The following is a 72,089-nucleotide window of genomic DNA, read 5'->3' on the forward strand; positions in this document are numbered from 1 at the left end:
TAAGGACTCCACTGGATTCTGCCAGGCCTTATCTCTATAATGTAAGCTAGAAATCACCCCACCCCCAACCAGGAAGCCTGTACAACCCTACAGATGCAAAAAGAAAATTTTTTTCTGGTAGAGGTACAACTTATTCAATTCCACTCCAACCACCTTGGAAGAAGCCAATTTTATATCTATTAACAAATTCATTTCAGCATTTGTGCCTATGTAGGTGCCGGTTCTATGGATTCGCTTTTGAATCACTTTTTAATAACTTATTGTGTCCCTTGTTAACTAATAGATCAAACCAAATAATTGGCATTAGTTCATTTTATATTTGAATAGTAGTAATTTTTACTTATTTAAAAATTATCTTTTAAAAAAGTATAGGTGCAATATTCCATTGAGTGGAATTTTCTTAACTGTGGCTCTATTGATGAATATTTGGGTATTTTTTATTTTTGCTATTACAAATTCATCACATTTATTTTTCATGCACATGGATTATTTATTCTTCTACTTTAAAACGTTTGTTTAGGAAAAAGTCCCAAATACGTGTAAATAAGTCAAAAGAGATAATCCTTTTTAAAGATCATTATATACATTGCTTAACTGGGACTTTAGTTCTGAGTAACTCAACTTACTAGTATGGCTGACCATTTCTAATATAGGTTATTAGTTGTAGTAATTTTTACTGTAAAGATATTGTATTTTTCAGCATTAAATAGCTCTGTTATGGAGTTTCTCAGTTAAAACTTGAAGATGCATAATGGGATTTTGATTCCATTTTTTTGTTAATAATAGCAGATAATAACCAGAAACTTAATGAAGTCTGAGTTTGCTAGTTTAATATGTTTAAAGTCGGAGCTTCTGTAGGCTTTCCTGGAACTAATTTATAGGCTCCTGCTGTAGGCACCTTCTTTACGGTCTCATTCAAGATGATGTAAAGTCACAAAGGGCATGTATGGCATAACGACTTATTTCTGAGGTTAAAATAAATAGTTAAGTAATGCCAAGTGAGTTCCTGTGCATATATGTTTGAATGTGTGTGCATTTTTCATTTAGTAAGTTTCTTTAAATAAGAAATAATTCTTTACCTTTTATGTCTAATAGTAAGTCAGAGAAGTTACATGAGAAAAAAAAATGATCTTCAGTGTCAGTCAATTGCCTTCCATTTCACATCATCACCTACTGATTTGGAATAATATAATTCAGAAGCTAATTATCCCTCACAATATTTTAAACGTACCTTTATTGATATTTCTACCAATGTGTATAGATCTAGTTGAAACTTGATTATTGTAGTATTGTTATTTTTAATTAGGTTGAAATCCAAATCAAATTAAGTATAACTGACAATCCAGTGCTCTTAAAATAAACTTTGAAAACTGGGACTTGAACTTTATCAAAATTTATAAATGGAAAGCATGACATTGTATTGTACTCTAAAGTTCTAAAATAGAATTACTTATAAACTTATGAAGGGACAGTTATATTACATGACCATTTATTTATTATGTTTACATACTTTTATTAAAACAATTTATTGAGTATCTGTTGTGTAACAGGCTAAATATTGGTAGTGGAAATAAAAATATAAGTACTATGTTACTTTTGCCTTAAAGACATTTTAGAAATGCTGGTAAAATAGTTCCACAGAATCAGAAAATGGGGAGGACCAACTCTCTGGAGGCATGAGAGAGAGATTCATAATTAAGCACATGTTTTAGTTGGTCTTGAAAAATGGGTAGATAAACATTTCTGAAGTAAGGGAAAGAATGCCGGGCAGAAGAAAAATGCAGAAGTGGAGAAATTTACCCTGTGGTTACAGAAGAAGACACAGTCTACATAAATTTTGTGAAGAAACAAATATAATCTGATAGATTTGATGGAAGAGAACTAGGTTTGCATCAAATAATGCAAGATTAGTGTGGCTATTATGGTATTTTGACCTTTTCTCACTGGGGAATTTTAGGGTCTTGATGGAAGTGACTTAACCTGCAAAACTGATAGCAGAGGAGAAACTGAAGCAAGTAAATCAATTAGGAGACTCTTACAATAATCTTAATAAAATTGCAGTAGTTAGAATTAAGATGACTGGATGGATCAAAGAACTTTCATAAATAGAATTTTAGAATGAAACGGGGAGAAGAATTTTCCAGAAGTTCGGTAATTAATATCAGGTCCTGATTTTCATATCATTTTATCAAGCACAACTTCATAAAAATATCAATTCCAACTATAATTATTGTTATTAATATTATTTGATATTGTGATAGGCATGACTCTTATTTCAAGAATTATTTCAATCTTTCAATTCTGAAGTTTCAAAATACTTTAATAGCTAATATTAGACACTTCAGTAGACTCTCTCAAAGTCCAGTGTAGCATCTAGTTGGAGAGTTTAGAATATTATAAACTACATTTCCCAGATTCCCTTGAAATGAATAATCTGAATATTCCTCTAATGGAAGAACTCTTTTGAGATTTAGAAGAAATGAGAAGAAGGTAATCTTCCTGTTTTCTAGCTATTACCACTGGTTACAAGGGTTATGATAATGTGTTCTAGTATTTCTAGGTGGCCAGGGATGGTGGTAACATTATTCCTACATCAGAATAGATCCAGTGGTTGCCCCAGACTTATAAGCTTCCCTAAATTTCAAGATCAGTTTATTATGGGACTCATATGAAAAGCACAGAATATAAATTGGTTCTATAATTATTCCACTGATTTTATTTAAAATATCTAGAATGGGTCTATTGTTTTCACTGAACTGTGATCAACTATTAGGTTTGTATTACAGAAGATAAAAAAAGTTTCAACTCAACATTCTTGAAAAATTACAATATATACACCCCCAAAAAACTAGTCCTAAATGGAAATTTTTAAAATTTTAATTGAGATACAATTAATATACCATCAAGTTCACCATGTTAACATGTACAATGCAAATTTTGTTTTATTTTGTTTTTTCAGTATACTTACAAAGTTGTGCAACCATCACCACTATTAAATTCCAGAATATTTTTCATCACTCTAAAAAGAAACCTTGTATCCATTAACAGTCACTTCCTATTTCCCCATTTCTTCATTCCTTGCTAACTACTAATATACTTTCTGTCTCCATTAATTTACCTATTTTGGAGATGTCATCAATTGGAATCATTCAATAAATTACGTGACTTCTTTTACTTAGCATAATGTTTTCAAAGTTCAATCATGTTTAGCATGTATCAGTATTTTACTCCTTTTTTATTTCTGACTAATATTCCATTATATGCATATATCATATTGTATTTATTCATTCAGCAGATGATGAACATTTGTGTTATTTCCACTTTTTGACTATTATGAATAATGCTGTAATGAACATATTTTTGTGGAGACATATCTTTTCAATTCTTTTGGGTATATACCTAGGATTGGAATTGCTGGGTCATAGAGTGACTCTATGTATAACTTTTGAAGAACTGCCATACTGTATTCCACAGCACCTGTGCCATTTTGTAATACATTCCCACTGGCAATGCTTGAGGTTTCCAAGTTCTCCACATCCTTATCAACACTTGTTATTATCCACTTATTTTTGGAAACTTTGTAGTAGACATAAACTTTACTTCTGACAGCAGGAGACTTGTGATAGATGGATGTGTATGTGATAAAAATGAAGGTTGATGAATGAAATAAAAAAAAATTTAAAAGTCAAAGATTTAAAACACTAGAAATTGTGGGTTCCTAGTAATAATTAATTAGGTAATTAACATTATATTTGCCTGTCAGTTTGGTGAGCGTATTTTTCGAGAACCAGAGATAATTAGAAAAGAAATCAGAATTTCTTTTTTTTTTTTTTGGCTGCATCGGGTCTTAGTTGTGGCATGCAGGATCTTCGTTTTGGCACATGGGCTTCTCTCTAGTTGTGGCATGTGAGTTTTCCCTCTCTAGTTGTGGCGTGCGGGCTCCAGAGTGCATGGCCTCTGTAGTTTGTGGCAGGTGAGCTCTCTAGTTGAGGTGTGCAGGCTCCATAGCTGTGGCACGCGGGCTTAGTTGCCCGATGGCATGTGGGATCTTAGTTCCCTGACCAGGGGTCAAACCCGTGGTCTGTGCATTGGAAGGCAGATTCTTTACCACTGGACCACCAGGGAAGTCCCAGAAATCAGAATTTGTATCAATGAGTAGAAATTATAAAATCTAAACACTATCCAAAAATTTAGGATATATTTTTATGAAATTTGAAGGATTTCTGTCAGAAACAACCATACACATAGGAGTACTGAAGATCAATTGTACATCTTCTGTGATATCGCCTTTTTCTGTATGTATTAAATATCTCCTTATTGTAGAAATGTCAATGTATCCTGTTTTCAAAATTTTAAAAATTCCTAATAATAGTGCAACCTAGACATTTTAATTATATTATTTAATGTTTTTAAGAACATGGGCATTGTAGATTAAATCCTGGTTCTGGCCCTTAAAAGCGCTGATTTTGAATATCAATTTATTTTTATTTAATATCCAATTTGTAAATAAGGGATATATTTTATACACAAAGAATTATTTGAGAAAAAGAAGAAATATTGGATATTAAATGGGCTTTGGAACAATAGCCAGCAAACATCAGGTTCAAAGTAGATCACAGCTATTCTTACTGATTACCCATTTATCTAGAAGGGTTTTTTTTTTTTTTCTCTTAAACTTATTTCATAATGCATCATATATTTATTATTATAGCAAAAAATGGCTCTTTAGTTATCTTTTCATCATAGGTATCATCCCAGACAATTAAAAACTTCATTTAAACATGATTTGATTGTCTGGCTAACAGTCTCTATTTCAAAAATAATGTACTTAAATATACAAATGACCACATATTTTCAATTTACAGCTATTAAAATTATTACATAATAAATATTCTGAATTATTTTTCTTCATATTTTTGAGTATTTTCTAAAAGAAGTGTTCATTAAAAGTCTATTTGTCTTGAAGTATATGGATACATTTAGTGTTCTTCATTTACATAACCAAATTTAAACATACACTTCTGAAACAATCTTTTTATAATGAATTAATAGACTTTATATTTACAACAGTTTTAAATTCACAGAAAAATTGAGCAGATAATACAGAGACTGTCTCTCCCTCATACACATTTCCCCTACTAATATCATCTTGCACTGATATAGTGTATTTGATACAATTAATAAACCATTATTGTTATATCATTATTAAAGTTCATTTTATTACTGATTTGTATAATTAGAATTTCTGAAAATAAATTAAATCTACAGATATAGCTTTGCTCATACACCTACCTATGCAAGGATGTACTTCAGCCTCACTCTGCCATGGAACAATGACACCATTCTTAAGGTATTTATATGAATAAATCAGCAGGTAACTCTCTTTTCATACATTTTAGTGCAATTATTCAATCAATTACTGAATATAATTTATTTATGCCATTGTATTAAGGGTATTAAATTAGCTAAGACAAAATATAATCAGTGGCCATTAATTAAAGTATAAATGCAAACTGTAACATTTGTAATAATGGTAATAAAAAATAACAATAGTGCTAATAATAATTACACCTAACTTTTTTGAGAAGTTACTTGTTACCAGATATATACTTTATATGCATTTCTTCATTTGAGTCTCTTAACATCATAAAGATTTAGCTTTTGGAATCTCTATTTTATACATAAAGAAAGTGACACAGAGATTAAATAACCTGAGCAACATACAGCAAGTACACTACAGAAGTGGGATTTGAAACAAAACTATCTGATTCTAAAAACAATTATGCTATAGCCACAAATTTATGCTTACTTTTCCCCTTGTGCCAACCCCCCAAACTTCCTAAATTACTCTTCTGCAAACAAGAAGAAAGTGAACTAAAAGTTTATTTATTTATTTTTAATTAATTTGTTTTATTTTTGGCTGTGTTTATTTTTATAACTTGTGAAAGTATTATAATATCGTAATACTGAACAGTAAAGATTTTAAATGAGCAAAATGAATGTAGAATGTGATCCAATAGGTACTAAATATTGCCTACTTTCTATATAATGGATCTTAAAAGAGAAAAGTGGTTCAAGCAGGTTATCCTTGATCCTAACTTTGAATTTATCTTTTCCTTTTTTAAATACACTTAAAATTCTTTATAAAATATTTCAGTGTATGTGCACCTGTGCTGGAAGTGACCACATCTTCCACAACTGAAAAAAACATTTATATATACAGGTCATTTATTTCATTTGCCCAGACATAACTGCCTGTATTGTTTCTCTGTAAACAACTGGAAATAATTCATCAATCTCAGAAAAAGTGGCTAATTTTTACTAATTAGTGATGGGTTTCTGCAACATGATAAATTGTCTTTCTACCATGTGTCTATAAGTAATATAAAACATCCTTTAATAACACACAGAGCAAAATAATCATCACAAACATTTTTGGTAGGTTTGCAAGCTAGAGCCTGAGAGTATTGAAAAATATTTGGGAAAATATTTTTTTCAGTAACAAAATTAAATTAAGTTTGTAAAAGAGTTTCAAATCCTCAGCTATCAAATAATAAGTACATAATTAATTCCTGTGGTTGATGAAATAAGAAATAGCTGCATAAGCATATAATATGAGTGTGATTGTCAAAGGAAACATCTCAGGGATATAAACGTTGTTGACTCCTCAGTGAGCTACAGGGAGATATATGAAACATATAGTAGGAGGCAACTGGGTTTATTAAAAGCATCTCAGGTCTACTTGGTTTTGTATTTATCTTTTTAAAATGTAGTCCTTGATAAATCGTTAAATATACTTAACAAATACATTTTAAAAGATAAATTAAATAATATGTAGATTATACCCATCTATGTCTTAAAGGCTCTGAGAGATAACAGTAGCTATGATTTATTAAGAAAGTATTTCAGTGATTATGCCAAGGACTTTGGTTATTACTTAAGGGTGGATATAAGACCTCACTCTTCAGAAAAGGAACCAGGGGAAATAAAATATAAGACTTAACAACATTGTTATCGCCTGCATAAGCAATGGAGAGCTACTGAAGGATTCATAGCAGAGTTCATGTCTGAGAGAAGTCTTGAAGGATAAGAATTTCAAGAGCTGGACTAGGTATGGGAAGAACATTTTGTGGAAGGGAAAAAAGAAAGCATTGTGTCATATATGTAGGAACATAAACATATTTGAATATTATTGAAGAAATGGTTAGAAAGAAACATAAGTCAACTAATAAGTTATTTTGAAAATATGAGAGGGTGGTATTATTTGGGGAAAACAAACAAACAAAATTATAATCATTCATTCACTCACTGAAAAAATAGGTATTTCAATAAGTGCCAGTCATTGCAGTTATCAAATAAATTACAGTTTATTCGGGAATATAGATTAATAAACAGACCATTAAATTGTACTCTAGTAAATTCTACATTAAGGGTAAGTTTTTTGAAGGACATAGGAACACATAGGATAGTCACCATTCTAAGGCATTTAGAAGTTATAAAGGAAGTTATGCTTAAGCTCATTAAAATAGCTGGGAAACATTCAAAATAGCAGAAACAGCATGTGCAAAGTATAGAAACTAACAGTGATCATGCTACATGCAAATCTTTCTATATGCCAGAAAACTGAGAATAAAGAATGTAGAGAACTTTTTCGAAAAGAAAATTAAATGCATGGGCTTTGGTATTTGATAGATCATGGTCCAAATCCTAAGACTTAATTGTTAAGCCTCAGTCAAGTTAATTAACTTAAGTTTTTTCCTCTGTAAAATGGAGATAATAATAGTTGCTTTCTCCTGGGGCACTGCAGGAATTAAAGGGAATTATATAATTCATGCTCAGCTTCTTGCTTAGAGTAAGTACTAGATGAATAAAAGTGGTGGTGGTTGTTTTTATGAGCTATCTACGCATGGGGGCCTTATCTATTGGTCACGGCCTCCTTAGTTCTTAGAATAGTACCTGACACATAGTAAGTTATTAATTAGTGTTTCTGAATAAATGAATGTTCTTACTCAAATTATTATCACAGAATCCAAGGAAAGAAACTTCTGATACAGAGGGTGGCTAAGACTTTTAAATGCATCCATGTAAGAACAATCCTGAAATATTATTTTCTTGGATTAAGAAACAAGTTACTGGTGGTGTCTATAGAAAATCATCAATTGAGCAATAGGTGAGTAGGAATGAATGAGAAATGAAGCACTATATATACCCAGTATAGAAATACATTTCAAGCTATTTGACCATAAAAAAAGGATGACAGAAATAGGACTGTAACTGAAGGAAGAGATGTAGAATTTTGTTATTACTGTTTTTCTTTTCCCAAGTTTTAAACAGAGATATCATAGATGAATGAAGTAAGTGATGAGGTAAAAGCAAGAGAGGATATAGATGGAGAATGAGATGATAACTCAAGAAGCATCACATCCACTATACCATAAGGAAGAAAAAAACCAGTGGTGTAGATACAAGTATATTTGTAGATTTAGAGGTGGGTAGGAAACAGTTGCCTCAGCATGCCTGGGTTGCTCAAACTTTGAACATTTAAAAGCTGGACTATCCTTTGATCAGCTATTATGAGATAATCTCTGAGCCCTTGAATTATTCTACTTGATGAGAATGTTTCTATAAGCTTGAGGGCTTGAGACAAGCTGTACCTATTTAACCAAATAAATTTATTCTGTTAATGTAATTTATGATAAAAGGGTTATTTTTGCTGGAGTTGTGGATGTCAGCAGAGAGGGGATATGACTGGAATCTGAGTGGCTGAGATGGGCCCCAAGCACCAGCATCAAAGCATGAATCATAGTTTTCATCTTGTATTGACCAATCTGTTATTCTCTGCTCTAAGGTTGCAGACTAAGGATGTAATCCATATCTTCCCTTAGAGGTAGCTGTATGCCATATGCCTCAAAGAGACTAGATATATAAACACTGCTAGCTTGGCAAAGTCCCATACTCATCACTCAAAAACCATTCCTAATCACACACATAATTGAAGCTTATTCAGTGAAGTAATTGCTTTACAAGCAAAACAATACTTTACTACAATGGTTTCATAGAGAGGAAATATATAATGATAGCATGAGTTCCTATATTCTTAATAAGGAGTCAGCAAACATTTATTTCCAGTAAAGAGTCACATAATAAAATAAATATTTTAGGCTGAGTCAAAAGGAAACCGTTGTAACTGATCAACTCTATTATTCTAGACTGAAAGCTGCCAAAGACAATGCATAAACAAGTAAATATGAATGTGTTTCAATAAAAATATATTTACATAAACAAGCAGAGAGAGGGATATGACTCTCGGGCTGGATATGGTCCAGGTACCTTGGTTTGCTGGCCCAGGTACTAGATACTACATGTGCATAATCTTACTTAATTTTCATACCTATAGGAAGTAGATATTTTTATTCCTCATTTAAAATAAGTAAACTGAGGAATAGATTGATTGAGCAAAATGTTATTCAGGTAATAAAAAGTAGATCTAGAATTTGTAACCATATTTCCTTGACTTGCTAACCATTATATTTATTAGTCTCTTCATCAAGTGGTTATATTAGTCAAGATTAATATCAGCTCTGAATGACCAAAATCACAAAATAACAGCTTTAAAAAATTACATATAAAGTCAGAAATTTGCCCCAGGACTGAAGTGAGAGATAACAATGACAAGAATGCCAAGTTTCTTTCATCTTGTCACTCTTGTGATTCTCATCAAGAACCTTTCAACTTGTGATTCAGGATTCCTACTCAAGCCCCAGCTATCATAGCCATACTATAATCAGAAGGTAAGAGAAAGGGAAAAAGAAGAGAGGAGGACAATGCTATTTGCATTAATGAAACTTCCCCCATGCTATATACAATATTCCCATTTTTCTATGACCACAATCAAGAAACCTGGGAAATAAAGTCTTTATTCCAGACAACTACATGCTCAGGTAAAAGACATACATTTTGTAACTATAGAAGAAGGGCAGAATTGAAATGGGGGAAACTGGCAGACGAGGAAGGTGTTGTATGTGGGTTTTACATAGGCTCTGCCATCTAGTTTATACCACAGTCTAATGAAAAACACTCATAGGTACGTTAAATAATTTTCCTAAACCTGCATAGTTAGTAAATGGCAGGTCCTGGAAATAAATCAAGCTAAGTATGATCTCCATTCCATATAATTTTCACTAGAGGAGTGATTTTTAAATATTTAAGAGTTTTCAAGATGACATAAGGATCTGACAAAAGCTATACTCCATAGAAAAACATTTGTACTAGTAAGACTTCTTTTAAAACTTCTGAGGGCACTGTCTGTGAAACCAAAAACAGAACATTACAGCAGTGATTCTTACAATGGTGTGAAAAAGATGGTAACTTGTTTCCCAGAGCTTAATCAGAATTTGTGTTGAGACAGTGGAGATGGATGTATCCATGTTTATCTATTCCTAGGCTGCTGGTCCTAGGAATAGAAGATGCAAGAGCCTATTAAAGAACTCTGTGTCAAGAAACCTGAACTATGCCTTGCTCCTCAAATTCTCTCAAATGCAAATGATTTAAGAACATGACATCAGATTTTAATGCACCTTTTTTTCTTTGATGCTTTCATGCAATTTTAAAAATTGATCCCAATATACAGTTTTAGGGGTGTGTGTGTGTGTGTGTCTGTATCTGTGTGTATGGAAAGTGAAAGGACACCTAGCTCCTAACCTTCAAACATTTCTGAGAAATATAAACATTCTAATTATTATCCTTTTTTTTTAAGATTAGGAAATTGAAGAAGGTGTAGGTGGAAGGAAATAGCTTTTCTCAGATCTCAGAAGCAAATGAACCAATACTAAATCTTCAATCTCAGTCAATGGTTTGCTTTTACATTAAAAGCAGGTCAAATCCTAAATTGTTGCACTTTCCCTAAGTAATAAATTACTTATATGCATTCAAGAAAGCATGTGAGTAGTTAACATTAGTCTGTCTTGGAAAAAAACTACATATGCAAATAAGATATTTACAAGGGAACTTTGACTGTAAACACTGTGATTATCTTGGTAACATTCTATTATATCCATTTTAAAACTGGGTCATAATTTTTCACTGAGGCATGAAAGCATTACTTCTTTTTCCTTCCTTTAGGATACAGATAGTTCAGTCATCATATTTTGGCATTGCACTTACCCAGAGAAAATTATGGGGAATTAAATGTAAAAGCTTTCCCGACCACCAACACCCCACCCCACACACACACACCAATCCCCTGGAGTTCTTCCTTTTCAGAGAAAATCATATGGAATTAAATAGTGTTGGGGTTGGAAGGAGCATTGAAGGTTACCTACTTAAACCACCTTTCTGAAGCATGAATTGAATACTTGATTATAAGGAATGACAGTTGTAACAAATATAATTTTAAGGAAAAATAGTTAAGGTTCTAGAATAGTTTCTGTATATAACAATGAAAGCAGAGGACTTTTCATAAAAACTTTTAATCCGTTAAGGCCAGGACAGTACCACAGCCTTCCTCTCCCATTCAAAACTACAGAGATTCTGGTACACAGATAAGGATGATAATGAAAAGAAAAAGCCAAAATCCTTGGGAGGCAGCTGCCACCCAAGTAAGAGGGAATGATTTGAAAATCTCAAAGAGAATACATAGGTTACATAGCTTGCCCCATTGGTGACTTCTATATATTGTTTATTTATTTATTTTTAGAATGGTGGTGGTGGTAGTAGGGGATAAAGTACAAGGGAAGGAAAATCAGGACATTGACAAAATAAAGACCAGAAAGGTAGATCGGGCCTTTTGTGCTGATAAATCATATGAGGCAAGTTTTCTCTTACTTGTAGGGAATTAAATCTTATAATTGATCAATAAGTATAGTCTCACATCTATGTCCTAAAGATATTTAAATGAGAAAAAAGTACATTTAGAGGGTGTTGAAAATATATTTATTAAAAGCAGCGGGAGTGCAAGTTTTTTTTTTTTGCTTTTTTGTTGTTGTTTTAGCTGCATCTGGTATTAGTTGCGGCACGCAGGATCTTCGTTGAGGCATGCGGGATCTTTTTCATTGCAGTGCGTGGGCTCTTCGTTGTGGTGCACGGGCATGCAGGCTTCTCTCTAGTTGTGTCATTCGGGCTTTCTCTCTCTAGTTGTGGCATTCGGGCTTTCTCTCTCTAGTTGTGGCATTCGGGCTTTCTCTCTCTAGTTGTGGGGTGGGGGCTCCAGGGCGTGTGGGCGCTGTAGTTGTGGTGCGCAGGCTCCAGAGCGCGAGGGCTCTGTAGTTTGTGGCACGCGGGCTCTCTCGTTGAGGCGTGTGAGCTCAGTAGCTGTGGTGTGCGGGCTTAGTTGCCCCACTGCATGTGGGATCTTAGTTCCCTGACCAAGGATCAAACCCACATCCCCTGCATTGGAAGGCAGATTCTCTACCCCTGGACCACCGGGGAAGTCCCCGGGAGTGCAGATTTATTATTGCTCTCTTATACCTGCCTTCTGCATAGAGTATAGCTGCACAATTTGAACAGAGTAAATATCACATTCGCCTGGAAAAATCTTCTGACAATACTTGTAGTTCCTAAGATAGAATTCATACATTTTTTCACTCTTATGTTACACCATTCAAATGTATGTTCTCTATGTTTCTGTATGGTAGTTATTTGTATGTAAGCTTGGCTCCTTCAGTGGATCAGTAGGTGATGGGACCTCATTTTGTTTAATGAGGCACCACCCTCACAGGTATCAAGAACATAGCACAGTGCAAAGAATGGCATCAGCACTAAAAACCTTCTGAAGAAACACTTGAAATTTGATTATAAGATGCTTTGATAGATAAGGGAAGAGTGATAGAACATGGAAATTAGCAAAGATTTTATTGTACTAATTTTCTGGTACCAAACTTTTACCTGAACCATCTTTTCCATTAAATGTTCCATCTTAATGTGTCAAGGAATTCCAAAGTTTTAGATATAAGTTTGTTAGATTCCAGTGTATTTATTATCTATTTTATATCAGTTCCAAACTTACCTGAACAATACAGTCAATTAGCTAAGCTTCAAACATACAAAAAAGTGTTAGGGAATTATATTCTTATATCTTTTCTTCTCTCCAATTATCTCCCAAACTTTGACTCATGCAGGTGTCTACAACCTGAGCCTGTACCCATTCTCAGTTAATCCTGTCTGGAATTTGTATTGGATTCTTCCTTGTACTTGGGCAAATTTTTTAACTTCTTTTAATATCAGTTACCTCTTCTATATAATAAGGTTGCTGTAAGGATTAAATTGTATCATCCATGTAAATACTTAGCCAAGTGCCTGGAACATTAAAAAAAAAAAAACCCTCAATGAAGTTTAACCTATTATTATTCTTACTGTCAGTATTGATACAGCTGTTGCTGCTACTGTTACTACTACTTCTATTACTAATTTCTAAACCAGAAAACAGGTACAATTTTAGTCTCCTGGTTTGGGTATGCAGTGCTGCAATATTTATTTTCACTCATTTATTCTCTTAATCTTCCTCCTTGCACCTCTTTTCTCTTTTCTCCAGGTTGAACCACCAAGATCTATGAAATGAACCTTGGCTTCAGGAGACCTCAGAGCAGGATTACCTTTTCATGGGGTCTTTTATGGCCCTGAGTTCATGTAGTCAAGCCAGGCTGTCTAACTGGTTATGCTAGGTGAAAGCCAGCAGTAAACAAAGCAGCCTAGAGAGTATAAATTTTAGAACTGTTTAAAGCTACAATTCACATTATTGTTGTGTAAACAAATTACTTGGGAGAATTGCAGAGAGGGCAGGTGCCTGTATCTAAGTCAGTGATTCTGAAGCAGCATGATTTTGCTACCCAGGGAACATCTGACAATATTTTGAGGCTTTTGGTTGTCAAAAGATAGAAGGGAGGTATGACTGTCACCTAGTGAGTAGAAGCCAGAGATGATGCTAAACATACTACATTCACAAAACAGCCCTGCACCAAAAAGAAATATATGACACAAAATGTCAACAGTGACAATGTTGAGAAACAGATCTAAGCTGAGGCATATCAAAAGAAAGCATTATACAGGGAAGCTAGAGTTGAGAACAGCTTCGGGTGGAAAGCAACAGTTTCAGCAAAAATTTCTGGGAAAAATATACATTTTCAAAAGCTATAAAACTGTTGAATCAGTAGAGTGGCTACCAGATACTGCTGCACTAGAACGAAATAAACAGAAAACTACAATAAAATTATATCTGTGACATAATGAAAGGGTAGATTTAGCAAAAAGGCACAGGGAAAAGAGGAGAGAATTAGAGGGTGGAGGGAAAGGTGGTGGTGGAAGAAAATTATTGGCAAGATGGTGGAGGAAAAGATTCACCTTCTTATTTGTCTCATCTCTAACTTTCAAGAACGCTTTGTGTTTGTTTCAAAGCCCTGGGATAAGGGACCAGAACTCTGGGCTGGAATGTGCTTTCTCAATGCCTAGTTGCTTGAGGCAGCATTTCACTTCAGATAATGGAAAACCATCTCTTTAATCTGAGGAGCAATAGTGCCCATATCTGAGCTCAAGCTCAACTACATGGAGCCTTGGTTCTTTGTACTTCCTTTTATGTACAGTGGGTCTCCTTCTTTTTATCCACTACCAACAGAAGAATCAAATTTTAGTGATATTTATGACATATCTGTTCAGTAATGAGGACCCCTTAGGACCTTTTCCACTTCCCACTCTTCTAAAATCCATTTTGTTGGCCAGGACAACTCATATTCCATTGGATGAAATCCAATCATATAGTCCCTCTTAAATGTAAGAAAGGAAGATAAACGATAAACCTAGACTAGCTATAATCCCACAAGGAATATGAACAATGATTGGTGATCGTCTAGTAAACTAATTGGTAACATATTCACTGAGAACTGAATCTATCATGGGGTATGTGTGTGTGTGTGTGGGGGGGGGGTGCCCATCAAAAGTATAATCTCCCACTTAACAGTTTCTGCCCAAATATCAAAGAATTTGGTTTTAGTATTAAATCTTAATTATCTTTTTTTCCTCTTGTATATGTGAGTTCAATTTTACTTTTATTGACTTGTTGGAAGGAAAGAAACCACCATTACAAAATCAGAGATCTTTTTGCTCTTAACCACAGTGAAAAAAATGCTTCAAAAAAAAAAAAGAACCACACACACACACACAAAAATACTGCTTGGTCTTAGCAAAAAAGATTGCCAGACCCCAGTCAGCATGCCAAGAAGGCCCCTCTGAGAAGTTCCTCTTTTGCTGCTGCACAGACATAATGGGTCTGGGATCCCAGCTTCAAGTGCAGCCAAGAAAGGGAAGATGATATATGGCTATATTGATCATCACACAAACATTTTTAGTGTATTAATTTGCACAAAACTCTCTTACAGTTTCTAATCTCTGCGAATGTCAAGGTGATTTCAATATCACTAATTCAAGAGATAAACTCTAAACTAAAGATTAGTATGTACAGAACCAAAAGCAAAAGCAAATATTCCCACTATTACCTCCAGTTGTTTGATATGATTAATGCTCTATTCAAATAGCTATATAATATGTAAAACAAGTTTGAGAAGCACATGATAATTCTAATAATTCATAAATTAGAGAGTAAGCTTTAAAATATTTTCCTTATTCATGAAGTTATTGCTCCAAAAGGCTTACTTTGATGTTCATCCTAAATGTTCACTGGCACTTTGAACATTCAGACATTCTTGGGAATTTTAGCAGCAGTTTTGAAATAAAATTCATGACTTTATTCATGCATGCAAAATTCCCCATACTGTGTATGAGGAGAAACGTTCTAAGAAAAAATACCAACATCTGAAGATCCTATGAATTAAATGGAAGAACAATCCTAGTGCTAATTATCAGTCTTAAGGAAACACAGCCAATTTTTTTAGAATATAAAATGTCAACTGTAAGTTATGTTGAAGAGCATGAATCATATAGAGTTGGGCCTTGCTTTAAATCAAAACTTTGGCTCATATATATTTGTTCATTTATTCAACAAATATGCCCCACCTTCAAGCACTGTGCTACAAAACTACAGGCAGACTGTTTAACTTCTCTAAGCCTTTGTTTCATTACTTTAAAAAAAAATGGTTAATATTATCTATAACCAGGGTGACTGTAAAACCTACATTAATATTCAGTGTAAAAGGGCAAACAAAATGAATATAAGATTCCTATTTTGCTTTGAATGTGTGATCAAATTTCCAAATCTTAGATTAAGAAACAGCACATACGTCTTTAAAATGAGCTGATCGTGACAGTGAAGAATTTAAAATAGTTTCACATTAGTAGATTTCTTCTGTAAACTGAAGAGCAGTATAACTCTAACAGAATGAATATCATCATTTTGGTGTAAGAAAGTGGTTAAATCAATCTCAGTCTCGCCACGCTGGTTGCAGAAGTGCCTCATATTTATGCTTCTTCTTAGTTTTAGTTTATTTTTTAAAGCTCTGTAATATTTACCCTCATAAACCAGCTAGTTTTCCAAACGAATGACAACATACGAGATGCTTCTTTTGTGGAGCAACTTAGAGTCAGCCACAGGCTGGGTCAGAACAGCTCCACTCCAACAGTTGAGTAGAGACATCAGTCTAATCTCCCAATCCCTACACTGTAAATTCCTACTAAGGAATATAGTGACATTTCTTTTTTCTTTCTTTCGTTATTTTTTTACTTTTTCTTTTAACCAGTGGAAATTACTTTAGGAAGAACATAAACCCTTTGAGAAAAGGAAAAATTGTTTGCTTATATCTTTTCCTCCTAGGAAGTTTCCTGACCGCCAAATAAATTTGACTATATGCTGCCTAAAGGTGATCTCTGTATACTACCGGACCATCTTTATGAGGATATAAAGACCCTGTGTATACTTATTCAAGGAGGGAAAATACCTGTCTCCCCTATATTATATAACTGAGAAGGGCCACTTAATTCTTCCTGGAACAAAGATGATTTCTTGAATTTTTCTAAATTGAATATACAGAATTTAGAGACAACAAAGGGGAGAAAATCCCAAATCACCTATGGTTAGACCACTAATAACAAATGTTTCAGTGCTATCATATGTGCTTCACATCACACACACACCACCACCACCACCACCAACATGACAGATACGATGAAAGCCTCTTGTGTTCTATTTTACCTTCCTATTACTGTCCCTTCTCCAAAGTATTTTTTTCCTGTCTATATTTTCATAATTTTTCTATTAAATATATAGTCATGAAAAATATATCATTTTGAATGATAATGTATCATTTTCCAACATGCTTCAGTCACTTGATATTACGTAATTCATTTTAACTTTATGCAATGTTCCATTTGCAAAAATTCTATAATGTCTTTATTCAATTCACTATCCATGATGTATAGGTTATTTCCATTACTCTTGATATTTAGTTCTGCAATGGATCCTGGTGCATATGCATAAGACTTTCTCTATGGTATCCAACTAAAAGTGGATTTATTGGGTTATTAATAATTTATACTCTCAGCTTCACAAAATATTGTTAATTGCTCTTCAGCTGGTTTTTCCAATTTAGGCACTCATGGGAATTGCTTCTTTCCTCAGTTGGTATTGCCAAACTTACTAATTTTTGCCCTCTGATAGATTTGAAATAGATTATTGTGTTTTTAATTTTCCTTGTATTTATTTCATGCAAAGTTGAGTATTTTTTAAAAATCCGTGTTGACTCTTCTGATTTCCTCTTATTCAGCTGGCAATTCTTAGACTTTTTCTATTAGCTTATTTTTATCATGTAGTTTTGTAAAAAATTCTGAATATACATCCATTTCATACATATATATGTGGATATATATATATATCCACATATATATATCATGTCCTACTCTATGACTTGTCCTTTAGCCTTGTTGTATTGTATCTTTCACCCCAAAAATTGCTTTTGATATAGCAAAATATATCGATATTTTATTTTGTGAACCATGCTTTTTATAAAATGCCTTTAAAAAGTTTTTCTACTTTAAGGCATTTACATCATTCTCTTATATTTTTATAATAGTTATTTTTCACAATTAGATCTTTAATCATCTGGAAAATCAGAGTAAGTTTCAATGTCCATCTGGTTAAATAAGCAGCTGGAAGTTTTTCTCACTATGAAAAAAAAATTCTGCATTGTACGAGGTGCCTGAATAAAGAATATACTGGACCACCTTGTTTCTGGGTTAGTCATAAGTACACTGAGTTCTACCTTAAGAATGCACAATACGGGCATCAACATGCTACCTCTTTATGCATGTAACTCAACTATTTCCTTTCCACTTGTTGAGTCAAATTACATTTATTTATGGAGTTCAAGTACAAAAAAGAGGGAATATGTTATTTTACTTGCTGAAATTATGGCCAGTGCTTTGAGACACATATTTAGGATACAACTGAGAACTGAAACAGACTGTAGGTACTTCATCCATCTCTGAGTCATATCTGTCATATGCTTATTGAATAAAATGTCTATTACTATGATATTAAAGGGTAGAACAGATTTTAGGGGACACGTACATGGATCTTGGCACCAGTAGAAGTCAGTGCTTATTAAATGAGTGATTATCATGTAAGGTAAAGGATAGTTCACTCAACTAAACATATGTCATGATTTATTATATGATTTTCTCAGGTAAAATGCTTTACTCATCTTCTGAAGAAATCAGTGTATGGAAGGGGACATTGACATTGGACCATGTCAGCTGAGTAGACCAAGGGTGATTGAGCTATAGGATGATCAATGACCTAAGATGTGTTCTGGAATAAAAGGCAATACCCAGCTAATACTTACTAGCTGAGACAATGAAATATGTTCTCCAGGATTTGACCTGGGAGTTGAGATACGACTTGCTTGTTGGCAGCATGCCACAAAGTGTAGCTGAATCATGTCAGTGGCAGAACACAAGAATGAAGGTTTTCAAACTGCTGAGCTGAAGTCCCCAGAGCTACTTTTGACTTCAGAACCAGCAATACTAAGAGCATCGAATAAAATAATAGAACACTACCGCATTACACCAAATAAATAAATAAATAACATTGGCGATACAAAGCATATATAATGAACTTTCATATATCATTATAGCTTGTTTCTATAAACCATCCATGGTAGGCTGAATGTAAGTCAGAGTTATCAGAGATGAACAAAATACATACTAAGGCAGGCTTTCTGAATTATGTAGATTGTTCTTTTAAAAGGTAGTACAAGATTTATTCTTATCAAAAGGGCTAAAGGAAACTTGGCTTTCTGACTTATGAAAGATCTTAGAAACAACCAGGAACTCTGGGATAGAAACAACTGTTTCCCCAAGATACCAATGATATGATTTTTATCATAGCATAAGGTGACCTAGAAACTTTTCTAGATTACTAGGACCAGGCATATTTCATTGTCAGAAAGTTCTTCCTTATTTTAACCTGAAACCTGTCTGCCTGTTACCATTTCTCCATCCTTTCCTCTTAGGAAGTTTCTGGACTTCTAATTAAGTTTTACCACATGCACCCTAAGACCAGCTCTATATATTCCTGGGGCATTTTTATGGGGTATTTATTTCTGCCTCTTTTGCTCATAGAAGCAAGGCCAAATAAAATGATGCTATGCTTTAAGGAAAAAAGTGTATCTACTCATCACAACTAAGGTCAATGATGAAGAGAGCAGAATTGTTCCCAATGCTATGCTTTAAGGAAAAAAGTGTATCTACTAGTCACAACTAAGGTCAATGATGAAGAGAGCAGAATTGTTCCCAAAACAATTTTGTTTCCCCAGAGTTCACTGAAATTGTCTATTTTAATTTACACAGAAAGAAATATAAAAACCTGATAAAGCTGTCCACATCAGTAGATGATAGAAATCTCTCCCCTTTGTTATTCTTACAGAAGTATGAACAAAATAATTACTCTTAGTAATTATTGCAGTAAATACAAGGCTCAAAGTGTCAAGCAGGACTTCACTAAATTCTAGTGAATTTGTTAAAAAATGCAGATGGGGGGAGATTTGGAAGAATGATATACACCTAAATATTTGCTTAGAAGGAATTTATTTCTTATGAAATCAAAGATTTCCAATTTCTAATGTGATCTCAAAGAAAAAGTGATAGCCCATTGGTTATTCCCATATTTTCATCCTTAAATCCTTTCTTCTTCTACTTATGCCTTGGGTTAACCATCCTCTTCAAGAAGTCAAATCCTGTGGATGAGGATATCAACCCTCCACTTAGCTGCCATGTCTCTACTGATAAAAGCTAAACAAGTAACAGTGAATTGAACTCAGAAGTATACATCAAGCCACTGTTAACATCTTTCATTACTGGAGAGAGTACTGTGAAGTAACAAATTACCCCCTCTGCTCAGTCATCCTTCTCATCTTTCATTCAATCACACAGTTCTGGTACTCAGTTACAATAGATCTAATAAAAAGAAAATTTTATTTTCACTCAATAATTCCTTTTGCTTTTCTAAGGTATTACATCTCTCTGTGCAAATTTCATTCCCTATCATTTCTCTCTGATTGCTTCCTGGAATAGCAAAGCAGATTCCTTTATAATTATAGACTGTTATCATTATTAAAAAGCACACTACTTTTTCAATATAAATTATAGGTATGCCCATTGTATAAGTGGATTTCAAAATATAGTATTTACTCATACTGAATTGGATTGGTCACTGAATCTATGATTTCTTAATCTTTGTATTATAATGAAGTAGACAAGGGGCCCATGGAAGTTATAAAATTTCTAATTTGCTTTGCTCTTTAGAGAGGAAAATTTTAAAAAGAAAAAGTGATTTTGTTCTGCCTGACAACAAGATTTATTGTCTATGTTTATACTTTTCAGTATGTAATGGTGATAAAAACTGAAGACAGAATGTGATGTCATTTTGGCAGAAGAGTATAATAAATGAGGTAATCACTCAATTAAATAAAGATATCATATAAGGTTGGAAGCCTTTTCCGATTTTCCAGTTATATATGCATAGGTCCCATAACACATAGTATATTCTTACATGCATACAAACATACATGTATGTATAATATATATCCACATATATAATAAATCCATACATTATATATTTAAAACCATATTTTAAACACTAAAGGCAACAATTATAATTTAGATTATTTTGAATCCACCCATACCCAACAGAGGAATAAAATTTGCTAATTGCAGATAAGAAATCTGAGTTTCTGATAGGTAAAATATTTTGTACAAAGAACCCAGGAGGTAGGACTAAAGCTAGACTTTGAAATCAGATTATTTCGCCTCTAGAGCTAGAGAAGTTTCTATCATTCAATTATTTTTATTAAATGTTTGTTGAATTTCATAGTGTGAATGGCAAGTTCTGGCACTCATGAAACTTAAAAGTAGTACTTTTCGTGATGATGATACAGTGTTAAAGAATATTGAAACCAGTCATAGTAAAGTTTTATACATCCAGTCAAATAAATCAAGATATTCACCTTGGCTGAGAATAAAATATTGAATTGGTGAGAATTAATTCATATACCTATTATGGAAGACACACTCTAGGGTGGTCCCCATGATTCACACACCCTAGAATCCATGACTTTGTGCAATCTCCTCTCCTTGAGTTTAGGTAGGACATGTAACTAGTTATCCAAAATGGAGATTGTCCCTGGTGGACCTGACCTAATCAGAGAAGCCCTTTAAAACAGGGTATAGGGATCAGAGATTCAATTAAGCAGAGATACACTCTCTATCTTTGCTGCTGGCTTAGAATAAACAAGCTGCAAAGAAATGGATTCTTCCTGTACTCTTAGGATTCTTGGAAGTAGATTTTTCCCTGGGCAAGCTCCCAGATGAATATGCAGCCTGGTCGATGTCTTGGTTTCAGCCTTGTGATACTCTTAGCAGAAAACCCACAGAAGTCTGCACCCAGACTTCTAACCTACAGAATATGTGAGATAATAAATAGGTGTAATTTCAAGCTCTGAAATTTGTAGTTATTGTTACATAGCCATAGATAACTAATGTACCTATGTAAATAAATAATAATGAATGAAAGGCAGGGTTGAGAAAGAAAAGGAGAATTTTTATAATTTTCAAGATTTATAATTATAAAAGTTTTATGCATTTGAGATATATAAATGAATGTGCTAAGTTAAAAAACAAAAGCTTGGCTTCATGAAGTTGTTGGTGAACCCCCAAATCCTCTATTAATTTAAAAGTCTGATGGAGAAAGAAAGGAAAGAGGAAAGTCTAATTTATAACTTTCAGATCACATAATAGAGGAAGAAAGTGAGACATCTGCATTCCTCCTGAACTTTAGTGGAGTAAAAACACCATTTGTTATATTTATGAATTCTATGGGTCTGCCGTTTAAACTGGGTACAGCGGAGATGGCTTGACTCTGCTTCAGAATGTCTGGGGACTCAGACAAAAGACTCAAAAGTCTCAAAAGGTAGGAGCTGTAATAACATGAAGACTCATTCCCTTACTTGATGGAAAGATGATGTTGGACATCAGATGAGCGGCCTCAGTTCTTTTACACATGGGTTTTTCCAGGTTGTCTCTCCACATAGCCTACTATGGGCTTCTTCGGGATCTGATGGCTGGGTTCCAAGTGTGAATATCAAGAGAGTATGAGTGTGAGAGCATGAGGGAGAACAGAATCATGCCAGGGAGAAGCTGCATGCTATGTTCTTTTTAAAACGTAGCCTTGTAAGTCACATAACATAACTTTCACCATGCTCCATTGTTTGGAACAGTCACAAGCCTACCCAGTTCATGGGGAAGGAAAATAGACTCAATCCACCGGTGGGGGCCTGCAATGTTCTTAAAAACCAAGTGGGACCATACATATTTCTTTAGACTTTTTGGAAAATACAATCTCCCACTTGTGTATTTTCTGTTCTCTGTAAATCTATATTTTGATCTAGGATTTATCTGACAGGGACTAAGAAACTATAGTCACTTATATATTATGTAATTCATTAAAATGCTAATTTTAACTACTGCAGAGCAGTTATTTTAAATTTAAAAAAGAATCTGCAAAAATATGTGTCCTTTAAACCAAAGTACCTTCAAATCCTTATGAATTACAGGGACTCCTTCTCTGTTGTTTCCTTTATAAATTTGTTATGCTTCCTGTAATTTCTGCTCCTAAACTACATTCATCTTTACCTCTCAAGACTGTGGTGTATCTGACTTTAAAAACTGTTTCCTAAAGGATAATTTGCATGTTCATAACATGAAATCTAGTCAAAGACCTATATTTTTTAAGGAGAATGTTCTCCATAATTTTATGGGAATTACCCTTTCAAGATTGGCCTTACCCAATCTGCTTACATTTGCAAAGGCATCTAAGCAATATTCTATGAACATAACACACATTTGGCTGTCTCCTTATCTTTCTTTGTTCTAATCTCCCTTTATGAAACACCTTTCACTCTATCTTTGTTATTGAGAATACTAGCCACCATATTTTGGTTCCTACATTATTTAGCCTTTCCCACATGGTATTCATTTCTCCATCACACAGAGATGAATTCTTAGTTGTATCTCCACTGCTTATTATAATATAATATAATACACTATAACATAACAATTAAAATCCTAGACAGTCAAGTGCTTAATTCTCTGGCTACCAGGTCACATATGCTTACTCTGCCTAAGGCTCTGGGATTTGCTTCTACAGCAGATTTACCTAGCTTTTACAATTAATTTTTCTCAGTCAGATTTGGTGGGATTTGACATAACTCTGTTGGTTATTTTCCATTTCAAGTACCCATGTGCACATGCATGCACATACACACATACACACACCCACACACACACACACGCACCCCATCAGAAGTACTCATAATGGAGAGGTCTTTTGCTCAGTTAATCAATAGCAGTAAATATTGTTTAATTGAGGCCTGCGAAATACAAGCAGAATTTGTGTAGTCACTGAATTTCAGTGCCTTAACATCCACATGTGTACAGGCACACAAAATCATTTCTTGATAACAAAAACTGACTTGGAAAATAACCAAGTTTTGGACTACCCACATTCACGCATTAATTCAGGGATCTAAGTTGATAGACTCTGCCATTTTCAATGCATGGATTTTAAGATCAGCCTGGGAGTTCACACTGAAGTTAGCCAGAAGGGAAAAGACCACGGGAGAATAAAAAGGAATTTCAATGTCCTAGTTCTGTAATTGATCCACATCACTACTGTTTATATTCCATTGACTATAACTCAGTCACGTGAAAATTCCTAAGTACAAAAGAAATACATAATGGGCAGCCATCCAGTGACAACTCTATGCTATAGAAGGGGGTAATGATTGGGGCTAAGTAAGGTTCAATTTCTGTTTGACTATTTCATTGGAAGAACTACTCTTAAAACAAGATATGTCTGTATTCTGTATTGCAAAATAAACAGACACCTCAAAAATTATATTTTGAATATGCATTTTTACCGCAGATTAGAGACTTTACCACAAATTAAATAGCCACAAGGTATATTTTCTAAGGCAGACTTAGCTTTAGTAGTAAGCTAATGATTTCACTGTCTTAAAAGAAAAATGTTTTAAATGAAACAAGATGTATCTACAATAAAAATTGTTTTTTTTTCAACTCTTCAAGCTTGCATAAAATAATAGGTGATTTCATGGCTGCCTATAGGAATGTCTCTATGTTCAAGAACAATTTATTTAGATAATTATGTGAGAACACATTAACATACCAGTTGCTATATATTGAATGCTTGTGTTCTCCCCAAATTCATATGTTGAAATACTAATCTCCAAGATGATGGTATTGGAGGTGGAGCCTTTGGGAGGTGATTAGGTCATGAGGAAGAAACCTCATAAATGAGGATAGCAGCCTTATAAAACAGGTCTAAGACTCACTTACCAACTTCTACCACGTGAAGATACAGTGAGAAGTTGGTAGTCTGCAACCTGGAAGAAATTCCTCCCCAGAACCTGACCATGCTGGCACCCTGATCTTGGACTTCCTGTCTCCAAAACAGTGAGCAAAAAATTTCTGCTGTTTATGAGCCATGCAGTCTATGGCATTTTGTTATAGCTGCCTGAATGGCCTAAGACAGCAGTTCCCAACCTTTCTGGCACCAGGGACCAGTTTTGCGGAAGACAATTTTTCCACGGACCAGGGTGGGGGATGGTTTTGGGATGATTCAAGTGCATTACATTTATTTTACACTTTATTTCTATTATTATTACATTGTAATGTATAATGGAATAATTACACAACTCACCATAATGCAGAATCAGTGGGAGTCCTAGGCTTGTTTTCACTTGCCACTCATTGACAGGGTTTTGATATGAGTCTGCAAGCAACTGATTTATTATGGTCTCTGTGCAGTCAAACCTCTCTGCTAAGGATAATCTGTATTTGCAGCCGCTCCCCAGCGCTAGCATCACTGCCTCAGCTCCACCTCAGATCATCAGGCGTTAGATTCTCATAAGGAGTGCACAACCTAGATCCCTCGCGTGCGCAGTTCACAGTAGGGTTCGCGCTCCTATGAGAATCTAATGCCACTGCTGATCTGACAGGAGGTGGAGCTCAGGCAGTAATGCGAGTGATGGGAAGCGACTATAAATACAGATGAAGCTTCCCTTGCTGGTCAGCCACTCACCTCCTGCTGTGCAGCCAGGTTCCTAACAGGCCAGGACCAGTACCGGTCCGTGGCCCAGGGGTTGGGGACTCCTGGCCTAAGACGCTATTTTTCATACATTAATACTAATCACTCATTTTACCTCTAAAACAGGCAGTTATGCTAATGAACAGAATTAAACTTGTTCACATGATAAAATGACCCTGCATATGCAAGGTGGTTTGTCAATAAATTATTTCAGTGTGTATTTCTTTATTGAAACAATGTAAGAAAAAATGGTAGAAAAACCTCACCTACTATATAATAAGAATGACAGATTGACCTATAAATCTGATATATGAGAACTAACTAAATACGGTAACCTTGAGAATAGGGTTAAAAACAAATTGAAATGACAGATAATCTAAATTCAAAAGACTTTTAGGTTATGCTTTCCTTTAAATCATGCCTTGTTTTTTTCAAAATCTAACACTAGATAGACCCTGCTAGGTATTTTTCCCAAGTGAAATATATACACTATTTAATGGGGTCAAGAGATTTAAAGTTCTAACAATATTTTAGTCCATGCTATTCCTAAGGAAAGGATATACACTACAGTCCCTGAGACAACATACCTGGAGTACAGCTTATCTCTTTCTCCTACAGACTTATTAGTTTCGAACAACCTGGACTGGACTAATACTATCAGTTTTACTGGTTCTCAGGCCTTCAGACTCACACTGATAACTATAACATTGGCTCTCCTGGGTCTCCAGTTTGCTGACTTCAGATCTTGTAACTTCTCAGCCTCTGTAGTAACATGAGCCAATTCCTTATAATACTTCCATATATAATAGAATATATGTATTTCTTATGGGTTCCATTTCTCTGGAGAACCCAAACTAATGTATTGCTATCACAGAAGTGTTTACTAGAGTTTCTTCTAGTTATGATTTCATTTTTTTATATTTCTCTTTTTAGTCTAAAGCATCTTGGCTTACGAGTATTTTTGTGACATTTCAAAGTTGTCTGAATCAGGTAGAATTTTTGAGTATTTTAAAATCATTATTCATCTTATTTAGAATAATATTTCAATATTAAAATGATATTATATATGTGATATTATATCATGTAACTGAGCTTCATATCAAAGGATTATCTAGTTTCATTAGAAATATGTTATAAATCAAAGTATAGAGGGCTGTTTATCAATTCATTTAGCATAAGAACTCTAATTTAGTTAAACATTCCTTTACTGCTCATTTAGAATGTTGCCAATAACTTATCACTTATTATATGTGAGGCACTTGGCTATATTTTTCATATGCACCATCATATTTAATTCTCACAATTATTTCTCCCTTACAGATGAGGAAATTGAAGTATACAGAGATTAAGGAATCTATCAAAGATAAACAAAATAAATAGCCAATTAAAGATCTGAATACAGGTTATCTCCCTATATATATATACCATATTCTGTCTTGTTCTCTATTAAAATCCTTGTTCTCTATTTAAATAATTATTTTTAATTTGTTGATACAGGTTGCCAAATTTCCTTTCAGGAAGATAGCAAGTTTCTGATTAGACTGCTCAATGTCACATCACTCCCCATCTATGTCAGCACTAGTTATGATAATTTTTATATTGGGTATTTTGAAACACCAAATAAAAATTTCTCTCCATTTAATTTTAACATCTTAAATTACTAGGTTAAAACACATTAAACTGTCAATATAGACTGATTTTGATACACAAAAATGGCAATTTCATATGGTTTAAGTTATTGTAAATAAGGTTGAACATTTTTGAGTTTTTAATATTTTAAACTCTTCCATGAATTTTCTATTGAAGTTCTTTTTCCTAACACTGTGTATTTTTCTTACCAATTTGCATGAGCCTTGAACATAATAAGAACATTAACTTTTTTGACCTAATAAATAATTTGATGGACAGATAAGGGTATTAAAACATAACAGATAATGCTCAATATTTCAATATAAAAGATTAATGTTTGGGGGATAATTTTGATATTAGCTAAAGACAATAAACCACAGAAACAAAGATATAAACATTTAAATTATATTGTTAAGATTAATAGAGATAATTGATAATTTTGCATTAAATTATTCAAACCAAATGAAATCAGGTAGATATGAAAAGGGAAAGTGCATATATTTATTATCCTTAGCATTTTCTTAACTTACAATGACTCTGGTTCAGAATTGAAATAACGGAACTATAATAATAACAACTTTATTTACTACATCCATTCACATCCAGAAGTAATATCAAGCCTCTCTGTGACAGGGAAGGGAGAAGGAGGAGGGAGGAAACAGTATTCAGGATAGATACTACACATGTTTAAACCTTAATCTCATGTGTACAGAACCTAAAATTAAGAATTAAATATTTTAAAAATATATACTTGTGTAATCACAAATAAACAATTTAAATTTTAGAAACATAATTATGTATTCAAAATTGTTTTCTCTTTCTCATTCTTAATTTCCATAGATGTCTTTCTTGACTGCATCTTTAAAATATACTCATTGTGTACATTTATTTTTGATATTAACTAAAAACTTCTGGTTGTTATGATTTTTCTTGACTCTTACAAAGGCAATGAATGAAATGATTAGCGTCAACTACAGATGCAAGGAAAAGATTTATTATTACTGAATCAATTATTGAAATACTTAAGTATATGCTTTGCATATTTTATAAATTTAATCCTGATAACTACATTCTAATTTTATTAGCAGTAAGCTGTGTGTAAACTAAAAGAAATCTTAAAAGTTGTCAAAGAACTCATAGGTACTGTGTGGTACCTTTGTAAAGTATCAACTTGACTAGGCTGAACTACATTTCCCCAAATTCACTTTCTTGTATGCTTCTGTGTATGAGAGATTTCTACAGAAGGCAAAGTGAAGCGACAGCCGTTAAACAGCTCACACACATTGTCACTTACCTGCTGGCTCACTTCTTTGGCAGGAGGCAGTTGCAGAGCATTCCTCAGGGTTCAGCTCGATGAAGAAAGTCCTGGCTCCTACAAAACACCCATACCATCAAGGTCAGAGCAACAAGAGCTGATGTGTTTTCATTCATATTTGTGTGCTCTAGTTTGTGCTTGTGGATCCAGACTGTTCTGGTTCTGCTTCTCTAATTGAAACCTGACTGACACAGGCACAAAATGATCAAAGAGTGGATACCAACCCCTGTGCCACATTAGTGCTTGGCTCAGGGTTGGCCAATATCTGAATCTCATGTTCTGTAACACAAATGCTCTGTCTCTTTCCACTGCCAACATACTGACTAACTATGTTAAACTGCTTTGAGAAATTGTGAAGTATTATGGAAACTTAGGCTTTTATTGCTATTATTACTAAATTTTGCCTGGTGAATAGGCAAAGCATGCTTTCAAATGCAAACTTTATTTGAGGTATTTCAAACATTAAATATTGAAATTTGGTTACAAATGATACAGGGTTCCATTTTTATTGGACTTTGAAAAATACCCTCAAAGGCATTATGTTCTGTTTAATTATTGAGCTAAGAAACAGCTGACAAAGTCAAGAAGTCAAACAACTTTGTAATTGAACCCATTGGTTCCAGATAGAATCCCAGTGTATTTAGCCCCCTTTACTCTTGACATCTGTTATACAGTTACCAGCTACCAGTTATTGCTCTCATTCCTGCCATAACCGAGCACGATGAATATACATGTATTTATACACAGACACACACGCACAGAGCGAGCAAGCAAGCAAGCGCTCTTCTGCAATAAATTAACTTGTGTGCCATAGAATTGGTGACTGAAATCCATCCTGTCTCTAGTCTCTACCCACCATCCTTGCTGTTGCTAAAATAAAAGATATATAATACAATTTAACTAAATATGTAAATGAATTATAAATATTTCAATATATAGTATATCAGATATCTTCTGGATTCTCTTAGGTATCCATATATATTTCTATACTATTTAATAGGGATTCAGAGAGAGAAAGCAAATGGTCTATCATCTCAAAACTATTAAAAAGAAAGAGAGGCTAACATTTTTTGAATGCTTACTAGATGTCAAGACCTTTATACACTGTGGTAGGAAAAATAATGAACCACTCCAAAGATGGAATGCATATGCTACAAGATATGGCAAAAAGGACTTTACAGATGTGATTAAGATTACAGACCTTGAGATGGGGAGGGTACCTGAGACTATCCACGTGGGTCCAATCTAATCACATGAGCCTTTAAGAATATAGAACCTTTCCAAGCTGTGGTCAGAGAGAGAGAGAAAGAGAGAGATGTAATCATGGAAGCAGGGTCAGAGACACGGCACCATGAGAAGGACTCAACCTGCTATTGCTGGATTTGTAAAAGGTGAAATAGAGCCACAACCAAGGAATACAGGCAGCTTCTACAAACTATAAAAGGTCAGGAAACATATCCCCTCCCTTAGATTCTCCAGGAAGTGTCCTATCAATGCTTTCCTTTTAGCCCAGTGAGATCCATGGTTGACTTCTGACCTACAGAATTGTAAAATAATATATTTTTTTGTTTTAAGCCACTAAGTTTGTGGCAATTTGTTACAGCAGAAATAGAAAATTTGTACGTCTTACATCATTTAGTTCTCAAAAAGGAATCAGGTACCATTATTATTTTTATTTTACAGAAGAGAAAACTGACTCTCATAATGGTTAACTGAGTCCACTAAAGTCATCTAGTTAGTGAGATAGAAAGCTAAAGTTAAATTTCTCACTTCTCTCTGGACAAGATTTATGAGAGGGAGTTTTAAAGTCAACGTCCAGGGAGTAGAGTTCTGCAAGGAGAAAACGGTGAGGAAATTGACAGATTTATAATTACATGAGATAATGGCTGAGAAATTTCCAGAATTAAGAAAATATATAAATCCTCAAATTAAAGCAACATATCAATTTCATAAGTAGAAGAAAGAAGAAGAAATTCAGTTAGACCCACCATAATAAAACCCCATTTTAAAAAGCAGATAATATTAATATTACTAGAAAGAAAAACATAGATATCATAAATAAAGGAATGATAAGTACATATAAAATAGACTTTATCAGCAACACTAAAGGCAAGAAAGTATTAAACTTAATCATCAAAGGACTGAAGATAGAAAATCAAACTAAACTAAAACAAAACAAATATAATGCCAGGAGGTTAGAACTCCTTATCTACTTAAATTATTACTTAAGATAAGAAAAAAATAAAAACTATTACAGACTGCTGAAGACAGGGCAAATAAAGTTAAATAATGAATAAATCTGTAGTTGAAAATAAGGTGGTATTATGATATAGGCAAAAGGACATGGCATATAGGAAGAGAAAATTAAGAGTTAAAGAATCTAAGTTTTTTGCACTGTACTAGAAGAGACTAAGGCTGATGATTATCATTTGTTTTATAAGTTGAAGCAACTCCTAAATGATAGAAATACCCTGTATAATTCCAGACCAGGAAAATAAATTTAAAAGGGGCAGAGGAGACTGTGTTTTCTCCATTGCATATTCTTGCCTCCTTTGTCATAGATTAGGTGACCATAGGTGTGGGCCTTCCCTCTGAATATTCTATCCTGTTCCATTGAGCTATATTTCTGCTTTTGTGCCAGTACCATACTGTTTTGATTACTGTGGCTTTGTGGTATAGTCTGAAGTCCCGTGATTCCTCCAGCTCCATTTTTCTTTCTCAATCTTGCTTTGGCTATTCAGGGTCTTTTGTGTTTCTATACAAATTGTACAATTATTTTGTTCTAATTCTGTGAAAAATGCCATTGGTAATTTGATAGGGATTTCATTGAATCTGTAGATTGCTTTGGGTAGTAGAGTCATTTTCACAATGTTGATTCTTCCAATCCAAGAACATGGTATATCTCTCCATCTGTTTATGTCTTCTTTGATTTCTTTCATCAGTATCTTACAGTTTTCAGAGTACAGGTCTTTTGTCTCGTTAGGTAGGTTTATACCTAGGTATTTTATTTTTTTTGTTGCAATGGTAAATGGGATTGTTTCCTTAATTTCTCTTTTTGGTCTTTCATTGTTAGTGTATAGGAATGCAAGAGATTTCTGTGTATTAATTTTGTATCTTGCAACCTTACCAAGTTCATTGAAGAGCTCTAGTAGTTTTCTGGTAGCATCTTTAGGATTTTCTATGTATAGTATCATGCCATCTGCAAACAGTGACAGTTTTACTTCTTCTTTTCCAATTTGGATTCCTTTTATTTCTTTTTCTTCTCTGATTTCTGTGGCTAGCAATATACAAGGGAGAAAAGACAGTCTCTTCAATAAGCAGTGCTGGGAAAATTGGAGAGCTACATGTAAAAGAATGATATTAGAACACTCTCTAACACCATACACAAAAATAAACTCAATATACATTAAAGACCTAAATGTAAAGCCAGAGACTATAAAACTCTTAGAGAAAAACATAGGCAGAACACTTTTTGACATAAATTGCAGCAAGATCTTTTTTGATCCAATTCCTAGGGTAATGAAAATAAAAAGAAAACTAAACAAATGGGACCTAATTAAACTTAAAAGCGTTTGCACAGCAAAGGAAACCATAAACAAGACAAAAAGACAACCCTCACAATGGGAGAAAATAGTTGCAAATGAAGCAACCGACAAGGGATTAATCTCCAAAATATACAAACAGCTCATGAAGCTCAACATCAAAAAACAAACAACCTAATTGAAAAATGGGCAGAAGATCTGAATAGACATTTCTCCAAAGAAGACATACAGATGACCAAAAAGCACATGAAAAGATGGTCAACATCATTAATTACTAGAGAAATGCAAATCAAAACTACAATGAGGTATCACCTCACACTGGTCAGAATGGCCATCATCAAAAACTCTACAAACAGTAAATGCTGGAGGGGGTGTAGAGAAAAGAAAACCCTCCTACACTGTGGTTGGGAATGTAAATTGGTATAGCCACTATGGAGGAAAGTAGGAGGTTCCTTAAAAAACTAAAAATAGAACTACCATATGACCCAGAAATCCCACTCCTAAGCATATAACCAGAGAAAATCACAATTCGAAAAGATACATGCACCACAATATTCACTGCAGCACTATTTACAATAGCCAGGACATGGAAGCAACCTAAATGTCCATCAACAGAGGAATGGATAAAAAAGATGTGGTACATATATACAATGGAATATCATTCAGCCATAAAAAAGAACAAAATAATGCCATTTGCAGCAACATGGATGGACCTAGAGATTGTCATACTGAGTGAAGTAAGTCAGACACAGAAAGACAAATATCATATGATATCGCTTATATGTGGAATCTAAAAAAAGGGTACAAATGAACTTATTTACAAAACAGAAGTAGAGTCACAGATGTAGAAAACAGATTTATGCTTACCAGGGGATAAGGGCAGGAGGGATAAATTGGGATATTGGGATTGACTTATACTCCCTACTATACATAAAATAGATAACTAATAAGAACCTACTGTATAGCACAGGGAACTCTACTCAGTACTCTGTAATCACATATATGGAAAAAGAATCTTAAAAAAGATTGGATATAGGTATAACTGATTCACTTTGCTGTACACTTGAAACTAACAAAACACCATAAATCAACTATACTACAATAAAAATTTTTTAAAAAAATTTTAAAATAAAATGAAAAGGGCAGAGGAAAGGAGAATTAAATAGCATTTCATCAATCCAGTAGAGAAATGAGAAAACAAAAACCAAAAACCAATGCACATGACAAAAAACTCAAAACAATTTAGTAGACAAAATTATGGCAAGATACTCAAATAAGATTGACCAGACTTCTTGTATCCAAATAGCTAAAAACATTATATAAAATAAAGATTACAAAGTTGCGATCAAAATAAGTAATAGGTAATACCTAGGTTTTGAAAAGCAAGACAAAACTAAAAATTAGAGCAGAAAACACATGGTCTGATGCTGTGGCAGTGTCTGCCATTAAGACATTGAAGAAGGTGATAACTGTAGTTTTTGTAAACTAAATCATAATAGCATATGGAAAGTAAATGAGGCCTTAGTCTCTACAAGGCAGTAAGTTTGATCCAGACTCCTACATCAACACATTAAGGGCTGCACAGTGAGGGTAAAATAGAGCCTTACAAAAATTGGCAAAAGATGAGGAAACTTGTCTCAATACAGTCGTCCTTCAGTATCTGTGGGGGATTGATCCCAAAGGCCCCTGCAGATATGTCTCAACGTTACTTTTATAAATGTAACCATCACTCTTCCTTTTGTGTTTTATCTGTTCTTGCCCGACTAGATTCTATGCTACCCCCCAAAATAAAGCACACTTTCTTTTTATAATTCTGCTTGCTCTGTTCCCTCTACCAAGAAAGGTTTCACTTAATTTTTTCCTAACGTATGCCTTCCCACTCATTCTTTTTGTTTGTTTTTGTAAATTTTTTAACATCTTTATTGGAGTGTAATTGCTTTACAATGGTGTGTTAATTTCTGCTTTATAACAAAGTGAATCAGCTATACATATACATATATCCCCATATCTCCTCCCTCTTGCATCTCCCTCCCACCCTCCCTATCCCACCCCTCTAGGTGGTCACAAAGCCCCGAGTTGATCTCCCTGTGCTATGTGGCTGCTTTCCATTAGCTATGTATATATGTCCATGCCACTCTCTCACTTCATCCCAGCTTATTCTTTAAGGGTCAGTTCAAATAACACTTATTCTAAGAAAAAGTACCCAGCAAGAATTAATTGCTGCCTCTTCTGTGCTTTCCATAACATTCTTTTTTTTTTTGCCTAGCTACATTCACTCATTAATCCATCTGTCCATTTTTTCAACAAAAATTTTTGAAAGCTTACTATGTGTCATTTCTAAGGAATGGATGTACATTGGTAAAAGAAGCAGAGATGGTTCCCAGGCTGAAAACACAATAATAGCAGAACATGTAAATATGAGTAAGTGTTGTTTTTTTTTTCCCCAGATAGATAGATATATAGATAATAAATAGATATGAGCATTTATTGATACATAAATTATGATATGTAATTTTTTTACCTATGGTCTCTCAGTTGTTATAGTTCCCAAATTGAAACCATTAGTATCATTCCATTATTATCATACAAAACAATAGATTTTAAATTTTTCTAAAACTACTACGTCATCTTAGTAGTTAACACACATCTTACCATAGAAGTAACAAAATAGAAATTGAAGACAACTTGTCAGGGATGTTTACAATTATCACAGAACTAAATACAAAAAGCCAGATGTTTCCAACTGTTTTACCTGCCATGAGTCACTCATGTTTTCTTCACATTTAAAACTTTGTTAATAGGTTGATATACAAAAATCATAGTGGTATGTTATATGCATAAAACATCCATTTTGATCTTGAATTTTCATACAATAATTTTCAAGATAAATGAAATAGTAAGGTTAAAGTGGACTTTAGAGGTAATCATATCTAGTCTCTTACCTAATGTTCTCCAAACCAAATGTGTTAGCCACTGAAAAATGTGTTAGCCATTAGAGGAAGAGGGGGAGCAATATTTACAGAGGTTTAAATGAAAATATGCTATGAGGCAATTGTGGTGCAACACTTTCTATATATAACCTTTCCGTGAACCCACACCAGAAAGAGACAGTCTTAGCTTGTCTCTATCTCTAGTGCTCACAGGTGCTTGATAACACTCCAGTAGGTATTTGTTGAGTTGACTTGAATTTTATAAAGACTAACACAACCAGGATAACCTAGCCATTAAGCAACACAACTGGAATTCTAACTAAAGTTCTGATTGAATTCAAGATATTTCCAGTGTGAATTTATTTATTGGGCTGACAAAAAATAAAGGCAATTAAAGTGATTTTTTAGCAAGAAACCCCACACACTGTTAGCATACCTTGTGTATGGCCAATTGTATGAAATCGTCTCTCTTGACAAAACCCTTGGTGATTATATAACTCTTAACTGTACAAAAAATTTAAAGGACAAAAGAGCTTTCTTCTTTTTTATGAGAGATGATCCTTTTTAAAAGATAAACTCCATATTTTATTGTAAAATAAGAAAATGAAAATCACACCTTCAAAAGTTCGTTTTATCATTCATGGAAAGATCATTCTATATAACACAAATCCAAAAAATTTCCATTGGACGTTTTGGGGCATTAGTCAAAATTCTCAAGGAAAAATAGAAAAATATACCATAATGGTATAGTGAGGTGCTAAATACAAATACTCTACATTGAGTAAATACATAATATTTTCAAATTAATTTAATTTCTTTAAAACTATCATCCAATATGCATTGTTGAACTTTAAATGTAGATGTCATCTATTCGTTTTGGAATGTTAAAAGATGATATAGTGAAAAAAGCAGCACCTTTGTTTGAAGAAATTGAAGAGCCTAGGTTTGCATTAAAAATGCACCACAACTGTCAAGTCAGGCAAGTTACTCATCTCTCTGAACTTCAATTTCCCTAACTGTAAAAATAAGGGTGAATATAATACAAAAAGCACTTATTACAAAACTGGGGCATGGTAAGTGCTCTTAGGCTTGTGTCAACACTTAAATAAAACTATATTTGAGCCTCTGTAAAATACTGGACACAAAGAGTTGTTATATTTACAAATGCCTAGAATAGCGTTTTTCAAAATATGGTCTGTAGACTCTTGGGAGTCCTCCAGACCAGGGGTTTATGAGGTTAAAACTATTTTCATAATAATACTAAGGTATTGTTTGCTTTTTCTACTCTCTTTCTCTTAAGCATTTACAATAGAGATTTGCAGAGGTTAAATGATATGTGATACCATCACTCTAGAAACTAATGAAATGTTTATTTGTATATAATTATATTTTAAATATTTCTCTGATTTAAATATTAATAGCTGTAATCCACACAAGCAAAAGCTCTTATGGTGGTTAATAATTTAAAAATATAACAGTGTCCTGAGACCAAAAGCTTGAGAACTTGTGGCCTAGGGATATATTTAGTTTCATAATATTTTAAACCATAATGAGCTCAGAAAAAAAAAAAATCCTTGATAATTTTATTCTCCCCATTTTTAAAGTCTGAAAACAAACATTTAGACTAGACAAAAAACTGGCTGTCTACAAACCCTCCAGGATAGCATTATCTTGTTGAACTAGTTTTACCTATCTCTGGTTCTCACTCTTGCTTTTATAGAAACTGACTGCTTTCAGTAGATCCATAGCTAAACAGCATTTGTTGGTCAGACAAATGTACTTATCTATAAAGGTGCATAAAACAGAAGAATAAGACAAAATGTCAACTTTTATGTAAACTATGATGGTCATCCCTGTCCATTAACTGTACCATTTATCTGAAGTGTTCCTTTTACTACTTTCAGGAATCTGGAAAGATCTTAGCCATGCCATTCATCTAAAATGCACAGTGTTAGAGCAAAATGATCTGAGTTATATTATGATACACTTCACTCAAGCCATGGTAAAAGTTTTGGAAATATCACTGACAAAATATAACCTTCTAATAATTGTCATGTTCTTTAAATTAAAATTCTCTCTCCCCCCTGTAAAAGCCAACCCCGTATAATTTAAGCAAAACCCATTTTACTGAAAGGATATCAGATAATTCACAGCATCTATGGAAAGACTGGAGAAACAGAATTGACATAAGTGCAAAATCAAGGGACGGTATGGTGACAGAAATACAGTCAATATCATGGACACAAACAGTCTGGTTAAGATACTACTGCCACAGACTAGATACTGTCTCTGGTAGTATTATCTTCTCCACTATGAATGAGCCCTAAAATATCCCTGATCTTTTGGGGTCATTCACTCCAAATTCAAAATTCCAAATGGGAGCTTCAGATTGACCAAGTTTAATTTATATGTCTTTGTACTATTTGCAAGGGCATAAGTATTTGGCTCTATTGATTTAGTAATTTGTTCTCAGTCAGCATAATACAAACATTGCTCAAACAAAATATGTAATCATCTACATTCCCAAAAGACCTCACCCAAAATCTCATGAGTTACTGAATCAACGATTTCCAAGCCAAGATCTCCAGGTAAAGCAAATTCCTCCCCTAATTCAGAACTCTTCTGTTTCCATATCCCATAACAATAATGACTGGAAAAAAATCACAACCACATAAGTTCTCTATTTAAAAGACAAGCACAAGAACAGGAAACTAAAGATAAAATTAATTAAAGTAAATAAATAAATGCATGACTCAGCAAAGAAAAAAAGCTTGGTAGAGGCTGTAGTATTCATTTCTACAACTGGTCACATGGTCGTAACTGGTATTTTATACTTTTTTTAAAAAAACCTCTGAATGGTCTTTTTTTTGACATACAAAAAGCTGTACGTATTTAATGTATACAACTTTTTGAATGTGGAGATATGTATACATACATGAAACCATCACCACGATAAATATAATAGCATAAACATACCCATCACCTCCAAAAGTTTCCTCCTTTTTTAATTAGCATTCCATGCCTTCAGTCAACACCAGTTTCTGACCTGGCAGTGTGCTTTAATTTCCTACTGTTGCTGTAACTTAGTGATTTAAAACAACACACGTATATATTATTTTATAGTTCTAAAATGTGTCTTACTATAATTAAAGATGTTAGCAGGGCTGCATTTCTTCTGTAGGATTTAGGGGAGAACTCATTTCTGTTTTTCTGTCTTCTAGAGGACTCCTGATTCCTTGGCCTATGTTCCCTTTCTCCAACCTTAAAACTAGGTGTGTAACATCTTCAAATCTCTAACTCTCATCCTCCTGCCTCCCTCTTATAGGGTCATTGTGATTATATTGGAACCACCTGGGCAATCCTTATTTTAATAGCACCTGCAAGTGTCCATTTTTGCAGGTAATCACAGAGTCTGGGAATGAAGATATGGACATCTTTGGGGGCCATTACTCTGCCTACCTTTTGGTTAAACCAAATCTTCATTCTCATGTGACCTAAAAGCTTTTTGCCCCTTCATTTTAAAATAGTTGTAGTGGTTTCTGTTATCATTTACCCCTGGTTGTGGAAATAACAGGAGAAGGAAACCATGGAATGATCTGCTTAGTTCCACCCATTTTCCTCTCTTGGTCCACTGTGTAGCCCAGTCATATAAAGAGTTTTATACAGAGAGGTAACATCTACAATTTAATAGACACCTTTTTTGCCTCCTCTGATGGAATCATTTATCCCTTTGGGCTAAATCAATAGACTCCAGAAAGTATGGGCTAGGACCTAGAGATTATCATATTAAGTGAAGAAAGTCAGACAGAGAAAGACAAATATCATACGATATCACTTATATGTGCACTCTAAAAAAAAAAAAAAGATACAAATGAGCTTATTTACAAAACAGAAATAGACTCATATATATAGAAAACACACTTACAGTTACCAAAGGGGATAGCGGGGTTGGGGGGCATGTGGGGAGATAAATTAGGAGTCTGCGATTAACATATGGACACTCCTATATATAAAACAAACAACAAAGACCTACAGTATAGCACAAGGAACTATATTCAATATCTTGTAATAACCTATAATGGAAAATACTCTGAAAAAGAATGTATATATATATCTGAATCACTTTGCTCTATACCTGAAACTAATACAACATCGTAAATTAACTATACTTCAATTTAAAAAAAAAGAAAGATACGATGGGCTGGGATCTTCCTAGGTATAGGTAATTGAGTATGATGGTCACAGATGTTATCCCAACCTCATGGTTCCCAGACCTGTAACTTTCACTAAGGAAAAAAATAAACCATATATTAATAGCTGAATAAGAGTACATATTTATTACTTATCACCCTAATCGCCCTATTCTTGCAAACTGCAGTAAGATGCTCAGCTGTGGTGGAGGCCAGGCATGACTGTGCAGCATAGATATCCACGTTGTTAATTCTACACATAGTATTTATCTCTGCCAAAATAGCTCTTTTTTTTTTTCAATCAAGACATTGATCAAATGTCAATGGCAAGTAAAACAGGTTGTTGCAGGACTAGTTTCCACTGAATATACCTTTGCTTTTTCATCCTTAGTAATAGAATCCAAATTTTATCTAGAGCAGCAATGTGTCTAGGTAAAAGACTGTATTTCTTTGTCCCTCATCTAGGTGAGACCACATGGCTAAGTTCTGGCCAGTGATACAAAAATAAAAATATTGTGAAAGATTTCCAAAACATTTGTGTAAAGTGATCCAGTTTAGCTGATATGTGGATCCTTTTGGACTCTAGCCTTTCTTCATTCTTGTTTCCTGACATGCAAAAAGGATGGGTGGAACTCCAGCAACAATTCTGTATCATGAGCTGAACTTGAAAGTGAAAGACATAATAATAAAATAGTGAGGTAGAAGTTAGAAGGAAACTAGTTCAGTTATGAACATGAAGCTACCATAACAATCATGGATTGTACAGTCCAAGTTGTTTCCTATGAGAAAAAAATACCTTTCTAACTTTTTAAAGTTGTGACTCTTTTATTTGTCCTGTTATATGTCATATGTACCAATGCCTGATTTTAACTCATCTAGAGATTACTGATATTCATACAACTAAATACCCTTTTTTATCTGATATTAAGAACCTCTTCCAGAGCAGGACATTTAGTGAATATGTATATGAAACTCATATTTTACAAATACTGTGAGGTCCAGCCATATACTTCTTCATGAAGCACCTTTATCACTAATTCTCCAATTTTGCTCCTCCCAAATCTCTGATCATCAGACCAAAGTACTGCCCAGTGCCCATGAATCCCTGAAGTCTTAAGTCATCTCATCTTCTAGACAGAGAGGCAATAATATTTCCTGCAGTTTTTTGCACAATAAGAGGACTTCCCTGTAAGTGTTCAGGACATTTCTGAACGATGCTCTAATGGCACAGCAACATGCTTTTGTATGTTACAATCAGAAAAGTCTTTTATAAATCAGGCTCATATTTTCCAGCTCATTCAATTAATTATAAGGCATTCTACATGAATCCTTAAGTGTAAGTAATGGACAGAGTAGAAATGAAACCAAAGAACTGAGGATATGAGAAGTTTTTACCCACAGCTAATTTATGCTTTCAGAGCATCCTTGGGTCTGGTGTCATAAAGCATACACTCACTTTAAGATAAAGTGCTGCAGAGCAAACTGCCTTTAAGGCTAAGTGGATAGATAGCACCCATTTGATGATGGACAGCTTGGTAGGAAGCATGTTCACTTGTTGCCCCATGGTTAGATGTTCCAACATTATAAGGGCTTAGAAGCAGATGAAGGGCCTTCCTTAAAAGAAGAATCGCTACTTATTAAAGAGGGAATGACTTTAATGAAAGAAAGAAGGAAAGAGGGAGGGAAGGAGGGAGGGAGGGAGGAAGAAACCAGGGCCTTTACTGTGATTTGCCTATTAGATGTTGACATGGTTTAAATAAAACACCCACTTCTACTACAGGAATTCTCAGTATCACTGGATCTGCTGAGTCATAAAACTGAATACCAAACTGCTCCAACTAAAATCTAAAGGTTATGTAAAGGATGTAAAAGTAAAAGCTATTCAATAACACCTAAATGAATTGGAATAGCACACTCAAATATAATTTGATTTGCATCTAGATTCTTATTAAAATTCACTAGGTGTTTTAGCTCATTCTTAGTAAAATTGGTTCTATAATGCATTCATTTATCGGCCCCTTTGAAGGGGATATTCCAATATGCTGCAAATCACTATATTTGTAGAAAGTTTAGCAAGGGGAAAAAAAATCTCTGTATTTTCATGGACTTTGCCACATGTTCTTGGATAAGAATTTTTCTTACCAAGACCTTTTATGGAGATAACTTCTACTTCCTGTTTTCCAAGATATTTCAAAAATAGATGGAGGCTTAAATTGAAAGTGCCCTGCTGAGCTGCTGCCCCTGCCAGGTGAAAGCAGAATGCTTTTTATGTTTGCTGTTTATTGGTTTAGAGGGAAAAAGTTATCTCTGGATCAATAACAGCATACCAGATGCCAGGGGCTGTATTGATTTGCTTTAGTAAGGAGAGCATATTTGGAACAGTAGTTGCAAGTGGAAAAATCACCTAATTAAGTTCATGATAAAGCTCTATAATTCTTCAGGAAAAATCCCTCTTTTGTCTCAGCCAAACTGAAGAGTTACGTGGGAATGTATTAGGGATGATTACTACTGAAATATTACAGTTTTATGATGTCTGATTCCCCTAGCAATGTAATGTTGCTTTTGATTCAATGTTGACATAGAGAAGTATTCCAAGAACTTCCATTTGATCTTTCTTAACAATCACAAGTCTCCTCAAGGTAAGCATGCAAGTATTAGAATATTTCTAGCTGAGAAGATGTATCCCTACTCTTCACTCATAGATGGGAGACATTTCAATGGATGGGTTCCATTGGGCCTAGTGTAAGATTGATTAACTAGTTTAACAATGGTGTTACTTTACCCATTATAAGCCTCTTACACACTTCCTGGTGGGCTTCAGTGACAAATTTGCACCAAAAGAACCATGAAAATTTCAGAACATGTTCAGCAGCCTGGGTTCAATTAAATACACACATACAACCACTACAAGGCTTAAAGAAGTAAGGGTTTTAATATGGAATTTAAAATGTACATGAATAAGTGAGTAACTGGGGATGTTAGGTTTCTAGTCTACCATAAAAGTTTCCAATAACCCCCTACATAATCTCCATATTTTCCTTTATGTTGCACACTGCTACTTGCAACAATAGGTGCAGATCAATATAGGGCAGGGTTAGAGGGAAAAACCATAGTACTTATCTATTATTTGATTACAATCTCCTTCCTTAGGTGAGCCCAGTCTCCCTTCATTCACAAAAACTTGGTTCCTTAAATTGATAACTGGGTGAGGGTTTGTAATTCACTCGTTTAATGGTTAGATTAAGTAACCAGATTCACTAGAACTGAATAATTTGTGTTTGTTTCTTTTGGTTATGAATTCCAAGTAGCACCTTGTCTGTTCATCTCAGTTATTCTTAAGGACACCATGAACAATTGCCATGAAGAAAGATCCGTTAGGGTCAGACTATTTTGTTTACTATGTTTACCCTTTTGATTATCGAGATAAACCATGTTCATCTGGCCTCTGAACAAGTATAAGTTAAATGCCTAGTCTTCTTATCTGTCACCTTGCTACTCTCTCATCCCCATTTAAAATCAGGGGTCCTTTTTCAACTATAGAATTTCACATCAGAAGGCAAGGCTACATAGCAGAGACATTTGAGCATTTTTCAAAGGTGCTGTTCTCCTCTCACCAACTGGGCAGAAAAGAGTGAATGTAGCAGTCCTGAAATTGTTTTTCTTAGAAAGGCCTACTTGTAGGGTTGGAACTTGGATGGCTTCTGGGGACTTAGATTTTAGAAGGGTTCTCACAAGTCCTAGAACTGATAAAAATGACTCACTGTGCCTAGATGGTTTGCATAAAGAATATGGTTTATGTTGAACATCTGCTTTACTTCTGGAAGTCTGAAATACTGAAAGTCAGTACTTGGTAAGAAGAAGGAGTCCTATGTGACCAGGTCCCAATAAAAATACTGGGCATCGAATCTCCAATGTGCTTCCCTGGTAAACAACACTGCACACATGTTGTCATGACTTCTTGCTAGAGGAATTAAACATGTCCTGTGTGACTCCACTGGGAGAGGACTCTTGGAAGCTTGAGCTTGGATTTCTCTGGGCATCCCCCCCAATGCACATTTTTCCTTTGCTGATTCTGCTTTGTATCCTTTTGTTGTAATAAATCAGAGCCCTGAGTACAACTCCATGCTGCATCCTGTGAGTCTTCCTAGTGAATCACTGAATCTGGGAATGGTCTTGGGCTCTCCCTAAACACCAATATATATTTTCAGACTTTAGTAGAGCAATTGTTTATGGGATTCCCTAGGATAAGAGGCGTAGTGGGTGAGTTAAATATTTAAAGTTCACTGCATCATTTCTATTTCCCTAAATCATTGGATTCGTTACTCAATACAAAACCAAGGAAATTTTGGTACCTCACCTTTGTTTACTGCTGCATCCAATTTTCAAACAAGAAGGGAATGAAAATTTGAACAATGCCCTATTGCTAGGGTTAGCAAAACTAATCCAAATATTAATCAATTCAGCTTTATTCAAAATATAATTCTTCTCTTCTTAGTCAAGCATCATCAGAATCTATCCCCACATACATTTTCAACATACTTTACGCACATAAATTAGAAAAAATCTTGCTAACAAAAAAACGTAAGTAAGTTACTTTTACTTTTTCTGTATTTTGTTAATTGTTCCTCCACTCCTGACAACATGTCTGATATTGATTCTAGATATAACAGCAGAGATAAAGAGGAACAAATGTGAGGCCAAAAAAAAAAAGAGGAATTTGTCTTATCCCCCTTGTAATTCCCTACATTTAGGACATTACAATTTATTTAATAAAGAAAAAATCAGTCTCATCAGCAAGGGGAAAGGGTACTTTGGTTACTTAGGGCTTTCAGTAACACTTCAGAGATTTGGAGAGATTTAAAAATCTCTAAACTCTACCTTATGTCCAATTCTTGGTATCCCACACAAATATGCCCTAAATTTTATAAAAGAACCAGAGAAAGACTGCAAAACAAGAAACATTTAAATTCAGTAACCTGATGGATAAAACTTCACTTTAGGTTTTCAGTTACTTCACCTTGCAACACCAGAGTACAAGTGATCAATTTTGGATAGAAATAGAAATTTTGAAGCATTCATTTGGTGCCTCAGGTTATTAGTTGTCTGAAATGGCCATTTCTTTTTTATGAGCTAGCTATCCAAGTTCAATATTAGCAGCGATCTCACCCTGACATTCCTTCCGCCTGTCATACTGTTCTATGATATTGGCAATTCTATCCTTAACCGTTTATTTTTATTGGGCAATTATTTCCAGATAAATATATATGATCATTTGGTTATTCTTCTACTGTGTATTATGGCTCCTTTTATGCAAACTCTGATTATTAAATTTGTGCTTCCTCTAGCTACAAATATCCATGATAACCAACCCACTTAAATTCCCGACATCTAGATGTCATTATCTGTAACGACCAAACTTTTAGATGCAAGTACTCTCAACTAACCCTGGCTAACTTATATAGAAATAGAATTTATTAGAAAGCTATGGGTGGCTCATAGAAACAAGGAAATGCTAGAGAATTCATCTCAGAATACTAGCAAGAGTCAAGGGTATCTAGGCAACTGAATTCACGGGGAAGAACATAACTCAAGAACAACTTGGTTCTGTGTCCCCACCACTGGCCACTACCGATAGCATGTTTTCTGAAATATTACTTTATCATCAGAAGAACGAATTTTAAACTGTTTCTTTTTTTTTTTTTTAAACTGATTCATTAAAGTCTTGTGAGGGTATCAGATTGGCCAAGCTTAGGTTTCTGCCCAAATGCATAATGTTATCTGGCCTTTTTATCTTTGACAGTAGTGTTCTAGAATGTGGTGGATTCCTGCCTCACAGAAAGACTCATATTGTGATGTATTTCCAAAACATATTGCCCATGATCTGAATTCCATTCTTATTTGCAGAGTTTATAAGTTGTGCTCCCTCCCCCACCAAGAAGCTCAAATGAAAAACTCACTTCCTATAGTTATAGGTTGTATCACACTTTAGAAACAGAATATTAAAGATTATGAAAGACATCTACACATAGTTAACATATTGTAAAAGTGAATCAAATTTGCATTTTTGGTTTTGTCTTAAGGCAAAATGATTCCCATAGTACCCAGATTATTTCAGGGTACTACTTTGGATACAAATGGAAACTGATACAAATATAGAGAATTGCAGCATGTTGTAAGGTCAGTGAAATATATTATTAGAAATGGTACACAAAGCATACATATAGTGATGGTACCCTTGACAACACTTCTTGCCTTTGAGAAAAGATTTCTATTAATTAGGCTTTCTTTATTCTGTAGTAAAGAGGTACTTCATATATCCCTATTTTTTCTTGCTTTTTTCATGGGAAAGTCTTTGATTTATGATATAAATTGGATGAATTTTTAGCTATGCTAGGCATAACTAAAAGAGGCAAAGTAGTGTTATACCACCACCACCACTATTACTACATCTACTACTAGCTAATATGTACTCATACTTATTATGTGCCAGACCCAGTTCTAAAGGCTTTGCATGTAATATCTTATGTGCCCCTCCTCACCTCTCCAAAATCCTATGAGTTCCTGATTATAGTTTCCCACATTGATTAATGCACAAGACAATGACTTTTCTTTATCTAGAAATACAAATTAAAAGACCCCTGGGACTTCACTGGTGGCGCAGTGGTTAAGAATCCACCTGCCAGTGCAAGGGATATGGGTTTGAGCCCTGGTCCAGGAAGATCCCACCTGCCGTGGAGCAACTAAGCCCGTGCACCACAACTACTGAGCCTGCGCTCTAGAGCCCGTGAGCCACAACTACTGAGCCCGCGTGCCACAACTACTGAAGCTTGCGTGCCTAGAGCCCATGCTCTGCAACAAGAGAAGCCACCGCAGTGGGAAGCCTGAGCACCGCAACGAAGAATAGTCCCCGCTCACGCAACTAGAGAAAGCCCACGCGCAGCAACAAAGACCCAAAGCAGCCAAAAATAAAATATAAATAAACAAATAAATTAAAAAAAAAAGTTAAAGTACTTAAAAAAATAAAATAAAAGACCCTTGGATCTACTGTAATTAGGTTTTGTTCAGTATGTTTGGTAGAAATATGATCTATTACATCGTCTTTCTCAAATGTTTATTTTCTGGCTTGTTTGTAGAGTACACTGTAAAGAGCACTTTTTATGTATACCCTTTCAATCATTCTCAATGAATCTCTAGGGAGGTTTCTCTGAAATCATGTTCCTTACATTTGCATGAAACTCTCCGTTCACTGTAAAATAAAAATAACATTTCTAAATACTGATACTCACTAAGGCTATATTACTTAAAATAATTAAGTGACATTTCAGACAGTTTTGGGGTGAGGTTTTCAGTCTTCTTTTCAAAAAATTCTTCGTACCACTTTGCAATACCTGGATCATATATTTATAAGTTTAATATACTCCAATCTGTAACAAGTGCTCCTCACATACCATTGTACAAATCAATCAGGCTTCAGCTTGTGATAAGTGATAATTCTGGAGAGGTACTATTTCCCCAACACTTTCTCTTCCTCTGACCACCAGCACATTGATATGTCAAGGAATTTGTCTGAGAGCTAGTTTTTGGTCAGCTTTACACTAAATAAGTATTTGCTTCTTCTGTAGGAAACAGAAAAATTGTGAAACTTCCAATATTCCAGATATCCATGTCGCCAAATTCACTTGTAATCTGATTTGTTGGCTTCCTCTTTAAAACTTAAAGTGGGTGCTCAATACTAAGCCTAATATTTATTAACTTATTCTTGTGTTCTTTCAACGGGTTTTTAAATATTTATGGTTTTCCAGACATTGTTTTAACTTTTGTCACTTTTGACAATTTTCCCCTAAGATTATGATTCTTTTTCTTTTCTACTTAATCAGAATTGCGTTCAACTTGATTTTTCTGAAAAATATTATTTGAGGGCCTTCTTTGAACACTGGATTGTGATAAGTGCTGGGGGTCTCACTGGTAAGAAATACAGGAAGTGATACAATCCTCATCTGACATTGTACAAGTCATCTAGTTATGAAATGAAGATGAATAAATCCAAGGGGCACTAAGAGGTAGTGGTAGGACTGAGAGTTTCTAAGCAGCACATTCAAGAGACAGCATGCCAAATCAGAGGAACTGAGGAACTGAACTTCTGTAGTCAGGAGAAAACAAAACATAACAAAACAAAAACTATAATCAGAACCTTTGGACCAAGGTCTTTACTCCCTGGTCTCCTTCAGATGTTCTGCAGTGCTTTGCACATTCAAAGGACAATGTGAGAAATATTTAGTACTTAAGGCAAGATTTTGAATTATTTTGATTTCCTGCATGATTCATAGTCTAAAAACTTCTGAGAAATTTGAAATTAAGTGGATTCATATCTTTTTCTTGAATTAGCTTTTGCAATATCTATAATAAATGCAAAATCTCAAAATGTCATTCCTAAAATATATGGATGCTTAAAATACTCTTACTTGCCATGGTTCAGGCAGTCTTTGGGAACCTTCCCAATTGCTAAAGAGAGACCATAAACGTAATAACAAAAACCTACAAATTGTTACTTGGTAGCAGGAATGAGAGATGAAAGATGGAAAAAGCAATTAATTCCTTTAATAAGCTAAATAGTTGGGTTTGAAAACTTTATAGCAAAGCAGATAAACGAACATAGGCGTTATAAATCATTTTTTAATTAGAAAGAAAAATAAATTCTGTATATGCAGAATCTTCCTACTGAAATCTATAATAACAGCAACTGTATTAGTCAACAGTTTATACTCATGATTTTAGGGCATGAATTACATATGTTGAGGGAGATATGTTTTTATTTTATAATATATTCCAATTTATATTTTAGCAAAACATGCAAAATTAGATTCTACTATAATCCTTTATAGCTTACCAAATTCTTTCACCAAATTTGTTCTCATATTTTACAACAAACCCATATTGTTGGTAGAGTAGATATTATTGTTTCTACTTACCTGATACTCAGGGATATTAAATAACTAGGTTAATATGACAAAAATAAAGCTATATGTCTCATCCTCCAATTCAGAACCTATCATTCACTCTTTCTCATAATTTCCACAGCCTTCTTTTTTATAACAAAAAAAAATTGGGGGGGTGGTTAAGTGCAATAATTAAGTAGTGTGCTTCCCTGGTGGCACAGTGGTTAAGAATCCGCCTGCCAATGCAGGGGACACGAGTTAGAGCCCTTGTCCAGGAAGATCCCCCATGCCATGGAGCAACTAAGCCCGTGTGCCACAACTACTGAGCCTGCGGTCTAGAGCCCGCGAGCCACAACTACTGAGCCCATGCACCACAACTACTGAAGCCCACGTGCCTAGAGCCCGTGATCTGTAACAAGAGAAGCCACCGCAATGAGACAGCCGCGCACCACAACGAAGAGTAGCCCCTGCTCGCCACAACTAGAGAAAGCCCGCTCACAGCAATGAAGACCCAATATGAATTCCACCTTTCAAATTTGCTGCTTCATATTTCCAACTAGGCTTTTGGATTAAAGAGGATCTAATCTGGTTGAATACAATTTCTTTACCTTTGCAACTGCAGGGTGAAGTTGACAGGATTGACAGACAGAAAAGTCCCCTCTAGGCAAATCCATTCAGCCCCCTAAGAATGAAACCAGGACCCACTGTTCCAAAAATACCATTGAAGAAATACTGTTGAGCAAGTCAGTGTCCTTGGCATACCCTCAACCCATAAGACCCAATGTCATTTGTGTAAACAAGGTCACCATTTGTATTCCTTGAGACAAAGTTTGTCTAATGTCTTCGTTCAAGCTCTTAAATACTAAGTAATGCTGCCTCTTAGAGGACAGAGGAGAGAGAATGTTTTGTGTTCAGGATTGGAAAAGATAATTTTAAATTGGAACCTGCATCATATAAATATTGATCAAGTATAAAGAAACATAATAAAGTACTTAACATCTCAGACTGCTCTGTTTTTCAATCTTGTAGCTCAGCCTTTCTGTGAATTGGCTTTATTTTTGGTCACTGCAGGCTTTTTCCACATGGTCACCATGGACTTCTCAGTTTCACTTATGTACCTACCTCACTTGAGAGAATGGACTTTCTCTTTCCAGTTCTTGGTCTAAACATCCTGCTAAAGGACTCAGATAGATCTGAGTTGGTTCAAGAACAAGAGAGAAGCAACTGATTATGGATAGGAGGAAGGAGTATTCTTAAGTGGGTTCTGGGGATAAATGTCTCTCTCTGGGACAATTAGCTAGAGACAAAATGGCAGGATCTCATAATTCAGACTTCTTTATATTCTCAGAGAGAAGAAAATGTTTTAGAGCATCAGAGTAAATTCAGGATTTTATGAATTATAAATAATATTCAATTCTATGTTTATGAAGAGTAAATAATGTAAATTTAACTTTCATTACAAAATTTAAAATTAACATAGAAAACAAAACTAAGAACATTTACAAAGAACTGATAATAAAAGTTATTTAACTAAAAATAACCATTGATTTCATATCATTAATAAAGTTCATACAAGGAAAGAAGACCTTTTTAACATTGAATTAGGAATTATGTTCTAACTTTTATATTAATGTAGAAAGTTATGGCATTATTTCCCAGAGTAACTAGTATTGTAGAATATTTCTGGATGTCTTATTCCCATTTATCAGAGCTCTTGAGAATATCTAAACTATGTGATCAGTATTACATACAAGTTATATTGAGTTTAATCAACAACAAATGTTATGTTTATAACCAATTTGAAATTTGAGCAAATTTGAAATATGTGGAATGAACAAACTAGAAATTTCTGAGATGCCTCAGTATTCAGAATTCATTCATTCACAGGCAAACATTTATTGTCTGAAACAGACAGTGTGATTTTGTGATTTTCTCAGTTCAAAGATGCCTAAAACGTCACTTGTTTGTGATGACTCACAACCCTACTAGTAAAAAGAAGTATACGTTTTCACTGGACTAACCTTGAACACAACATTCACAAGTATTAAAGTTAGTCTAAAACATGCTTCCAATTTCCTTCAACACAATTATTATCTATTTGCCACCTTTTGGGAAACCATATAACCTTGCAATTGTGCCCAGTGCCTATCACACTCTTTCTATCATTTGCTGATTCTGCTAATAGGGAGGGAACTTCACTTCATTTATTGGAGTTCACTGTAGCTTTTTCTTCCTTTGGACCTACTTCAGAATTTCTTCATTCACTCTCATATATTTTCTTCTTACATTTCTCTTTCAACAATGACCTAAAAATAAGGACAATAAATGCTAATGCCTATCTAAAAATCAAGAGCAATAAAAAGCAGTACTTATCTAAAAGTATGGGGTTGAGGTTAAGTAAATAGGAATATTTTTCATCGCCTCTTTCCTAATTCTTTCCTTCCTTCCTTCTTCTTGTGAAGAATTATTCTAAAAATTACTCAACTACTTTTACTTTGTAAGCTAGAATAAAACATGCAGGTAAAAATCAAATGTTGATTTCCACTAGGAATACATGTTACACAGGTACTTTATTATTTAAAATGAATATGTCAATATATATTTCTAGACTCCTTAAAAATAACAGATTAAAATAGTTTTGGGTACAGAGTTGGTCCTTCTAAAGAACTTATTGAGGTAAAAGTTAAATTAATCTGTCAGAAATATGGTAGATGATACATTTTGATGAAAATGAAAAAAAAATATTTGGCAACTTTTCACAGGATCTTCAATTAGGAATGAAACAGAATTCGAATAAGGTCAACTGGAAGATAGAAGGATGATATAAAATATACCCTGTCATTCCAGGGAGCTATCCTGTGTTGAAAGTATGATTAATATTTTGGCTTTCAAAAGAAATGATAAACTGATAAATATTTAAAGTTGTATTATTGACAATGAAAAAACAGAATTGTTTGGTGGTTATTATTTTTAAAGTCTATCAAAGAAGGGACCTGGAATGAGAAACATCCCAGTGCTCAGTAAATAGTTTTAGAAGAAACGTGTGGAAAATATCAGGATAGGAGATGAAATGAGCTAAAGGAAGTATAGATAGAGGGTTGGGGACAGCACTGAAGAAGAAAAAATGTTTTTGATGATAGTTAAGTAACTAAATCTCTTTAAGCATTAATTTCCTACTTTTTAAAATGGGAAAGAAAAACTACACGTTTGGACACCATGTATCATTTTGGTTCCTTGTTGCCCTGCAAGATTCCTACTTTTCCATTGTCTTCATCTCTTACAAAGATTAAATGATAGCCATGTCAAAAAAATGTGAAGTGTTTGCATGTAAGAGTGTTAAGCTGGCAGGCTCAGAGTCAAACCATATTCAAAACTCCATTTCCACCACTTACTAGCCATTTATTTAATTTCCTGAACAGTCTTGGAGGTCAGAATAAGAATTGTTTTCTAACTGCCTATAAAGCAATTGAAAAAACATCTAAATTATGGCCACAATAACTTACCCTCTATCTGGGTTTGGCAGCATTTAGTATCCATGAGAAACAAAATTCATTTATCTTACTGCCCTTGGTACCTATGATTTCACACTCACAATAGGGAGTTTGACAAAGGAAAGAGACATGTTCCATGCCATTATTCATTTCAGTTAGAATCACTGCTACTTTTTGAACCTGAAGCCACACTATATTTGTCATTGCAATTAAAGGTACTTTTTTTCTTTTTTTATATTGAAGTACAATTGACTTACAATATTATATTAGTTCCAGGTGTGCAAAATAGTGATTTGGTATATATACACATTACAAAATGATCACCACAATAAGTCAAGTTACCATTTGTCACCACACAAAGTTATTACAATATTATTGATTATATTCCCTGTATTCCCCATGAATTATTTACATTATAATTGGAAGTCTATATCTCTTAATCTCCCTCACCTATTTCACTCATCCCACCAGGCCCACTTCTTTGGCAACTACCACATCTTCTCTGTGTCTATGAATCTGTTTCTATTTTCTTATTTTCTTTTTTTTTAGGTTTGACATATAAGGGAAATCATACAGTATTTGTATTTCTATGCCTGACTTATTTCACCATGCATAATACCCTCCATCCGTGATGCTGCAAATGGCAAGATATCAGTTTTTATGCCTTAGTGATATTCCATTGTGTATATACACCACATCTTCTTAATCCATTCATCTTTCAATGGACACTTAGGTTGCTTAAATATCTCGGATATTGTAAATAATGTTGCAATGAATAGAAGGGTGCATATATCTTTTCAAATTAGCTTTTTTTGGTTTTCTTTGGAAAAATATGCAGAAGTGGAATTGCTGGATCTTATGATAGCTATATTTATAATTTTTTGAGGAATCTCCATACTGTTTCCACAGTGGCTGCACCAACTTACAATCCCACTAACAGTGCACAAGAATTTCCTTTTCTCCACATGATCTCCCATGCTGGTTATTTGTTGTCTTTTTGATAATAGTCATTCTGACTGAAGGAAGGTGATATATCACTGTGGTTTTGATTTGCATTTCCCTGATGATTAGTAATGTTGAGATCTTTTCATGTGTTTGTTGCCCATCTATAGGCCTTCTTTGGAAAAATGTCTATTCAAGGTTTCTGTCCATTTTTAAGTTGGGTTGTTGGGTTGTTTTTTTGTTTTCTTTTTTGTTTTGTTTTTCTGATGTTGAGTTGTATGAGTTTTTGGTATATTTTGGATATTAACCACTTATCAAATAGCTTGCCTGCAAATATGTTCTCCCATTCAGTAGACAGCCTTTTCATTTTGTTGATAGTTTCCTTGCTTCAATATGGAAAAGGTTTTTTTTAGTTTTATTAGTACCATTTGTTTATTTTTGCTTTTTTGCCCTTGCCTGAGGAGAACCAAAAACATTGATAAGACTGAAGTCAAAAAGAGCACTGTCCATGTTTTCTTCTCACAGTGTTATGTTTCAGGTCATACATGTAAGTCTTTAACCCATTTTGACTCGTTGTATATGATGTGAGAAAGAAGTCCAGTTTGATACATTTGCATGTCCAGGTTTCCCAGCACCATTTATAGAAAGGGCTGTCTTTTCCCCATTGCATATTCTTGCCTCCCTTGTCACAGATGAACTGACCATATAAGTGTGGGTTTATTTCTCAGCTCTCAATTCAGTTCCATTGATGTATGTTTGTTCTTGTGCTAATGCCATACTGTTTGGATTACTGTAGTAATGCAGTATAGTTTGAAGGCAAGGATCAGCTACATTCTCCTTTCTCAAGACTGATTTGGATATTTGGAGTCTTTTCTGTTTCCATAAAAATTGTACAATGATTTGTTCCAGTTCTGTGAAAAATGCCATTGGTATTTTGACAGGGGTTGAAATGAATCTGTAGATTGCCTGGGGTACTATTGTCATTTTAACAATATTAACTCTTCTGTTCCATGAGCATTACTTATATTTCCATTTGTTTGTGCCTTCTTCAATTTCTTTCATCAGTGTCTTATACTTTATACTTTTCTGAGTACAGGTCTTTTATTCCCTGCTTAGATTTACTGCAAGGTATTTTATTGTTTTTTGTGCAATTGTAAATGGGATTTTTTCCTTAATTTCTCTTTCTGATAGTTTGTTGTTAGTGTATAGAAATACAAAAGACTTCTGTATATTAATTTTGTATCCTGCAAATTTATTCAATTTAAGTTTTAATAGTTTTTTTGTGGTGTCTTTAGGATTTTCTAAATATAGTATCACAACTTCTGCAAACAGTGACAGTTTTTTTTCTTCCTGTCAAATTTGGATTATTTCTTTTTCCTGTCTAATTACCATGGCTAAAACTTTCAATACTATGTTAAATAAAAGCACTAAGAATCAGCATACTTGTCTTGTTCCTGATCTTACAGAAAATGCTTTCAGCTTTTAACCATTGTGTATGATGTCAGCTGTAGGTTTATTATAAATGGTCTTTATTATGTTGAGGCATGTTCCATCTATATCCACTTTGTTGAGAGTTTTTATCATGAATTGGTGTCGAATTTTGTCAAAAGCTTTTTCTGCAACTATTGAGATGATCATATGATTTTTAATCTTCAGTTTTTTAATGTGGTGTATCAAAAGTATTGAATCATCCTTGCATGCCTAGGATAAATCCCACTTGATCATAGTGTATAATCCTTTTAATGTATTATTGAAATCAGTTTGCTAATATTTTGTTTAAGATTTTTGCATCTATGTTCATCAGTGATATTGGCCTGTAATTTTCTTTATTTGTGGTGCCTTCCACTGGTTTGGTACCAGAGTAATGCTGGCCTCACAGAATAAGTTCAGAAGCATTTCTTCCTCTTTAATTTTTTAGAATATTTTGAGAAGTATAGGTGTTAATTCTTCTTTAAATGTCTGGTAGAATTCACCATCTGGTCCTAGATTTTCTCTGTTGGGAGTTTTTAAAATTATGGATGTAATTTCATTACTGGTAGTCAGTCTGTTCATGATTTCTATTTCTCTCTTGAGAGATTGTATGTTTCAAGGAATTTATCCATTTCTTCATTTTATGAATGGGCAATTGTTCTTTGTAATCTCTTATGATCCTTTGTATTTCTATAGCACCAGTTTTAACTCTCTTCTTTCACTTCTGATTTTATTTATTTGGGTCCTCTCTCTTTTTTTCTTGATGAGTTTGACTAAAGTTTATCAATTTTGTTTACCTTTTCAAAGAACCAGCTCTTAGTTTCCTTGGTCTTCTCTACTGTTTTATTTTTTTAGTCTCTATTTCTGATATGATCTTTATTATTTTCCTTCTACTAATTTTAAGTTTTGTTTGTTATTTTTTCCTAGTTCCTTTAGGTGTAAGGTTAGATTGTTTATCTTTTTTTTTTTTTAACTTTGGGTTTATTTATTTATTTATCTATGGCTGTATTGGGTCTTCGTTTCTGCGCAAGGGCTTTCTCTACTTGCGGCAAGTGGGGGCCACTCCTCATCGTGGTGCGCGGGCATCTCATTAGCGCGGCCTCTCCTGCTGCGGAGCACAGGCTCCAGATGCGCAGGCTCAGCAATTGTGGCCCACGGGCCCAGTTGCTCCGCGGCATGTGGGATCTTCCCAGACCAGGGCTCGAACCTATGTCCCCTGCACTAGCAGGCAGGTTCTCAACCACTGCGCCACCAGGGAAGCCCGGTTAGATTGTTTATTTAAGATATCTTTTGCTTCCTGAGGTAGGCTTGTATAGCTATGTGTCTCTCTCAGAACTGCTTTTGCTGCATGCCAAGAGATTGGATTGTTATTTTCTTTTTCATTTGTAAGCTTGCATTTTTAAAATTTGCTCTTTGATTTCTTCATTGACCTATTTTTTGTTTTATAGCATATAGTTTAGCCTCCATGTGTTTGTGTTTTTTGCAGGTTTTTTTTTTTCTTGTAGTTGATTGCTTGTCTCATACCATCATGGTCTGAAACTATGTTTGCTATAATTTCTATCTTCTTAAATTTACTGAAACTTGTTTTGTGGCCTAGCATGTGATTTATCCTGGAGAATGTTCCATGTGCCCATGAAAAGAACATGTATTCTGCTGCTCTTGGATGGAATGTTCCATCTCTCTCTCTCTCTCCCCACTTCCACCACCACATATATATATGAAGTAAATCTGACCTGATTTTCTGTCTAACTGATCTGGCCACTGTAAGTGGGTTATTAAAGTCCCTTGCTATTATTCTGCTACTGTTAATCTCTCCCTTTATGTCTTTTAATATTTGCTTTATCTATTTAGGTGCTTCTATGTCAGGTGCTATATATTTACAACTTTTATAACTTCTGGCTTGATTGATTCTTTATCATTATGTAATGTCTTTCTTTGTCTCTTTGGCAGTATTTGTTTAAAATCTATTTTGTCTGATATAAGTACGGCTACCACAGCTTTCTTTTTGTTTCCATTTGCATGAGTACTTTTTTCCATCTTCTCACTTTCAGTCTGTATGTATACTTAAATCTGAAGTGAGTCTCTTGAGGCACCTGTGTTTTATTTGTTTGTTTTAAATCTATTCAGCCAGTCTATGTCTTTTGAGTGTAACATTCAGTCCATTTTCATTTAAAGTAATTACTGTTACTGATAGATATGTACATATCACCATTTTGTTAATTATTTTCTGGTTGTTTTATAGTTCTTTTTTGTTCCTTTCGTTTGCTCTGTTTCCTTGTGATTTAATGACTATTTTTAGTGTTTTGTTTGTATCCCTATTCTTTTGTGTGTATTTATAATAGGTTTTCGTTTTGGGGTTACCATGAGGTTCATATATAAAACCTATATACATATGTGATTACTTTAAGTTGACGATCTCTTAAGTTCGAAGGCATTCTAACAACCCTTCATTTTTACTCCAACCACACCTTGCAATGTTTTATGTTTTGAAATCTTATTTTAAATCTTTTTATTTTATGAATTCCTTTAATTACTTATTATGGATATCATTGACTTTAATACTTTTATCTTTTAACCTTCCTACCACCTTTATGAGTGATTGGCTTACTACGTTTTCTGTATGTTTGCCTTTACCAATGAGGTTTTTGCGTTTATAATTTTCTTATTTAGTTGTGGTGTCTTCTTTTTCACTTAGAGAAGTCCCTTTAACATTTCTTGTAAAGTCAGTTTACTGGTGCTGAACACTTTTAGTTTTGCTTCTTTGTAAAATTTTTTATCTCTCCATCAAGTCTCAGTAATAGCCTGGTTGGGTAGAGTATTTGTGGTTGTAGGTTTTTTTCCTTTCATCATTTTGAATATATCATGTTGCTCCCTTCTGGACTGAAAATTTTCTGCTTAAAAGTCTACTGATGGTCTAATGGGAGTTCCCTTGTATGTAACCAGTTGCTTTTCTCTTGCTGCTTGTAAGATCCTCTCTTTAGCTTTAATTTTTGCTATTTTAATTATAAAATATCTCAGTGTGGTCCTCTTTGGGTTCATGTTGTTTAGGATGCTCTGTACTTTCTGGACCTGGATATCATTTTCCTTTCCCAGGTTAGGTAAGTTTTCAGCTATTATTTCTTCAAATAAGTTCTCTGTCCCTTTCTCTTTTCTCTTTCTGGGACCTCTATAATGTAAAAGTTATTACAGTTGATGTTGCCCAAAGGTGTCTTAAACTGTCCTCATTTTTTAAAAATTCTTTTCTTTTTTCTGTTCAGCTTGGATGATTTCCACTATTCTGTCTTCCAGTTCACTGATCTGTTCCTCTTTATGATCTAATCTACTGTTGATTCCTTCTAGTGCGTTTTTTATTTCAATTATCATATTCTTCAGCTCTGTTTGGTTCTTCTTTATAATTTCCAACTCTTTATTAAAATTTCCACTGTATTCATCTACCTTCTCTTGACTTCATTGAGAATCTTTATGATCATAACCTTGAACTCTTTATCAGATAGATTGCTTATCTCCACTTAGTTCTTCTTCTGGGGTTCTATCTTATACTTTTGATTGGAACATAGTCCTCTGTTGCCTCATTTTCTGTTTTTATTTCTATGTGTTAGATAGGTCAGTGACATTTCCCAATCTTGAAAAAGTGGCCTTATGTAGGAGATATCCTAAGGAACCCAGCAGCACACTCCACGCTGGTCACCACAGCTATATGCTCACGGGTGCCCCCTTTGTGGGCTACTCAGTTGGTTACCAGGCCCGGCCTCATGCAGTAGCTGCCAGCCCACTGACGGTTTGGCCAGGTCCCAGAGTGACTGGCTGTGGGGCCCCAGGGGAACCAGGGTTGATGCTGGCCCACTGGTGGTTAGGTACTTACCTAACCACCAGTAAGTACCTTAGGTACTTACCTCAGCTCTAATAGGCTATCAGGAGAACTCCAAAATGGCACTTGCCAGCATCAGTGTACCTGTGGTGGAACAAGCTCCCAAAGATTGCTACCACCAGCATCTATGTCTCCACAGGGAGTCCCAATTGTCTCCTGCTTCTCTGTGAGGCTCTTCAAGATCAGCAAGTGGGCCTGACCCAGGCTCCTTTCAAATTACTGCCTCTGTGCTGGGACTCAGAGTGTATGAGATTTTGCATGTGCCCTTTAAAAGCAGAGTTTCTGTTTTCTACAGCCTCTTGGCTCTTTGAAGCCCTGCTGGCCTTCAAAGCCAGATGTCTGGGGGCTCATCTTTAGCGCAGGAACCCCAGGCTGCGGAAACTCATGTGGGGCTTGAGCCCCTCACTCCTTGGGAAGAACCTCTGCAATTATGATTATCCTCCTTTTTGTGGGTTGCCTACAGGGGGATGGGGGCTTTCATTATACTGTATCTCTGCCTCTCCTACTCATCTCCCTGTGGTTCCTTCTTTATATCTTAAGTTGTGGAAAATCGCTTCTGCTAGTCTTCAGGTCATTATCATAAATAGTTGCTCTGTAAATAGCTGTAATTTTGGTGTGCCTGTGGGAGGAGGTGAGGTTAAGGGTACTTCTATTCCACCATTTTGGCCACAGCTCCTTCAGTTAGGTTTATTGAATGAGGTTTCTCTGGAGTGTAATACTACTGGCATATGGTAGCACATTTTTTTTAATGGAAGTTAAATCAACTCTAACAAACCCTGAGATAATGTTTATGGGTTATTTTATATCTTTTAACATTATAAATTAATTTATGCAAACAAACTACTATTATAAATAGATAGAGCAAACACTATCCACCCAACACCTAATAACTAAATTTAACATTAATAATAATATGTAAGCATATTCTGGGCCCTTACCTTATCCCATCCACTTTTCAGTCCATCCTCCTCTCATCAAGTGTTCACTGTATCAAATTTTGTATATTGCCTAATTTTTTATATTAATAAAAATGGAGTCATATTGTATGTATTGTTTAATAAATATATTTTTATTAATCACTTTAAAAATATTTAATATATACATATGTATATATAGCTATAACTCACTCATTTTCATATCTGCATAGTATATACACATATATACACATACCTATATATACATATACATGTATGTTTATATACTGGTATATATTGCAGGAGGTCCTTCAGTATATCTGGGGCCAAGTAGAAGGCTTGCTGATTCTTTGGATATGTAATTCCTCATATATACTAGGCCAAATCATTTTCCACAGTATTTAACAATTTATACTCCTGTTAGTTGTAAGATTTTTTTAAATGAATTAGAACTTTTCTGATCATTCTTCGTAGGTTTGGATTAAATATATTAAAGGTCAATAGAGCTTTTTTTTTTTTTTTTTTAATTTAAGCTCTCAGAAGAACATAAAATACTGACCTTATTCAGGCAGGCATACTCCTCAGTGGGTATCAATGCCTATCATTTCTCTTGTGTATAAAGACCTATGAACTTCCACTAGAGCAAGACAGGGATTTGAAGTTTCCTAAATTAAAGTTATCTCCTGTGGGAGGATAGGTAAGCTGCAACCCTTGCACTGAAATGAAGAAACTAATTTCTTCATCAGTGGTAAATTACATGAAAACTGAAGCCTTATGTTAAAGAAGTAAATGTATTGGATGATCTAGCTGTGGGTATCATCACTGACCATGAGCTTACACACAAAACATTACACCTCTGTAGGAAGACCTGCTCTCTCCAAAAACAAGTGGGTTAATTTTGAATGGAAATTACCAACTCAATGACTGTGGTGGTAGCACATCAGAGATAGGAATCTTTGCATCACTGTTTGCATCTGGCTCAAACCCAGTAGCTTCCACATATTGAAGTATGGACAGACAATGGGTCCATTGCTGGTTAATTCATAAAGGAACTAGGAGACACAGCATGGGTCAGAACATGTGAGTTTAAGGCAAGGATATGTCTCTGCACCCAGAGCACCAGCTAACAGCTGTATTAACCTGGAAGAGTAAATTTTTGTGTGGGAGAAGAAGTTCTCTAGGTTTGGGTCAGAGAAGTATGATTATCACATTTTACATAAATTACCTTGAACCTCCATCACATGTATAAGAAATTCAACACACCCATTCCATAAACTGCTATAAAATCATTTTCATGATCATTTTTCTTACTTAACCCCATTGTTTCCATCACTGTTCATTTGTCTTCACTCCTTATCAATCCAAAAGTACAAAAAATAAGTATTATACTACTTCTGTATCTTAAAGAGTAGCAACTATAGTTACACACAAATTGTTCAGGTCAACCTTTACATTTCCAGAACTACATTCTGAAAGTTACTCTGAATTTCCTTTTCTCAACCCAGAGCAATGTAAAATATTAACATTATAATAGCTTCTTTAATTCCTAAAAATCTTAAGGAGAAATCTCTTCCTCATTAGTAAATTAAGGTAATGATAGCTATAAAATATTTATTAATTTATTACTATTTCACTTTTTCAGTAAGTAATACATTCGTATGATTCAAAGTCAAAAAAGTCAAAGAAAATTTGCAGTGGAAATTCTCTCTCACCTCTGCTCTAAGCAAGTTTCCCCATAAGAAATTCCTATTACTGGGTTTGTGTGTCCCCTGTTGGAAATATTTTAAAGCACATGTAAGCAAATTGAATGTAAACTGATTTTTCCTTTTTTTTTCTGTAAATGGAAATTTACTGTCATGCACACTGTTATGCACATTGATTTATCACTTATCAAATATATCTTGGAATGCTTCATATCAATACAGATAGGCTCCTCTCTCTCTCTCTCTCCCTCCCACCCCCCCACCAGTTTTATCATATTCCATTTTATAGATTAAAATATCATTTATTCAACTGGTTTTCAGATGATGGACATTTAGGCTGTGGATGTGCATTTCCCAACTTTGGCGGGGTTGTGGGGGTTGTTTGTTTTCTGTTTTCTAACAACACTGCAAACAACATTTGTCATTTTCAATGCATTGTATCTGTTTATCTCCAGGATAAATTCCCAGACTGGAATTGCTGAGTCAAAGGATAGATGAATTGATAAAGTGTTAAATGATGATAAATTGACCTCCATAGAGAATGTATCAAATTATACTGCCCACCAGAATGAGGTATCACCTCACACCTGTCAGAATGGCCATCATCAAAAAATCTACAAACAATAAATGGTGGATAGGGTGTGGAGAAAAGGGAACCCTCGTGCACTGTTGGTGAGAGTGTAAATTGATACAGCCACTATGGAGAACAGTATGGAGGTTTCTTAAAAAACTAAAAATAGAACTACCATATGACCCAGCAATCCCAATACTGGGCATACACCCTGAGAAAACCATAATTCAAAAACAGATATGTACCACAATGTTCACTGCAGCATTATTTACAATCGCCAGGACATGGAAGCAACCTAAATGTCCACTGACAGATGAATGGATAAAGAAGATGTGGCACATATATACAATGGAATATTACTCAGCCATAAAAAGAAACGAAATTGAATTATTTGTAATGAGGTGGATGGACCTAGAGTCTGTCATACAGAGTGAAGTCAGAAAGAGTAAAACAAATACCGTATGCTAACACACACATATGAAATCTAAAAAAATGGTACTAATGAACCTAGTGGCAGGGCAGGAATAAAGACGCACATGTAGAGAATGGACTTGAGGACATGGCAGGGAAGGGGAAGCTGGAACAAAGTGAGAGAGTAGCACTGACATATATACACTACCAAATGTAAAATGGATGGCTAGTGGGAAGCTGCTGCATAGCACAGGGAGATAAGCTCGATGCTTTGTGACGACCTAGAGGAGTGGGATAGGGAGGATGGGAGGGAGGCTCAAGAGGGAGGGGATATGGGGATATATGTATACTTATAGCTGATTCACTTTGTTGTACAACAGAAACTAACACAACATTGTAAAGCAATTATACTCCAATAAAGATATAAAAAATAAATTAATTTAAAAAGTTATACTGCCTGAAGAATACATGTAGGGTTTTAGTATAAAAATTTGAATATATTTTATAATATGGTAAGTGAAAAATAGTATCTCAGTTTTAATTGAACTGTCTGCTGTAATCAACTTTTTAGTGATTCCTATGTTTTAGAAGCTTTTTAAAACTTATTTTTCTAGAAATTTTGTGTTCAGTCTTTGCCAATTTTATAGTTTTTTTGTCTTTTATAAATCTATATGAAAAATGTTCTATGTGCAGATTTTCTACTTTAAAATTCATAAATTTTTTCCAATTCATCAATTATCTTTTGACTGAGATTATTTTTAGAAAAAGATGTTTTACGTTGTCAAGTTTCTGAATCTTTCCTTTTTTATAGTTAGATCTTTGTATCACAAAGTTAGTAAAGAATTATATTTTCTCTAGTAACACTATAATTTTTTGTATATATTCAAGTTTCATTTATTTGAAACATATTATCGTAATTGGCATGCAGTATGAATGCCAAATGATTTTTCTAACTGGTTCTTCAGTTGTTCATTTATTAAATGCATATCTTTTCTCCCAATGATGTGAGATACTACATGTAAGGTATATAAAATATCCACATGAGACTCTTTTTTTTTTTTTTATTTTTTTTTTTATTTTTTTTTTTATTTTTTTTTTATTTAATGAGGATCTTGAATCAGATGCGTATGTTTTGATTGATTGATTGATTGATTGATTTTGGCTGTGTTGGGTCTTCGTTTCTGTGCGAGGGCTTTCTCCAGTTGTGGCAAGCGGGGGCCACTCTTCATCGCGATGCGCGGGCCTCTCACCGCCGCGGCCTCTCTCGCCGCGGAGCACAGGCTCCAGACGCGCAGGCTCAGCAGTTGTGGCTCACGGGCCCAGCCGCTCCGCGGCATGTGGGATCTTCCCAGGCCAGGGCTCGAACCCGTGTCCCCTGCATTAGCAGGCAGACTCTCAACCACTGCGCCACCAGGGAAGCCCCCACATGAGACTCTTAATACTGGCATTCTTGTGATTTTTTTAAGCAGTAACACAGTATGCATTTCCATTTATTATTTTTGTTTGTTGCTTTTCAGAATTCAAAAGTTTTTATTTAATTCAAATTTTACACAGTGCTTTTTAAATATAGTTCTTTCCACAGACATTTATCCCTAGGTATTCTTTCTTGCTAATCTAAAAGGCATCTTTTCCTCTATGATATCTTCTAAGCAATTGCTACTGAAATATGTGGCACCTAGTGTTTCTAAATATTAATTTGTACTATGTTATTTCTATGAATTAGTATATACTTAAAATTTCTAGTTTATTTTAATTTTTCTGAGTATAAAATCAGATCATAGGAGAGTAGTAATATTTTATTCACACATTTACATATGTCTCCAATTCCTTTATCTTTTCTAATTGCACTGACTACCACTCTCAGTAAAATGTTAAGTAATAGCCATGTTAATGAATATTTCTTAATTTCTTTAAAATGCTATACAGTTAATGAACATATTTTGTAAACTAAATAGGACTAATCTCTATTTTATTATTTATTTTATTTATCATTAAGCATTAATCCCACCCAAATAGAAATATTTTATCAAATGCTTACCTCTTATAAGAAGAATCATATGAACTTTTGTTAGATACATTAATGTGATAAACTATATTATCCATCATCATGACGTATTATTTTGCTATTTTGCTTTTATTTACTAAAATTAACACTCTGGTGTTAATATTCATAAATTAGATTGGCCTTTGTTTTCTTTGTAATTTATATTGGTATTTCACTATATTTTCTTAAAATAAGAATTAAAAAGTTTTCTTTTACCCCTCAGTATTCTGAAACTATTTAAGTAGCACTGGAATTATTTTATAGAACTTTGTGTTGGAATTCTTCTTTAAATCATATGAGCTACATATACTTGGGAGAGGGTTATTATCTCTTTATTCCATGGGAATCATTCTATTTAGACTACCTTCTTCTTTTAAAATTAGTTTTCATAAATTACATTTTCTGAAAATAAATTATATCCCAGTTTCTAAACCTATTTGTATAGAGCTGTGCAAGACAGTTTCTTATGAGTCTTTTCATTTTGTTTGTTTTTGTAGTTATTTTCCTTATCATTATTTATTTTGCACATTCGTTCTTTTCTCATCTTCTGCAGATTCATATTAGCTAGTGATTAGCTACTAGATTGATTTTGCCAAAGAACCTGATTTTTTTGTTTGTGTGTTCTACTCTTTTTTTCTAATTCATTGTTTCCTGCTTAACCTTTATTATTTCTTGCTTTATGCTTCCATTTTATTTTATTGCTCATTTACTAACTTTCTGAATCACATGTTTAATTAATTTTCCTTTTTCTCATTTATCAATGTATATATTTAATTTTCCTTTGAGAGTTGTTTTAGTTCTATACCTTATGCATTCTAATATGTAATGTTTCATTACTATATATATTCTAGGTAAACTGCACTTTCATTTTAGGTTTTATCTTTGATCCAATAATTAATTTAAAAAGCAAGTGGTTGTTTGGTCCATCTGTTAGCATACCCAGATGATATAACTTTTTTTTTTTAGTTCCTTTTCAATTTCCAGCTTTTTACTTCATTGTATAGATAGATGGTACAATATTTCTATTCTCTGTATTCCATTTCTAATTCATTGTTTCTTTGGGGAATTTTACAAGATAAAGGAAAGTTACTTACTAATCTACTTATACTGATATCAAACAGAAAAATTTGTGTAATTTATTTTATGTCTCTTAAATGGCAGAGGCCTCTGTAGCTTTTTAATTTCATTTAGTTTTAATGATCAACATTTCTCTTCCTATTGTATCAGTTGTGAAAGAGAGGAGCAGTTTTGGCAGAGGGAAGAAGTAGAATGGATGGGATACCTGTGATGATTACTACCAGGTCATCTTTAAAGAGCATAAGGTAAGAACTTATTTTAGCTCTAGGAAGGACTACAATAAACTAGACACATTTCTGGTCAGCAATGCTTGAGAGGGCTTTGGTATGTCTATGTTGTTAATTCTACGAAACTGACCACCCTAATAACGTCTGGTCCTGAATTATAGACCAGGGGACAAAAGTAAGTCTGGCCTTGGCCAGGGTACAGTATTCTAGACAGCTGAGTCCACTGTCTGACAGCTGTAACATGGAGAGTCGAGAAAGCAATACAGAAAAAACCTCTCAAGGGAGTGCCTAGTGACAACCTGGGAAGGCTTTTGACCAAAGTAGCCAAGAATGAAGGCTCATGTGCTCTGGTTTTGAAGAATATCAACACTTTCCTGTTAGTGACATTAGTTCCTTATGAATTCCTAACATAAACATTGTACAAGGGTTCCCTGTTTTTGTTTTCAATTAATCAGCAGCTTTTATTTTCATTATGAATGTATTTAGCTAGGTGCCTCACTATGTTATTTCTTTAAAGAAACGGCTTGATGAACAATAAATTGAATTGAATATAACTTTTACGCTTTAACCAGACTTAATATACCACTTTCCTCTTTAGTGTTTGATGCCTTTCTAACGTCCAGCTAATTTTTGCTAAGTTCATAGAGTGTGTAGCCTTTCAAAAGATGTAGACAGGATGAATGCAAGCTTTAATTCTCTGCTTTGTAAAGATCCCTTGTCCCTCTTAGGAGACAAACAGAATATCCTTTACCAAGGGTCTTGGCTATGGTGTAATCTGTATTGTATCTGCCTGATACAATTAGGGTTAACATCCTCTTTATATGATTATAATCCTTCAGGTACATCACATTTCTACAGATATGGCCTTGGTTAATAAGTCTTTTGATTAATCCCTTTTCCTTCCCTGTGTTCCCTTTCTGCTGGAAAAGATTTCAACACATCAGAACAGAATAATATCCCCCATTATATCTGAAGCATAAGAAAGGGAAAAAAATTACTCACTGTAGAATTAAGAATAAAGACATGCCAAGCACTAAGTCACTTCTCTGTCTGCAGTTTGTAAATGGCACAATAGTAAGTTACGTTCTTCGGCATTTGCAACTAAAGGACAGAACAGATGGTAAAGGCTTATTTAAAATTAAAAGACAGAAAATATTTATTTAAAAGAATTGCACTGCCAAGATGCAATTTATTATGTGTAGGGGGCGGGCATGTGTTCAATGAAGCTTGGTCTGAACCAGAGTGAGATAATACACTACAATAAGCCCTCATTTAAGTGAATTTCCATTAAAAAATCCACACTGACAGAAAAAGATTCTCCACTGCATTCACCATGTATCACCCTAAAATGTTACACACAGCATTTTAAATTCAATTATCATCTTTAGTTTTTAAGAAACAATCCATATAAGAGCCTGCCAACTAGATATTAATTATTGGATTTACGTTTGAAAGAACCGACAATCTGATTTCATTTGAAGTCTGCAGGAATGATATTGAACTTGATATTCCTCAGTGGGGAAAAAAAAAACCCTAGACAGTAAGTCAAGTGATTTGGGAAACAGATTAAGTTTTTTAGGTCATTAGGTACTGTATGGATGTTTCTTAATTTTCTGTGACAGATGCATTCCTCTGACATTCCTACCCTGAAAACTGGCTTAAACTGATGAACCACCCATGTGCTGTTAAACAGCACTACAATTGATAGAAATATAGAAACTGAGATTCAGAAGGATTTCTACCGTTGCATATCTCTAGACCAGGGGTCACAAACTCAAATACCTATAGGAGTCAACGTGGGTATAAGACCAAAGATACAGATTACATACTAAATACTTTGTTTTTACAGTAAATGATAAAAATAATGTTTATTTCCACAAAGAAATACTGTTTATGTCTTGCTTTCTTGAAATATTAGCTCTCCTAGATTTATTTCTCACTTGCACATCTTTGTTAAAGGTATAGAAACAGGGAAATATTTATTTACTCTAAAAAGAAAAACAGCAAATGATGATGAACTATAGTTGACTTTCAGATTTTCTGTCAAGGAGACAATAAATTGATGGGTACTCTGCTGAACTGGAAAGTGTATATCCTGTCCGAATTATGCAACTGCAATTTAACTCCAGCTGAATTCTGGTCCAGTGTTTCCAAATCTTCTGGTCACTTTCCCCAAGAAACACAGGAGAAGAGATTGTTACTGGGAAGGTCTTGATTTTTTAAATCTTGGCCTAATTTAATAATTTTTAAAAAAAATTATATAAAATAAAACATTTTAGGCTAAACTATATTCATCTTCAGAATAAACTGGGCAATAGGTAAAGAGTTCCCAGAATTATGATATTCATTTAAGTATATATTGATGAAATCATACCACGTGAAAAAGCAAGCAAATAAGTGTTTGATTCTATGGTAGCAAAAAGCTAGAAAATGCAAAACTGACTTTAGTTTGGTAAGACCATATACAAATATCCAAACTATGAATATATGTTATTTTAAGTACCGCCAGGTGTTATCTACATTCCCTAGTATACCTATAATGGATAAACCAAATAAAAATAATTAGTATACCAAGTCTTATTTTTGTATATGGCTCTTGATCAACTTGCCTATCTTTAGAGTTTTCCTGTTGTGGTGTTATGTGATTGGGAAGAGTATTATGTCAAAATATTTCCCATACACCATTTGCATGAAATTGAAATTCTTTTAGCTGTTTGTTATTTATATTTTGAGAGTTTTTCTTATACTGCTTTCAGCTATTAAAGAACTAGCAATTAAGTAACTACTGAGTAATAACTACTCAGAAAAGTAAAACCTTTCACTAATATGGTGACTTGGATGTATTACCTTTCTGTACCATCTAAAAAATTGAGATAATATTAGTATAAATCTCATAGGGTTGTAAAGATTAAGTGACATATAGGTAAACTCCTGAAATCACGGTCTGACATAGAAAGCATTTAATAAATGTTAGGTATCAAAATAAATTTAAAATATTATTAATTAATAAATATGTTCTGGTTGTTAAGTTATAAAATGAGAAAGAGTTTCCAGTACACAGGACACAATTGTTTCCTCAATCTCCCATTAAAAAAAAAAAAAAAAAGTATTGACTCTCTAATACCCTATACTCAGCAACTAAAATGACAAACATTTACAAAGAGAAATTAATGAATTATATTTGAGCAGTGATCTAATATCAAAACCAATCTTACAGCTGTAAAAATGAAACCAAAGGCAATTAAATACTCATCATTAGAACAAGAAACCACAAAGTCAGGTAGAGTAAATATCTGAGTCATAAATGTAAACCAAAGGGTCATGAATTGCCCCTTAAAACTGAGATAGAAGAGAATAAAAACCTGATAAAATACTATCCGACTAAATAATTTAAATCACTAGCATCATAATGGCATGAATTACTTCTAAAAGAGTTGCCTTTATGGTCAATGTAGTAGCCCATGCAGAAATAATGAATAATATGGAAGTTATAAGTATCTTTTAGGTAGGAAGTTACTAATCAAACAAACAAACAAACAAAAAATAGAGGATTGAGGAAATTACATAATTTGTCAAAGTTACAAAGCTACAAAACTGTAAGATAAGGAATTCAAATGTAGACCTCTCACACTCAAGAAATCATGCTCATTTATTGCTGCCTTTCCATTTAGGGAGTAAGAGATTTTTCACTTAATAATCACTAAGAAGCAATTCTTTGAACAAACAAATGTGTAGGTGGAGAACAAAAATTTTCTCACAAGCACACTATACTAATTTACCAACTGGTAAGGAACATTAGCCCCTTGTTCACAGGCATTATCCAGTTGCTGGGCTTATTTGTAACATTTACAAAGTCAGGCATGGAACTGGGAATAAAACAAATGGTTTTCTATCTCAATTGCATGCTGGAATCTTAGGATTCATTGAAAGATATGTCAGTTTTAAATAGCCACAAGCATATCAAAACTATATCAAGAGTTATATTTTACCAATAAAAAATGAAATTGCTTTCATTAACCTGATTATATTCAGGCCAATAATGATAGCCACAGAAGAAATGTGCAAGTCTATTTCATTCAATTATCCACACTGAGAGAATAAACATATGTGTAAATAAAAAGACAGGCCTAATGGACTAAGGATTTTCTTCTTTGGGCGACTAAAATGCAAAAGTTTTGCAAACTCTGCACATTACATTGTGAGAATTATTTGGGTCCATTTCAGTGTTATATTTTCTATACTTGTCACAGATGGACACTTCAAAGCCTTTCCTGGTGATTCAATATAAATACATATTCTTAAAGCATTTTCCTCTTCAAATAGGCCCTCATAATTCACTTTTAAGTGTTACATGAACAACTCAGTATGCTATGTGACTAGATTCCTTCTAACTCAATGCTCTGCCCACCTGAATCCTATTATGTTGATTGTGCAAAAACCACATCCTAACACCTCAATATTTTTTCCAACAAGACTCTTTCAAATAAGTGCATCCTACTAATTAGAGTATAAGCATAAATCTGCTGAAAGTGTTCACGTCAGACCTACTACATAACTAGTATTTCAATCTAGAAGTAGACGTAATAGAAAAGGATACGTGCATTCAGATTTTCAGATACTTGATAAAATAACTTTATGGAAGATATCTTCAGTGATCACCAAATTGAGTAAACATGTCATTGTTAAATTAAAAAATAAATCAATAAATATTGTGTTATATGCAGTACAACCATGAAAGATATCTGGCCCTCACCTTTAACATCCTTCATATTCAAAGAAAAAAATTAAATGCAATAAATGCCAAAATATATCCTGTCTTGTGCAAGGTAGAAAAGCTTAAAGATATTATGACACACATTTGTTTGGTTGTTCAAAATCCATTTACCTTTATTTAGGTAATCACTTTCCTTCATATGTCTCCCTTTGTTGGCTGCACACAAGATGTCCTATTCTCAACAACAAAAAGATAAACAACCCAATTAAAATATGGGTAGAGGACTTGAACAGACATTTCTTTAAGGAATATATAGAAATGGCCCACAGGCACACAATAAGATACTTAACATCATTAGTCATTAGGGACATGTAAATCAAAGTCATGTGATATTACTTCACACCTTAAAAAAAAAAAAAATTCTTGGCCGGGATGTATATATATTAGAATCATAGTATATTGCTGATGGGAATTTAAAATGGTACAGCTACTGTGGATACGAGTTTGGTAATTTCTCAAAAAGTTAAACGTAGAACTACCACATGACACAGCAATCCCACTCTTAGGTATATAACCCTAAGATCTGAAAACCCAAACTCAAATAAATATTTGTACATGGATATTCACAGCAGTGCTATTCACAATAGCCAAAGATGGAGACAACCCAAATGTCCATCAATAGATGAATGGATAAACAAACTGTAGTATATATATATGCAGTGGAATATTATTCCATATTGTAATATTATTCCATAGAAAAGAATGAAACACTGACACATGCTATAACAAGGATGTCTGTATGGATTTGGAGACAAAAAGCAAGTTGTCAGTTGTTAGGGGCTGAGGGAAAGGAAGAATGAGAAGTAACAGCTTGATAAGTATGTGGTTTTATATGGGGGCAATGAAAATGTTTTAGAACTAAATAGAAATGGTGGTTGTACAACATCATGAATGTAAATGCTTCTGAATTCTTTCGTTAATGTTGTTATGTGAATTTCGGTCCAACTGAAAAAAATAAAAAGATTACCAAAAAAAGAAAAGACATTCTTTTCTCCTTTGTCCAAGGGTGTAACCACATGACAAAGTTGGACAATGTCTTTTATCTGGGACTTTAATCATTAAGTAGGAGATGAAATTATAAGAAAATGATTAACCCTCTTTCATTACAATGGAAGTGTTATACTGGTGATGATTTTTATTGGTATTTTAATTAAGGCTATGATTCCTATTAATGTATACTTTTTGTTATACCCTATGGAACCAAATATATCTCTATGCACAGAATACAGACTAAATCTATGGGGTAGGGTTTCTGAAGCCTCTAAGTCTAAATATCAATTAGGCTCATGAAGTTGAAACCAAACCCTGTGGGGCTCCTGGGCATGGAAGCCTTTCACACAATTGCTAATCAGTTGCAGAGACAAGGGAGGAGCAGCCAAGAAACAACAGTGCAGCCTTGGGGCAGGGTCCTGGTTCCTCCTCAAGGGATACACATAACAAGATCTTTGAGCTCTTTACAGAACTAAAACACCTAACAAATGGAAGATGTTAGCATTCTTCATTCCAGAGAAGATCACACATTAAAGGAACCTTGAGAATCTCATCAAGAGACCACCTGAGGCCAGATTAAAAGAACCAGAAAAGCTCATTATGAAGAGACCACCTGAGGCCGGATTAAAGGAGTGTGGGGGCTTGCACACACCCTAATCCTTATCAGCAACCCCACCCTTGAACCACTGCTATAAAACTCCTAACCAAATCCTCCCGGGGGTTGTGGGGGGGGGGGACACAGTTTTGAGGGGCCTGCTGTGTCCCCCTTTGCTTGGCAAAGCAATAAAACTATTTATTTTTAAAGATTTTTTTTGATATGGACCATTTTTAAAGTCTTTATTGAATTTGTTACAATATTTCTTCTGTTTTATGATTTGGTTTTTTTGGCCACAAGGCATGTGGGATCTTAACTCCCGGACCAGGGATTGAACTCACACCCCCTGCACTGGATGGCAAAGTCTTAACCACTGGACCACCAGGGAAGCCTCAAGCTATTTTTTTCTACTTCACCCAAAACTGTCTCCGAGATTCAATTTGGCACTGGTGCACAGAGGCCAAGTTTTCGGCATCAAAGCTTTGCACTTTCAGACATGGATACAGCTGCTAGCTTCATCATCATTTCTTCAGACCTCACCCTGTGTTTATCTTATGGCAAATTTATGGAAATATTCTCATATTCTTAACCCTGTGCCACACTGCTCTCTTTTTTTTATGAACAGCACACCTATAACCTCAAAGTGTTCCTAGAAAATACAAATTTGCCATAATGAAACCTAGTAGTCCTCTCCTGAAAACTCTACTTTTATAGTCCTCTGAAAAGGAAATTCTCACTAACTTGACCCTGTATAATTCAAGTTTGGAAATTAGAGATAAAATACTTAAGATACTAGAGTTTATTTTCACTGTCAACTTTCAAAATGTTTCCAACAATATTGATCTTTCTTTTAAAATTTTTATACAATCTGTA

The sequence above is a fragment of the Balaenoptera acutorostrata genome, chromosome 6, assembly GCF_949987535.1.
Source record: "Balaenoptera acutorostrata chromosome 6, mBalAcu1.1, whole genome shotgun sequence".
Taxonomy (NCBI): Eukaryota; Metazoa; Chordata; class Mammalia; order Artiodactyla; family Balaenopteridae; genus Balaenoptera; species Balaenoptera acutorostrata.